Genomic DNA, 68,274 nt, shown 5'->3' with positions numbered 1-68,274 from the left:
CTCACGCCTGTAATCCCAGCACTTTGGGAGGCTGAGGCAAGAGGATCACTTGAAGCCAAGAGTTTGAGACCAGCCTGGGCAACATAGTGAGATCCCATCTCTAAAAAAAATAAGGAAAATTAGCCAGGTATGGCCTGTAGTCCTAGCTATTTGGGAGTCTGAGGTGGGAGGATCAATTGAGCCCAGGAGTTTGAGGTTGCAGTGAGCTATCATTGCACCATTGCAAACAAGCAAACAAACAAACAAACAAACAAAAACCAACAACCACAATGACAACAACAAAAAACTAAAACAAGTTTTGAATGTTTTACAAAAGAGGTTCACACATTTGATCATATTTGAGCTTCACGAGCACCCTGTGAGGGCAGCATGGTGTCAGGCCATTTTGCAGAAGAGAAAGCTGAGCCTCAAAGGAGTTGGAGCCAAATAAGGAGCAGAACAGGCCTAAATCCAGGTCTCCTATCGTGGTGTTGGCCAGTCCTAGGTTATTTCATAAAAGCCTCCCTCCCTTTAGTCCTTTCATCCCAGGTTTTTTTTTTATTTATAAAAAAAAATTGTGGCCGGGCGCGGTGGCTCACGCCTGTAATCCTAGCACTCTGGGAGGCCGAGGTGGGCGGATCGTTTGAGCTCAGGAGTTCGAGACCAGCCTGAGCAAGAGCGAGACCCCATCTCTACTAAAAATAGAAAGAAATTATATGGACAGCTAAAAATATATATAGAAAAAATTAGCCGGGCATGGTGGCGCATGCCTGTAGTCCCAGCTACTCAGGAGGCTGAGACAGGAGGATCGCTTGAGTTCAGGAGTTTGAGGTTGCTGTGAGCTAGGCTGACGCCACGGCACTCACTCTAGCCTGGGCAACAGAGTGAGACTCTGTCTAAAAAAAAAAAAAAAAAAAAAAAAATTGTGGTAAAACCTATATAACATAAAATTTGCCATCTTCACCATTTTCAAGTGTGCAGTGCAGTGGCATCAATTGCATTCAATTATATTCACAATGCCGTGCAATTATCATTATTCTTTTTAAAAATGTTTCATTAACAAATAAGATTGTATATATTCAATGTGTACAGTGTGATGATTCGACATACACATACTTTGTGTAATGATTAGCACAATTACATTAACGAGCTCACGCTGTACCTTAGAGCCCCAGAACTTGTTCGCCTTGTAACTGAAAGTTTGTAGCCTTTATTTCCACCACTATTTATTTCCAAAACTTTTCATCACCCCAAACAGAAAGTGTAGCCCATTGGACATTGGCCATGGTAAAAGTTGAGCTTCGCTGCTGGGCTGAGAACCAGAAGCAGCCCCTAAGGGAAGAGTACTGCACCAAAGGCTGTCGTGACCCAGGCGGACACTGAGCGCTGTGACCCAGGGTTTGAGGGCAGGGTGGGCCGAGGCAGCCTCTCTGGCAGCTCAGTCCATACAGCAGATGCTGGAGTGAGGGAGCAGATCTGGCCCTGGGACAGAGTGTCCTCTCTAAATAAAGCTCCCGGGGTCCCTCCAAGCACAAACAAACATCCAGCTCTGTTCTCAGATCACTGTCTTTGTCCAGCCAAGCCAAGCCGCAGCAGGGCTGGAAGAAAGCCTCCAACTGCATTCCCAGGAACAGGCTCGAGGTCCCCAGGGAATGGAGCACAGCCCCTTTGAAAATTAAATAATTATGTGTGTTAGCTTTAGAATTAAAGAAACAAAGCTGCAATCATTAATTATAGGAAATTTGGAAAATACAGTAAAGAAGGAAGAAAACATCACCCGCAATGATGGCCACCATTTATTCAGGGATTGCAGCGAGCCAGGCACCTTACGGGCGTTATGCCATTTAACCTTCACCACAACACTGAGATACAGACTATTTTTCTGTCCATTTTACAGAAAAGGCAACTGGCTGAGAGAGAGGTTGTATCCAGGGTTACACAACTGAGGTGATACAGACCGAATGATGCATACGAGAGCTGGGATTTGAGCCCCAGTTTGCCTGGGGCCCTTTTCACCAATCTATTAGGTTGAGCTGTATAAAATTGACTTACAAAAATGGCAATGTTGCTGGGGACGGTGGCTCATGCCTGTAATCCTAGCACTCTGGGAAGCTGAGGTAGGAGGATCATTTGACGTCAGGAGTTCAAGACCAGCCTCAGCAAGAGTGAGACCCTGTCTCTGCTAAAAAAATAAAAATTAACCAGACAACTAAAAATAGAAAAAATTAGCCAGGCATGGTGGCAAGTGCCTGTAGTCCCAGCTACTCGGAGGCTGAGGCAGAAGGATTGCTTGAGTCCAGGAGTTTCAGGTTGTAGTGAGCTATGATGATGCCACTGCACTCTACCCAGGGTGACAGAGCAAGACTCTGTCTAAAAACAAAAAAAAGAAGAAGAAGTTGCAGAAGCCCCAGGCACCAGGAAGATGAGATCTTCGACACAGAAAAAGAGAAATATTAACATGAGATTACAGAGCAGCACGTGGTTGATCAGAAAGCTGTGGACTGGCAAATTTTACCAAAAATCAAATTGATTCCTCAGCTCCAGGGCTACCTGCGATCTGTGTTTGCCCTGACAAAGGAAGTTTATCTTCACAAATTGGTGTTTTAAATTTCTTACAAAGAACCTAATTAAATAACTGATACATTTTTTTAGAAATGGCAGTATCATGCAGTTCAACCTAATACCATGCTTTTAATAATTCTGCCACCAACCATCAATAACGTTTTTGTGAATTTCCTCTGGCCTTTTATGCATATTTAAATATGACTGGGACAATATTTTTCATACAACTTTATAGTCCTTTTTTACTTTCTTTTCATAGTAAGCTTGTATCCATCTTATTATGGATATTTCATGGAATCATTTTAATGGCAATGTAATGGCGCATGGAAATGGTGTCTTTCCTTACTGTTGGACATAGATATTGTGACTGACTTTTTGCTGTTAATACATAATAGTGTAATGAGTATTTTTGTGCCCAAAGATTTTCTTATCTTTAAAACTGCATCTTCAAGCATCACATGTACTGCAACTGCTTGCTGTTTTACTGGTCTCCCTCACTGCTCGAAGCTTCACGAGGACAGGGGTTGGGTCAGTTTTGTTCTCCGTATCCCCAGCACCTGCCTGCCACATAGAAAGGATTCAATAAATATTTGCTAAATAAACAAAGAAATGAGTATTGGTAAAAAAAAAAAATAGTAATAATCATAATAAACAACGAAGTGAGAGGACTTGGGATCACAAAGTGTTGTCCTCTTTCTGAAGGAAAGAAATAACAGGGAGGCAAGTGAAACAGCTGACCAGCTGACCGTCAAGCAGAGGCTCTGATTGAGTTTCCCGTATATTTGCATGTTCAATGTCACGTTGTTTTCAACAACAGGAACCAGCTCAGATCCCAGAGGAACTCCCCGCTACAATACTGCCAAAGTGTTTGCTCATTCAGTCGTTAAATATTTAGGGGGCACCTACTATGTGCCAGGCACTGTTATGGGTTCTGGGATATAGCCATGTAGCTGGGGATAGAGCTGCCTTCATGGAGCTTACCTTCAAGTTGGGGAGATAGAATATGAACAGAGAAGCAAATATACATATTAATGTATATAATATGGGGCAAGAGTGATAAGTGCTATAAAGAAAAAACAACAGAGTAAGGGGATAGAGAGGGATAGAAGATGCTATTTTGATAAGGAGGTCAAGGGAGTCCTCTCTGAGGAGGTGACATTTAAGCAAAGATCTGAAGGAAGGGATCCAGCCAACCTGGCAGCTATCTGAGAGAAGCGTGTCCCAGGAGAAGGGAATGGCCAGTGCAAAGGCCCTGGGGTGGTAATGTGCTTGGTATGTGCTTTGTCCACCTCCTTGGAGCACAGAGCTGTCCAACTCCGTGCCCTTGTGCCTTGCTCATGCTGCTCCCTCTCCTACCCTGGCTCTCTCGTCCTTGACACCACCCTCCTGCCTGGCCCCATCTGTCAAGCAAACTCCTGCCTCCATGCCTCAACTCATCTTACTTCATACAGCTTGCCCTTATCATCTTCATCTATGTTCCCACAATATTCACATTTCTATTACAACAATCATTGCATTGTACTATGGTTGTTTTTTAACTCGTTTTGTTCCACTAAGCAGTGTTCTGGTTAAGAACAGATTGTCATGTTCATCTTTGTGCTCTTGGTGCTTAGCAAGGGCTGGGCCTGAAAAATGTTGGTTGATCCAGTTATATGAAATATCTGGAATAGGCAAATCCATAGAGACAGAAAGCAGATTAGTGGGTGCCAGGGGCTGGTGGGGGTGACTGCTTAATGGGTATGAGGATTCCTTTGGGGGTGTTGCAAATATTCTGGAACTAGACAATGGTGATGGTTACACAACACTGTGAATGTACTAAATGCCACTGAATCGTACAATAAAAAGGTTAAAATGGTGAATTTGATGTGACATGAACTTTGCCACAATTAAAAAAGATAGCTGAATTGAGTGGAGTTGACACACCCATTTAAGCAGGTGGTCCGGTTTATAGGAATTTGCATTGTGAATAAAACTCGATGACCCAACAGAGGTCCAGAAAGCTGAAACATCCGTTTGTGAAATCTGAAGTGCCAGAAAATAAATTCTGAATAGGGGCCGGGCGCGGTGGCTCACGCGTGTAATCCTAGCACTCTGGGAGGCCAAGGCGGGTGGATCGCTCGAGGTCAGGAGTTTGAGACCAGCCTGAGCAAGAGCGAGACCCTGTCTCTACTAAAAATAGAAAGAAATTATATGGACAACTAAAAATCTATATAGAAAAAATTAGCCGAGCATAGTGGCACATGCCTGTAGTCCCAGCTACTCGGGAGGCTGAGGCAGTAGGATCGCTTAAGCCGAGGAGTCTGAGGTTGCTGTGAGCTAGGCTGACGCCATGGCACTCACTCTAGCCTGGGCAACAAAGTGAGACTCTGTCTCAACAACAACAACAAAAAAATTCTGAATAGACACAGGATTGTCCGCATTTTATATTGTTACCTGGAACACTGAGTGAGAAGTTAGGCATAGAGCTTTAGTCACAATTATAACTGAAGGGATTAGAGTGACACCTGTTGGAAATTTGATTTGAACACTGGGATGCTCTTCTGTGGGACTAGTTTAAAACCGGGTTCAAAAGTCCAAAACAGGTCAGGCACAGTGGCTCATGCCTGTAATCCTAGCACTCTGGGAGGCCGAGGCGGGAGGATGGCTTGAGGTCAGGAGTTCAAGACCAGCCTGAGCAAGAGCGAGACCCCGTCTCTACTAAAAATTAGAAAGAAAGTATCTGGACAACTAAAAATATATAGAAAACATTAGCCGGGCATGGTGGCACATCCCTGTAGTCCCAGCTACTCCGGAGGCTGAGGCAGGAGGATTGCTTGGGCCCTGGAGTTTGAGGTTGCTGTGAGCTAGGCTGATGCCATGGCACTCTAGCCCGGACAACAGAGTGAGACTCTGTCTCAAAAAAAAAAAAAAAAAAAAAATACAAAACGTCTGTTTCCTTTAGTTATACCTAAATCAATCACCTAAGGGGTTGTCTTATCAACCATCTGGGTATTTTCTTCTTCAGGTAGTTTCTTAGACAATCACAGCCCATTTCAGTCTATTAATATATAATCAATTGTCCAATTAATAACATCTCTCATTGTATAACATTCTCTATTTTACCAATCATCTATATAATTTTATTTCAACAACAACCTTGTAAGAGTGGGGTTTTTATGTTTTTGTTTGTGATGCAGCCTCGCTTTGTTGCCCAGGCTAGAGTGCAGTGGTGTCATAATAGCCCATTGCAACCTCAAACTCCTGGGCTCAAGTGATCCTCCTGCCTCAGCCTCCCCAGTAGCTGGGACTACAGGCACATGCCAAGACATCCCGCTAATTTTTCTATTTTTCTAGTAGAGATGGGGTCTCACTCTTGCTCAGGCTGGTCTTGAACTCCTAAGTTTAAGCGATCTTCCCGCCTCAGCTTCCCAGAGTGCTAGGATTACAGGCGTGTAATCTGATTTTTTATCACCATAGATTAGTTTAGTTTGGTTTTGTACTTTATATATAACCGTGTGGCTTCTTTCACTAAACATTGCATTTGTGAGATTTATCCATGTTGTTGGGGGCAGTTGAAGTTTATTAATATATACACAATAATCTGACATTGAAATATTCCAGGTTTTGGCTAATACGAATAGTACTGCTAAGAACATTCTTGTAATTAGGTTTAACCATGTGAAAGTGCCATTTTTGTAAATCAACAACTGTCAAATATTGGCAATTTTATATGTATAATTCAATCTGTTACATGTCTTTTAGTGCATGTATGTTGGCATTCTGATAGATATACACCCAGGGGTCAGATTGCTGGGCCATCGGATATACACACCTTCAGCTTTAGTGGGTATTGCCAAACAGTTTTCCAAAGTGATTCTACCAACCCACCCTCCCACCAGCAAGTATAAGATTTCTAGTTATTACACATCCTTAACACTCTGATCTATTGATATATCAGTATTATATGTGTTTTCGTTTTAGCTATTCTCATGGGTGTGCGGTGGTATCACAATGTGGCTTTTTTTTTCTTTTTTAGAGACAGGGTCTTGCTCTGTGGCCTACGCTAGAGTACAGTGGCCTGATCAGAGCTCACTGTAGCCTCCAACTCCCCAGCTCAAGCGATCCTCCCACCTCAGCCTCCTGAATAGCTGGGACTCCAGGCGCACACCACCACACCCGGTTAATTTTTCTATTTTTTGTAGAGGCAGGATTTTGCTCTTGCCCAGGCTGGTCTGGAACTCCTGGCCTAAAGCGATCTTCCTGCCTCAGCCTCCCAAAGTGCTGGGATTACAGACATGAGCCACCACGTTCATGCCACAATGTTGTTTTAATTTGTATTTCCCTGATGACTAATAAAGCTGAACACTTTTCATGTTATTGGTTATTTGAGTGTCTTCTTTAGGTGAAGTACCTATTCAAGTATTTGCCTATTTTTCAATTGAGTTGCCTGCGTTTTTCTTATTGATTTGTAGAAATTTCAAAAATATTTTCTGGGTATAAGTTCTTTGTCAGTTAGTTATATGTATTGCAAATATCTTCCTTCACTTTGTAGCTTGCCTTTTCACTTTCTCAATGGTGTCTTTTAATGAACATTTTTAACTTCAATGAGGGCCAATTTTTCTATTTTTTTCTTTATGGTTAATGCTTTTTATGTCCTGTTTAAAAAATGTCTGCTACCTCAATGTCATGAAGTTATGGAACATTAATTTTTTTTTTTTTTTTTGAGACAGAGTCTCACTCTGTTGCCCAGGCTAGAGTGAGTGCCGTGGCGTCAGCCTAGCTCACAGCAACCTCAGACTCCTGAGCTCAAGCGATCCTACTGCCTCAGCCTCCCGAGTAGCTGGGACTACAGGCATGCACCACCATGCCCGGCTAATTTTTTCTATATATATATTTTTAGCTGTCCATATAATTTCTTTCTATTTTTAGTAGAGATGGGGTCTCACTCTTGCTCAGGCTGGTCTCGAACTCCTGAGCTCAAACGATCCGCCCACCTCGGCCTCCCAGAGTGCTAGGATTACAGGTGTGAGCCACCGCGCCCGGCCTGGAACATTAATTTTTAATGTTTTTCCCAAACAAAATTAACCTTTTGAATTTGTCATATATGTGATTTTCATTTATTTCTTCAACAAATGCTCAATGAATCTCTCAAAGTGCCAGGCAATGTGCTGGATATTGTAGGGGATATAATTACAGTCTGTATCCCTCTTCTGCTGGGGTGCTCACTTATAGAACCAGAGTTTTAAAATTAGGATCTGAAGATGCTCAGAGAGGTGACATTACTTGCCCCAGTTCACACTGTTGGCACAACAGGATTGGAACCCAGAGTTGGAAAACAGGAGTGACAGATTCCAGAGTTTTGAGTTTAGCCATTGAGCTCCTCTGTGTCCAGAGGGATGTTGAGGCATCAGAAATGGATTTTGACACATCCTGGTTGACAATTTCCAGATCACGCTGGGAATATGCATAGAGTCAAATAAGGGGGCAAAGACACGTAGTCAAAACACACACACACACAAAAACCAAAAACCCTACAGTTCAAGACAGTACATATTATGAAGGAGATATGGATCAAATCTTTGAGAGGAGAGAGCGAGGATACTTCTGGCTTGGGAGACAGGGAGGCAAGGGGCATCCCGGTTGGCCCTCAAAAGGTGAGCAGAATTTAGATTATTTCAGGGAAAGAGCATCCCAGGGAAAAGAACCGGCAGATGCAAAGGTGCAGAGGTGAGACTGCATGAAACGTGTGCGGGAACTTCAAGCCACCCAGTTTGGCTCCTGAGCGGGCGTATTAATCAGCAAGCTATCAACTCCAAATAACAGAACACTGAGCTAATGTGGCTTAAGCAATAAGGTTGGCCCAGCTTCTGAACAGTGTCATCAAGGCTCCGGCGCTATCCCTCTTTCTGCTCTTCATGCCCATGTCAGCACTGTCTGTTGACGGACAGACGGCCGCTCCTCTCAGCTCTTCCTCCCCCAAAGAGAGCCACAAGTAGAAAGGGGAGGTCGCTGGTTCTCTTTCCACATGTCTCTCCTACTCTTTATCAGGACATAAAACGTTTTCCTGATATGCCGCAAACAGAATCATATCCCCTCTTATCTTAATTGTTAGCACTGGGAAATGGGACTACCATAACTGGTCTACCTTCTCTGAGGACATGTCCACCTGCCCACAACCAGGGACCTATCGGGAAGGAGGAGAGGCGGCAGTGTAGGTGTTGAGTGCCACAGTGGGGTGCCCGGTGGTGAGCAGAGAAAGAGCTGGAAGGTTTAGGTGAGGCCCCACCATGGGGCAGGAGCTGGAGCACTGGGACTGACTGCTGGCCAGGACAGGCAGGGTGTGTGTGGAGGGGGTGAGGCTCATAGAAAGCTGGGAAATCAGGTGTGTGGGTGGGGGAGGGCAGGTACTACAGGAGCCCAGGTCTCTGATTAGGATGGCCATAGTGAGGGAGAAGTGAAAAAGACATTTGGCAGGTCAGGCTGATGGAATTTCGTGTATTTTAAACTGCAAGCGGCCACAAAGTAGTGAAATTAATATCAATTTCATGGCTCCAACTAACCCAGCTTTAAAAAAAAAAATTCCTTTCCTCCTCAAAATCCTTTATGTCCTTAGTCACTTTAACTTGACTTTATCTTGTTTCCTTTTACATCTCTCTGAAAATTGCTTCTCGATCTTTTAGGGAATCTGACCCCTCTACCCACTGTAATGCTGGTGCTCCCAAGGAGTTCCGTCCTTGCCTCTCTGTGCTTTTCTCACACGACCCTTCCCTGGCTCATCACATCCCCTCTCATGGGTAAAGTACCGTCTATCCATGCTGACGGCCTCCACACCTATGCCTCAGCTCGGCCCTCTCGCCTAGCTTCACACTTGCCTGTCTATCTACTGGATATCTCCACTCAATGTTCTGCCGGTTTAAAAACAGACCAGTTTTTTGGTTTTTTTTTTTTTTAAGAAGGAAATAGAAACTATCAGTGTGTATCACATGTAAAAACGGAGCATGTTTTGTTTTTTTTTTAATGAAGCTTTTGTTTCACACATGTATTTATGTGTCCTGAGTCACAGTCAAAAAAGTTTTATTTACTTTTTATTTTTTTGAGATAGAGTCTCGCTCTGTTGCCCAGACCAGAATGCAGTGGCATCATCATCGCTCACTGGAACCTCAAACTCTTGCGCTTAAGCGATCCTCCTGCCTCAGCCTCCAAAGTAGCCAGGACTACCGGTGTACTCCACCACTCCTAGCTAATTTTTTTTTTTTTTTTAGAGACAGGGTCTTGCTCTGTTGCCCAGGCTAGTCTCGAACTCCTGGCATCAAGCGATCCTTCCACCTCAGCCTCCCAAAGTGCTGGGATTACAGGTATGAGCCACCATACTCAGCCTAAAAACCTTTAAAAATGTGGAAATTAGATGACAGGCTAGATATAATGATGAAAGGAGTAGGAGGAGACAGGGACATCTGCATCTGGATGACAAAAACAGGGAAGCGAGAAGCTAGTTTCTGGAGGAAGATGAAGACTTTCATTTTGAATGCACTGATTCTGGTTTACAGTAAATCGTGCACAGTGGTTGTCTCTTTCCCTACCACTTTCAGCCTCTGGTCAAAGTATAATCCTGAATGAATGCTCTCAGGAATGAGGGGGTTTCCCCTACAGGTCATTAATTATTAGTTCTCAAGAAGAGGTGATTCTTTAACAGGGAAGCCAACATTTTTTTGAACTCTTATTTTGTGCTGGGTTCTCTGCATCCAGTTTCTTGTTAATCCTTCAAGCAGCCCTGTTAGGTGAGTACCATTATTTCTGTTTTACAAATGAGGAAGCTGAGGTTCAGAGAGGATGAGAAAACTGCCTATGGTCATGCAGTTAGTAAGCGATAAACTGTGTCTTGCCAGCAAATCACACCATCTCCGAGAGCATCACCAGGATGCCCTCTGGCCTCATGCATTAGTTTCCTGTGGCTGCTGTAACAAATTACTACAATCTAGGGGGCTTAAAACAGCAAAAAGTTACTCTCTCACAGTTCAGGAGGCTAGAAGTTCCAAATCAGGGTGTTGTCAGGGTTGGTTCCTTCAAAGGGCTTTGAGGGGAATCTGGTCTATGCCTCTCTCCTAGCTTCTGGTGACTGCTGGCAGCCCTTGGCCTTCCTTGCCTTGATTTATCACTCCAATCTCTGCCTCCATCTTTACACGGCATTCACATGCCTAGCTTCTCATGAGAACAACAGTCATAATGGATTAACTAACCCCTGCCCCAGCCCAGTGTCACTTCATTTTAACTCATTACACCTACAATGACCTCATTTCCAACTAACGTTACATCCTGAGGTACTGGGGGTTAGGACTTCAACATATCTTTTCTGAGGGACGCAACTCAATCATAACACCTCATTAAACTGAATAAGCCCTGGAGTTAGGAGGAACTTATTTCCTCCTGACTTGGAGGATTTTGCATAAAAAGTTGATCTTCATTTCTTGCTAGATTCCTAAATTCCCCAGATACTGCCAAAATTACTAGAACTCCTACGAGTAATTCTTCTTAATGATTTCCCACCTCTCTACTGCCTTCTAGACAACATCCACAAGAAAAATCACTCCACTGCCACTTCACGAGAAACATAAACCCGTCATCTTTCCCTCTTGAATTCCCTGTTTTCCACACAACTGGCTAACATCTCCCCCTCTTCCAGAAACAACCCTTTTCTTTCCACTCTCCTCACATCTCCCAGGTTCAGTTCCTTACCGTTGTCACTGTCATGGGAGGGTACACTACCTTCTCGACTCCTCTCCTTGCTTCCGGGCTCTTCACCTCCAATCCAGCCCGTATACAATATACGGCCAATTTTCCAGAAACACACCTCAAGGATGACCCCCAAAATCAAAACTCTCCGGGGCTTCGGGATACCTGGTGGAGTTATTCAACTGCTCCACTCCGCATTCAAGGACCAACCAAATTTGACGGCAGACTATCTCCCTCCATCCCTTCCCAGTGGAATACTGCCCCCGGTGCCAAAGCCATCTCCTCCTCCCTTGCCCTTCCCCGATCCCTTACCTGCCCTGTTTCCCTGCAGAACTCCTGAAACACCGCGGATCTCTCACGGCCATTCCCTTCTACCTGGTGATGTGGTTATTTATACCGTTCTAAGCTCTCCCGCCAGACACCGCTCCTCTGGCCCCAGGATGGGCCTGATAGGAGCTCCTCAATCTGTGTGTCTAGAATAAACCCAAGGCCGGGCGCGGTGGCTCACGCCTGTAGTCCTAGCACTCTGGGAGGCCGAGGCGGGAGGATTGCTTGAGCTCAGGAGTTCGAGACCAGCCTGAGCCAAGTGCGAGACCCCGTCTCTCAAATAACTAACTAAATAAATACATAATTAGAATAAACTCAAGGAGTCTCCCTGAAAGAGGGAGCTAACGAACTGGCCTAGGCGTTTCCTTCCCAGAGATTCGGCCAGGCCGCTATCAGAGTCCGCTCCGGGCGAGAACGTTTCCCTGGTACAGTGGATTGAGTCTCCGGGCCAGCCACGGGCTCGGGACCAGCACAAGGGATCCGCCGGCGCCCCCGCAAGCACGCAGTCAGGCCGCGACCAACCCACTGCTCAGTGGGACACACCTCGGGCCCGATCCCTGAACGCCGCTTGGACCGGAACCTTTTTACCGAGTCCAGGCCGGGCGCTTTTGGGCGAAGCACGCAGGAACCGGAAGTTAGTGGAGGAGGATGAGCCGTGGGAGCCTACTGGTTTAACTTGGAAGATGAGCGTCCGTGGTCTCCTTATGGCGGGAGGTAGGGTGCCTGGAATACTGGGTTAATTTCCCGTCTGTCATTAGCCCCTGATCCTGGAGTGTTTGCTTCTTCATGTCCCGTGTCCAAATACCCCTCTTGGAGCCTCCACTGCGCTGTCGGGCGGTTCTGGTCCCCGAGCCTCGGAACGTTTGTACTTCCCGGGCCTAGACATCTGGGGGCGGGTCCTCCCCGGACTGGGCGTCAGGCAGAGGATTCAGATTTTAAGAGCCGCTTGCCTACTTCTGGCTGCAGTATTTTCCTGTGGCTGCGATGTTAGAGTGACTTTCCGTTGGTTTTACGAAATTACGAAAATGGTATTTCTTCTGCTTGCAAAAACATAGTAATGATAGATATCTTGAAAAGTGCAGCCGGGTGCGGTGGCTCACGCCTGTAATCCTGGCACTCTGGGAAGCCGAGGTGGGAGCATCGCTTTAGATCAGGAATTCGAAACCAGCCTGAACAAGAGCAAGACCCCCGTCTCTACTAAAAATGGAAAAAGTAGCCAGGCGTGGTGGCGCGCAACTAGTCCAGCTACTCAAGAGGCTGGGGCTGGAGGATTGCTTGAGCCGAGGAGTTTGAGGTTGCTGTGAGCTATGATCACACCACTGCACTCCAGCCCGGGTGACAGAGCAATACCCTTTCTCAAAAACTAACTAAATAAATATATAAAATTTAAAAACATTTTTTAAAAGTGCACATAAAATAAAACCACCCTTAAATCCACCACTTAGCTAAAACATTTCTTATAAACGTATGAAATTTGATTTTATTTGGTTTCACCAGATGAAATACTAGTTACAAGAAGATCCCACTAAGGTTAAGAATATCAAAAACGTTAAGCAATTGAAATCATTATTTCAACTACATGCTTCTTGGTGAGTTTAACATATAATTTCCCAGGTAGTTAAACTGAGTACTCATTCATAAAGATCATGGGACATCTCTCGTGACTTAACAACAAAAGCCCTATTTTAAAAATACTATGTAGGCTGGGCACCTTGGCTCATGCCTGTAATCCTAGGACTCTGGGAGGCCCTGGCAGGTGGATCCTTCAGGCGAGGAGTTCGTGACCAGCCTGGGAAATCTCTATCATAACAAAACAAAACAAAAAACTGTAGATATGTACAACTGTGTATTTACAGTTATGTATATATTGTATATATAGTTATGGTCAAGCCTGCAACTACCACTAAAAGGAAGTAGGACATTCCAACTTACATTAAAAAAAAATTTTTTTTTTTTTTTTTAAGAGACAGTGTCTCTCTTTGTCACTTGGACGGAAGTGCTGCTGCGGGTTCATAGCTCACTGCAGCCCTTAACTCCTGTGGGCTCAAGCGATCCTCCTGCCTCAGCCTCCCCGGTAGCTGGGACTACAGGGGTGTACCACCACGCCTGGCTAATTTTTTTATTTTTTGTAGAGATGAGGTCTCACTCTGTCGCTCAGGCTGGAGTGCAGTGGTGTGATCATAGCTCACTGCAACCTCAAACTCCTGGGCTCAAGCAATCCTCCCACCTCAGTCTCCCTAAGTGCTGGGATTATAGGTATGCACCACTGTGCCTGGCTCAACTTACATTTTGCTAAATTTTCCTTTCAGGGAGGTGGAGATGCTTTCCAGTTCCTTTGGGGTCATTCCTGTTCCAGGTTCTACGTAGTTCCTGCTGTCGGAAAAAATCCACTGCACCTAAGAACATTATTCCCAATGTTGCTTTTTGTGATGAAAATGCAAAGAAGTCTCAAAATGCACTTGACAAGCTCTTTTCTTCAGAACAGCAGGCTTCCATCTTGCATGTGTTGAATACAGCATCAAATAAAGAACTTGAAGCTTTCAAATTGCTTCGTGGAAGAAGGTCCACCAATATTGTAGAGCACAGAGAAAAGTTTGGGCCATTTCAGAACTTAGAGAGTTTAATGAATGTGCCCTTGTTCCAGTATAAAACTACAGTTCAAGTTTGTAACTCCATACTTTGTCCAGAGACTGGAAGGAAAAAAAAGTTACAGGAAAACCGGCTCCTGGGAAAGCTCATCAAACCAGACGTAGGAAGAGAAAGACTTAAGGTATATTCTTTTTCTTAGTGTCTGTTATACTGTCTAAATTTGAGACCCTACTCTCTAAAGCACTCTTATGGGCACCGGGTTGGGAGTTAATGAGGTTCTTCAGGTTTAGCTGGTGGATCTAAATGTACATGTATAAATAGATAACCTATTATACGAATTATGTGATCACTACCAGATAATGAGATGTATAGTAAGTTGGTAGTTGAGAGGAGAAAAAACGGTGGGCTATGATTGTTGGGGAAGGTTACTGGAAAAACTTAATTTGGATCTTAAAGGAGAGCGAGAATGAAGCTGGCTGGAAGAGGAGGGCATTCTAGGTAGAAAGTTGATGTTGAGAAATAGATCTGTGCAAGGTTTATTTAAGAGGAATCTTGCAGAGATACCCAGCTGTGTCTAAGGATTATGTTGGCAGTAATGGGAAATTAAGGTGCAAAGATGGGTTATGGCCAAAGAATGACTTTGAATATTATACCAGTCTTTTTTTTTTTTTTTTTTTTTTTTTTTTAGACAGAGTTTCACTCTGTTGCCCGGGCTAGAGTGCCATGGCATCAGCCTAGCTCACAGCAACCTCAAACTTCCGGGCTCAAGCAATCCTTCTGCCTCAGCCTCCTGAGTAGCTGGGACTACAGGCATGCGCCACCATGCCCGGTTAATTTTTTCTATATATATTTTTAGTTGTCCAGCTAATTTTTTCTATTTTTAGTAGAGAGGGGGTCTCGCTCTTGCTCAGGCTGGTCTCAAACTCCTGAGCTCGAGCGATCCTCCCGCCTCAGCCTCCCAGAGTGCTAGGATTACAGGCGTGAGCCACCCCATTATACCAGTCTTAACAGTAGGATTTAAAATTATTTTCTGTTCTCTCTTCTACTTTAAAAAATCATTCTAAAAGCAATTCTTTTTCAGTGTTATCTTAAAAAATAAATATTACAATTAGTTGACACATCAGTCAAACATTAAACTCTGGAGGAATTTACGTCCCGTGTAACATTGCTTGATAAAAGTCTCTTATCCCATAACAATAATAAGCATCATTTTTTTCATGGGCCAGTGGTTCCATTTTGGGGGGAATACGGATACTTTTAACACATTGACTGCCACACTAGAAAAAAATAATTTTCCCTTGGAGCCACAGTGTTTTATTATGAAAACAGAATAAAAAACTTCAAAACCAAAATGATCCTTTCTAATTTAATGAAAAATTTGTTATTTTTTATCATTTCTTTTGCGTGAGTTATATGCAACTTGGAAAATAGTTCTCATGGCTCCCAAGGTGAAGACACATGTAAGTTACCTATGCTTTATGAGGCCCAGGGCCCAAAACGAGCCAGAGGAGTTAAATACAATTCACATGGCAGTTAAGATGTTAAAAACCTGATGAAGACTATGGACCCTCTTCCCAGGAAAAAAATGTAGCACGTATGCACAGAGTACTACATATACTTCCAGAGGACTGGCATATCCCAGTAAGTCCATCCATGGACTCTAGATGGAACTGCTGTGGTGGTTGATTTGGAACATATTTCAACCAAATTTTTCAAGGAGGCTTTCATCCAAATTCATGGCTAAAACTGTTTATACTCAGATTATAGTGGAGTTGCAACTTATTTACGGGACTAGATTCTGAAGCCAGTTTGCATAGAGAAAGTCATGCAGTAAAATCCTTTGAAAAAACATTTATTGCCCAGGAAATAGTGTGTACAGCCTGGTTCAGTGATGCTTATACACACTAAAGCTTGACAGTCATTGAGCCAAAGAAAAGAGCTAAAAAGAGGTCTGTATTTTGTAGATGTCTGGGCATACCAACTTTTCTGCCTTTAAGATACTTATCCACGCTGGGGCACAGTGGCTCACGCCTATAATCCTAGCACTCTGGGAGGCCGAGGCGGGGGGATCGTTTGAGCTCAGGAGTTTGAGACCAGCCTGAGCAAGGGCAAGACTCCGTCTCTACTAAAAAAAATAGAAAGAAATTAGCTGGACAACTAAAAATATATAGAAAAAAAAAAAATTAGCCAGGCATGGTGGTGCATACCTGTAATCCCAACTACTTTTGGAGGCTGAGGCAGAAGGATCGCTTGAGCCCAGGAGTTTGAGGTTGCTGTGAGCTAGGCTGACGTCACAGCACTCTAGCCTGGGCAACAGAGTGAGACTCTATCTCAAAAAAAAAAAAAAAAAAAAGAAAGAAAGAAAAAGATATTTATCCAGTTCTTAGCAGTGAAAGGGAGATGGGTATGGAATTATAAATTGTTCCTGCTTATCTGCCTCTGTATCTATAGGACATATTAGTAGTTTATTTATCAATATAACTAAATGAACCATGGGGGAGTGAGGTAACAGCATTGCACTGTATCCCCAGCCCGGACTTGGCCTAGAGCTAAGTCCTTATATCCAGTCATGCGTTATACATTTCCCTTTAGAAGTCCTATAGGCAACCCAAACGTAATAACATTTAAAAAACAACTCATCCCCCCCACCTTCCTGAGTTGATGTGCCTCCTATCTCCATCTAGAATGATGCCACTTAAGTTACTGGAGTACTGGAGTAAAGCTGGAGTTTATCCTATGCTCCTCCTTCAACCTATATATCACTTCAACTGCCACTATCTCTAATCTCTCTTTTCCTTCTCGCTGTCATTGTCTTTGATTCTTAATACTTTGTCATGTTATGTAATAGGTACCCAACACAAATCCCTACCTTTAGTCTAGTCCCCTTCAGTCCATCTTCTACACAGCTGTGATTTTTCTGAAATATAAATCTTATGCTGTTCCTTAAAATTTTGTGCCTTGGTGGCTCCTGTAGCTCTCCGGATAAAACAAGTTAATTAACTTTACAGAAATCTGTCTGCCCTTCTGCCCTTTTCCCACTTAGTCTTTATTCCACCGGCAGAGTGTGAGATGTCAAACAGCCTATCTTTGCAGACAACCGGGCGAAATAACTTCCTGTTTACCATCCTACTCATTCTCCTAGTCCTCCAGTAAGCCTTCCCTGACTGCATCTTCTCTCTACGGTAACTGTTTTATGGTGGCATTTCTTATAATGCAGTTATGTTCCTTGTTTCCCGGTATCTAGCATAGGCCGTGGCTACACTGGAATATTTACTTTAGGCTAGGTGCTGAAAATAAGTTAAAGGTTCTTTGTCTATAACCTTGACCACTGCTGGTTACCTTTTAATAATAATTACTCTTTCATTTTTTAACAATTTTTGGGTCATAAACTAAATAAATTTGTATTCCATAAGCAAGCTAGGCATTACGAGTTTGGAGATTAGGTTTTCTATCTGTTAAAATGTTTACACCTGGCTGGGCACAGTGGCTCACACCTGTAATCCCAACACTTTGGCAGGCTGAGGTGGGAGAATTGCTTGAGGCCAGGAGTTTTAGACCAGCCTGAGCAACATATCGAGACCTCCACCTCTACAAAGAATAAAAACATTTAGCCGGATGTGGTGGTGCATGTCTATATGGTCCCCAGCTACTTGGGAGGCTGAGGCAGGAGGTACATTTGAACCCAGGAGTTTGAGGTTGCAGTGAGCTAGGATGATGCCACTGCACTCTAGTCCGGTGACAGAGTAAGACCCTGTTGCCCCCCCAAAAATTGTGTTTATACTTGTAATTAAACTAGCCTTTTCTTTTAGGCAGTTAATAGTATCGTATCTATTGTTTTTGGTACTCGAAGAATTGCCTGGGCTCACCTTGATCGTAAATTGGCAGTGTTGGACTGGCAGCAAAATGACCGTTGGATATTAATGGACAGAACATACTCATCATCTGTCTATTTAGAAGCGGTAAGGCAGTTACACCTCCAAATTCCTACCTGCTAGAGCTCCCGGTATACTTTAATTTTCTAGTCCCAAAAGAAATGTAATAGAATAGTAAGAATGGATTTTCTTATTGGTGAGTACTTACTACTCACCCATTCCTATTGTTTTCCATCACCTTTGATTTTTAAAAATTGAATCTTTCTTCAGTGAGTTCAAGAAATGCCTTATGTATCAAAGGCAGATACTGACAAAATCAATGGTAAAGTATATCATTCTAAATGTTATAGAATATCTCTGTCTTGTATTTATAAAGCTTATTTTTCAAAATGTTCTCACATTGTCTCATTTCAGCCTTCAAAACCTTGTGAAATGGGCAGGAATTATTATCTTGATTATATATATGAAAACTGTTCTTCAGTCAAGCATCTGATGTTTAGTCAGTTGCAGAGGTGATTGATTCTTGGCTAGTTATTCTAACCCTATGCTCTACCGTAGAAATTGTTTAAAGGTTAATAAAATAGTTTTACCTTGTCTAATCTTAAAGGTAATGTAGACTTTAGAAATTATGAAGCCTATTTTTCAGATGAAGAAACTGGTACGTAGGGAGAGTAAACAGCTTAGCTTAGCTTAGTTTGTTCCTGATAGAACTAAGACCAGAACTTGGCTGCCCATAAAATGCTTCTTAAATTATTTCAAAATTGTCAATAGCAATATAAGTTACCTAAAGTAGAAGAGGAACAGAGAGGGGACCCAAACACAAAAATTAATGAATTATTTCTGCTCACTTATTTTGTCTTTTTTTTTTAAGATTTCATCCATCATTTCAAAGATGCCTAAAGCAGATTTCTATGTTCTGGAAAAAACAGTACTTCCCATTCAGAACTCATCTCTGTTTCCTATATTGTTACATTTTCATATCATGGAAGCCATGCTGTATGCCTTATTAAATAAAACTTTTGCTCAAGATGGGCAGCATCAGGTGCTGAGCATGAATCGAAATGCAGTGGGGAAGCACTTTGAACTGATGATCGGTGACTCCCGGACTAGTGGAAAAGAACTAGTGAAGCGGTTCCTCTCTGAGTCTGTACTGAAGGCAGATCCTCGGGTGGTCTTCCCAACAGATAAAGTAGTCCACTACAGACACATGTTTTCATCTACTGAATCACAAAGAGTAGAAGAGTTGTATGATTCATTATTACAAGCTATTGCCTTCTATGAATTAGCAGTTTTTGATGCTAAGCCTTAGAATTCTGAGGTTAATGTACCTGCCCTAATGTTATATTAACTTATTTTTATTAGCTCCAAAGTTGTAAAACCAATATTTTGAACATCCGTGTTAATGAAAAAGAAAACATATTTTGAGTGTATTTTTCATATTAAACTCAAAGATGTTTAAAAGTCTGACTTTCAGCTGTTGAATGGTTAACACAGTAAGGATCCAATTCTATTTTTGTTTGTTTTTTTTTTTTTGAAATGTTTCAAGGATCCAATTCTAAATCAATAAATATAGTATTTTGAGATTCTGTGCGTTTCAGGTTTAAGTGTTAAACAATAAGATGCCCCCCAAACAGCCAAAACAAGAAACTACGTTGTCTCTCCTTAAAAACAAATACCATCTATCCTAAGGATTTGCATTATTATCATGTTGTTAAAATAAGGAATAATGATTTTTCTGTGTGGTACTCATGAGAATAAAGCTAAAGACAAGTGATAGCACAACTTGTAGAATCCTCTTCTCTTATTCTCTAGGTGGAACGTGGTTTGCTACACTGCCTCAAAAGGGCAATTTTCATCAGCTCCAATCTATTAACCCCAGAACAAACAAGATTTGTCTAGTAGGCTCATTTTTTTTTAATTGAAATATTTTACTTGACAGACCATCATTTGATAAAAGTAGCACTTAATTTTTTCCCCATACTGCTCCATTTTTTCATTATGTCTGCCTTAGTTCAGTCCCTTACCCAAGTCTCTTTGATGTGAAAGTATTAAGTCTTTTCTGTACTCCAGAATTAAAATATGCTTATTGGAAAAAAACTCAAATAATCAGAAGTATATAAAGGAAGAAGTGGAAGTCCTTCCTTCACTGGCATCTCCAACTCCCTAGAGTTGGTATACACTCTAGACTTGCTGCCATGCACATCCAAGTCTCTACATTTAAACACACGATTGGATACCTAAACATCTCTACCTTGGAAATGTCGACAATATCAAACTATCCATGCCTAAAAAGGAAATCATTCTCTTTCCCTCCAAACCACCTCCATTGGCACTGTTTTCTACTTTGGTAAACGGCTTCCTCAGCCACCCAGTTGTTCATACCAGAAACATGGCATTCTGCCTCCCACATATTTCTGGAAATAGCTGTAAGTGAAAATGTGTCACTTTTAGACATTTATAGGATAAAATGGAAAGTCATCAAAATTTGGTTACTTTTATCACAAAAGTAAATTTGAATCTTATAGGAATTTATCATTTTTTAAGAATGATAAAGATTTTTCCCTCAAATTATACTAAATCTAAAAAAAAAAGATATATGTCCCTATTAGGGAGGAAAATACTCCCATTATTTCTTAATTTTTGATGACTTGAATATAATTGTATGGAGTTATTTTACTTTGGTTCATCAACTGTTGAGAATTACCAGAATTTTCTAATAATAAAACACCACATTAACAGGTAAGTGATCTACAGGAGGAACTCTGTAGAAAAAAAAAGAGATCAGCATACTTTAAAAATTCTATAAGATATAGCCTATATCCAAACCTGCACAGTATACATATTTACCAAGATGATTACATCTGAACCCTTATTTAAATACTACAAAGCCTTTAGCTTTAACCTTTAATTAGATCAACATACTAATCAACACAAGAAAAGGTAAGTTGAACAAATAAGAGGTAAAAACATATATTTTATACACATTTGTAAACAGGTATGCATCTGTACTTTTCAAAACTGTACAATATTAGGATCCTTTTGAGTTAAAAATAATTCACCATATAATGTATGAATATTAAACCAACATAAAATACAAACACTGGAAATAGGGAGCTACTTTAAAACACACCTGATTATCTGATTGCAAAATGATTTTAAGTGAAATGTGACATTTTGAAATCTTGTTATTAAAAATACTTTTTTCCAAAAACATAATCTTAAGTGGAAATGGCTATTATGTAGAAATCCTACAGCAGAATCCTCTTTTGTTAGTTTTAATGAATAGCAGTTTGTCCAAAATAGACATTAATGTTATTAACATCTTTATGAAGTAAAACATCAGTGATACAAAAATATAAGAAACACATACAAGGTAAATGATTTGAGTTGGCAAAATATAAAAGATACCACATGGGTGCTAAAAAAGGTTTATGAAAAGTATAATTTATAATCTTGATTTTACTTTGTCAACATTCAATGATTCAATGGTAAAATATCCTGTTGGAGTATACTAGGAATAAATTTATCAGGAAGATCTTACTTTTTGAAAAATGAAGCATAATTTTCTTCCTAGGAAGTTTTCTTACGTATTACTTATGTATTTTATATTTTGTATTATGTAAACTTTTTTTTAAAAGATTACCATTAGGTGATTCATACTTGATGGGTGGTTTAAGGGTAACGTGAACAGGAAAAATTATAGATTAATTTAGCATTGAAACATCTTTAGAAATATCTTAGTGAGCTCTTCCTTCCAGAAACAGCTCACTCACATACAAAAATTCTAAGAAAGCTAAGTTGGATAATAAACAAAAAATTCAGAAAAAAAAATACTACCACAATCATATATACAATTTGTAACTCGAAATTTTTTGTCTTAAATATGTGCACACCAATAAAAAATATACAAATTGTCTGTTTTAAATGTACATTAAGAGAAATAAACTTTTCCATGAAAATCAACATAATATAAAAATGCATCTTAAGGACAATAATCTGTACAAGGCATCGTTGCAGAATATTAAGGGAAGTCAGCTGCCAAAGTATTCACAGTCTCTTTCGGGATGTCAAGATGAATTCCTTCAAAATAGTGCAGGAACCTGTCAAAATTACAAAGAAAAATATAACTTAATATATCCATCTGATGAAAATATTTATTAATCTTAAAATAGCCATCTAAAATGTTATTTTTATAGAGACTTTACCTTCTTTTACTTTTTCCTTGTTCTTTTAGTTTCTCAGATCTACAAATGTTTCGAAGAGTTGGCAAGTATTCAATAATACTAGCTTGTCTATTACCCAGGTTCAGAAGAGATCGACTACAAAATACACTTTTAATTACTGCTATCCTCTTCCAAGCATTACTGTAAATTAAAATTAATACATTACTTTTTATTTTTAACGCCCAATAAAAATGCAAAAAATCTCAAATACAACGAATTTCCTTGCCTCTGGTCTAGACTATGTGACACTTCCAGATTAATTTCCTGTGAACACATCAATTACTCCCATACTAAAAAATCTTAATGGCTATCTGCTATCTGTCACACAAGTCCAAATCTCTTTCCCTGTCATTCAAGAGTTTCCCAAATCTAACCCATCCTAATCTCTCATTATCTCTTCCCAGCAAGCTGGTTTCCTTAAATGTCTGATTAGAAGCTACATTATTAAGGGCTTACTATGATCCCAACATTTTAAAATTTCTAAGACAAAACTCTAAGGATTTCCCGTTTATCATTTTTACTGAAAAAGAAAAAGTAAGTAAGACTTACTCTAAATTAGCTGCTGTCTGATTAAAGTACACATTATTGTGCTTTTGTGAAACATAAAAAGTAAGATCTTTGGTCGGATCTCTTCCTAATTTCTGGCAAGAACTCAAGGTTTCCAATGCTTTTGAAATGGTGGAAGAACATTTAGTAAAGCTGAGAGCTTCTGCAGCTGCCTTTAATTCTCCAGAGCTTTGAGAAGTCCATCCATCATTACTCTCAAGACTAAACTCATCACAAAGTCCACTTTTAACCTTTCCATTTGTCCAACTAAAGTCATTTTTACCAAATTCCTTTTGTCCCTTTACACCAGTTAAAAGAGCATCTAAGAAGGACATATTATCCATGAACTCAGTGAGAGAATTTAAACAATGAGCAACAAGGGCAGAACGTTTTCTTTCTGCTGGTGTTTTAGGAGGATGAGAAATAGATTCAATGTTAGACTCTAAACATTTGTTTAGTTTCTTTGTCTCTGGATTGCGTTCTTTGTCTCTGGCTTTGCTTTCTTCTGAATTTGAGGAAGAAGACACAGGGGATAGGCCAACAAATTCATCAGGAAAGCCCAATTCAGTGTCAAATAAGTCACTATCATCTAATATGACCATCTTTTTCTTTTTTTTCTTCTTTTTTGACTTTTTCAATGGCTGCTCTCCAGAATGTTTCCTAGCAAGACATTTCATACTTTTTGTTGCTGCACTGGCATCCACAGTTGCTGATGAGCCACAAAGGTTTTTTGTTTCTGGAATAGTATCAACTGGTAATGGTAGAATGAGCTCAAGATTACTATATAAAAAATCTACATTCCGCATTTGGAATTCTGTAAGAAGCTGGATGAGTTTATGCCATTCTTCCTTTGTTGTGATTTTGTGCTGAAAAACAATTTTGAGTAAATGTTACAACAGTACATAGTTGGAACATTTTTCTATCCATATGAATATAGTGATTTTCCTATTCTGTCTTTAAATACTGAGTCACTACCCCCAATGTTATTAACCTACACTTAATACATCAAAACAGTACTATGAGTCTAAAAATCACATTTGGACTGTGAATTTGGAGAATGAAACTCTCTAATATTTAGTATATACTACAATTATAAGTAGAAGCTAATTTATTTAAAAACTTCTCTGAAATTGTCTATCTGAAAAATTTTCGAAACTCTATTTTAAATCCTATAATATACATTTACAGCAATGCCTATGCACCATTTGTCAAAGTGATAGTATGTGTTAAATTCAGAGATCTAAAGTCTATTAAAGCTATAGGCAAATGTAAGTTAAATTTAAGATTCAAAAGACAGGAGTTAGTATTGGCAAGATGAAAATGAATATAAATTCAATATTCCAAAATAGACATTGAAAATACCTTTAAAAATGAAAATAAGTCTTCAGAAGGGGAAAAAATGTTCTTAAGGCCAAACAAGGTCTCAACACAGCCAGTGTCACATTTGGGAACATCTGCATGATTCCTTTTAGTATTTTTAGGGTTATTTTTGAAATCAGGGCCATCTTCAGAGGAAACTAGTTGTACATTTCTGCTATTTCCTCCTACAAAATTAATAATAGAAAATTTTAGCTATATTATATTTTAAATAAATTGTATCAAACAATTATTTAAAGTCTGAGATCCTGTGACATCTTTTGGACCTATACCCCCATTTTGTTCTCCACATATGTGTCCAATTTATCAAGAGTACAATATAAAGCATTATTTCTAACAACACATAAACTAAGTGAGCTGATGGTGGGGGTCTTTTGAAACAATCCAAAAGAAAAAGTGCAAGGACTGTGAATAAGCAAATCACAGACGAAAGAGAAATATCCAATAAATTCAAAGATCTAATAAAAAGATGTGCAATTTCACCTGTGAGCATAGAAATGCAAATTTAAATACATACTGTACTTGTTTCATTTCTTAAACTGGCAAAGTTAAAACACTGATAATCTAGTTCTGTCAGCAGTACACATAAAAAGCCATCACATACTATTCATGGGAGCATAAATTGGTAAAATTATCTTCAGAGAGCAACTTGACAATACCTATCAAAATGTAAAGTGTAGGCCGGGCGCGGTGGCTCAGGCCTGTAATCCTAGCACTCTGGGAGGCCGAGGCAGGTGGATCGCTTGAGGTCAGGAGTTCAAGACCAGCCTGAGCAAGAGCGAGACCCCATCTCTACTAAAAATAGAAAGAAATTATCTGGCCAACTAAAAATATATATAGAAAAGATTAGCTGGGTGTGGTGGCACATGCCTGTAATCCTAGCACTCTGGGGAGGCCGAGGTGGGAGGACCACTTCATGTCAGGATTTCGAGACCACCCTCAGCAAGAGCAAGACCCTGTCTCTACTAACAAATAGAAAGAAATTAGCCAGGCAACTAAAAATAGAAAAAATTAGCTGCGCATGGTGGGTGCACGCCTATAGTCCCAGCTACTCGGGAGGCTAAGGCAGGAGGATCGCTTGAGCCCAGGAATTTGAGGTTGCTGTGAGCTAGACTGATGCCACAGCATTCTAGCCTGGGCAACACAGCAAGACTCTGAATGAATGAATGAATAAGTAACTGTGTATTTACCAGAGGAGAATCTGTAACTATAGAACTGTGACTATGGAGATGGAAACCACAAACTAAGAACTTCCTCAGGGAAGGAACTATGTCTCATGTATGTAAACACAGGACTTGACATGGAGAAAGTACTCAAAAAATATCTGTGACTTGAATTAAGTAACGATGATCGAAGAATACTAAAAATTAAAAGCATTTCTGAAATAATAAAGTTCTTAGAAAAGACAGAATTAAAGACGATTGAAGCTAAAAGGGATTTTACATTACAGTCATATAAAAATAATATATATCTGTATATAATTGTAGAAGAATCAATGTTTTTAATAAGTGAAAAAGTTGCTAAATAATTATAGTTCCATTTGTTGTATAAGAAACCATATGTTTATAAATGTATAAGTAACAGTTTGAAAACTAATTTTAGCTACTCAGGAGGCTGAAACAGGAGGATCACTGAAGCCTGGGAGTTCTGGGCTATGTTGAAGCCTGTGAATAGCCACTGCACTCTAGCCTGGGCAACATAGCAAGACCCTCCTTCTTAAAAAAAAAAAAGAAGAATGAAAAACCTTTTGGGAGGAAAGGGAATAGTAGGCAGGTTTTTTTTTTTAGGCTAGTCAAGTGAAGCAGTGAGAGTGGAGAAGGAACAAAGGAATCTCTAACTGGTTGTGATCAATTAGTTGTAAACACCACTGCACTCGGACCAGCCTACTTTTATAATCTTAAAAGAACAACCACAAAATGAAAAGATTATTTAGTTCCAACCTCTCACTTTTGAAGGTAAAGAAACAGGATCAAAGAGGTAAACTGAATTTTGGAGGTTAAAAAAGTAGCATAGCGAGGAGAAGAATCCATGTTTCCAGGTCCAGTTTAATTCTATTTACCCCACATTTAATGTTTACAAAACTTTTCATGAACAAAGTTGACATTTGTATATTTATTCTGAAAAAATTAACATGATAACTGGATGCTCAAAATTTTTATAATCTTTCCAACATTTTAGTATAGCATAGATTTTAAAACAGGGCCCCATAGTAGAAATCTTTTAAAACAGATCAACTTACGACAAAGGGTTAATGGCCTTTCTTCTAAAAATCCACCTCCACTTGTAATCCAGAATTGTAAGTAAAGAATACTTTTTCTGATATCACAAGTATTTGCAGTTACCAAGGTTACAAAGTCTTTCACATCAGTTCTAAAATTCTCAGTTAAGCAGATCATTTGTAGGTAGCTGGCAACATTTAGCTTAGAAACACACAGAGAGAAACGTGGTTAGCTGCAGAGTTAACACACATACAGCAATAATACATATGAACAACATTTAAAAGTGAGACAAATTTTGCTAAAATTCTTCAATATTTTAAAGCTCTTCTTGAGAGTCAAGCTGCTCTAAAAAATATAAGGGAATATACCACTCAATTTAAAACATTTATATATACTTCTTTTATCAATTGTATATAGTCTAAGACAGCTAGAGATTCTCCAATCTGAACACCAGATGCAGTTTTATAAACCCTAACAAAAGCCCTTAGGATTAAGGAATAGTATAGCTTGATAGAACATTTTACAGCCATCAAAATTATAAATATGGGCCGGGCGCGGTGGCTCACGCCTGTAATCCTAGCACTCTGGGAGGCTGAGGCGGGTGGATCGCTCGAGGTCAGGAGTTCGAGACCAGCCTGAGCAAGAGTGAGACCCCGTCTCTACTAAAAATAGAAAGAAATTATATGGACAACTAAAATATATATATACAAAAAATTAGCCGGGCATGGTGGCGCATGCCTGTAGTCCCAGCTACTCGGGAGGCTGAGGCAGTAGGATCGCTTAAGCCCAGGAGTTTGAGGTTGCTGTGAGCTAGACTGACGCCACGGCACTCACTCTAGCCCGGGCAACAGAGTGAGACTCTGTCTCAAAAAAAAAAAAAAAAAAAAAAAAAAAAAATTATAAATATGAATACTAGAACACTGAAAAATACTTACATAATTTTTAAAAACCAGAAAATTAGGCCGGGCGCGGTGGCTCACGCCTGTAATCCTAGCACTCTGGGAGGCCGAGGCGGGTGGATTGCTCAAGGTCAGGAGTTCAAGACCAGCCTGAGCGAGACCCCGTCTCTACTAAAAATAGAAAGACATTATATGGACACCTAAAAATCTATATAGAAAAAATTAGCCGGGCATAGTGGCGCATGCCTGTAGTCCCAGCTACTCGGGAGGCTGAGGCAGTAGGATCGCTTGAGCCCAGGAGTTTGAGGTTGCTGTGAGCTAAGCTGACGCCACGGCACTCACTCTAGCCTGGGCAACAAAGTGAGACTCTGTCTCAACAAAAAAAAAAGAAAGAAAAAAAAAAAAAAAAAAAAACCCAGAAAATTAGAAAATTGTATCAATGAGTGCATAAAAGCATATATGTATGTAAATAAGAAATAGAAAGGAAAATTTTAAAAATATTTGATTTGTTGGGAGTAAATGGACAGTGAATTTTCTCATTTTATTTATTGTTCCAGTAATATTGCTATTATTTTTTATAACACTAAAACATGTACAATTCTCTTCCCATTGTTGTTTATAAAAAGCGTTGTACCTTGGAAGGCTAGAATAAAATTATATTTACATTTTACAGATTTTATATAAGATTATTAGCATTTTCACTATACTAAACAAGGCAATTAAAAAAAAAACTTTTTTCCCTATGAAATGTCTGGCTTTATTCTATAGACATACATTACTCCTGCATACTTCTGGGACTTCTTCCCATAAACTGGGAATTCTGCTTTCAATAATGAAAGAGTAGCTGCTATCAAATAAATCCTGCCATCGGGAATAACTATAAACTTTATAATTAATTATAAATAAATCAACTACCTGAAATCACAACAAAGTGAACAAAAGCAGATGAAAACTGTAGGGGAAATCAACACAAGGGCAAAGCAAATGGCCCTCGGAGATTCCCAGCCGTTTGCCTCCCACTTTTAAATTGATTTTTGAGAGCATGCTGCAGCAGGAGTGATAAAACTCAGACAGACATTCAATTATTAATATTTGTTTAAAGAACCAAAGGATAGAGTTTGGGATAATTACAGTATCTGGAAAGCGAGAAGGGAGGTTCCAGAAAGGAAAAAAAAAAAAATTCTAGCTAAAAGGACTCAAATCACTGGCTGATGCTGGAACTTCACACATATGAGGTCTTCTCAAAGCAGCCCAGCTGAAACTAAAATAACTGAAGAGAATTTTTTTTTTTTTTGAGGCAGGGTCTCAGCTCTGTTGCCCAGGCTGGAGTGCAGTGGTGTCATCATAGCTCACTGTAGCATCAAACTCATGGGCTCATGCGAGCTTTAATTTTGTAATCTTCAACTTTGCTGCTGAATTCATTTATTAGCTCTAACAGTTTTTGTGTGGACTCCTTAGGGTTTTCTACATATAAGATCATGGCCTCTGCAAAGAGAGAGAAATTTACTCTTTTCTTTCTTATATGGATGCCTTTTATTTCTTATTGCCTAATAGATCTGTCTACGACTTTCAATGCCACGTTGAAGAGAAGTGTCGAGAGTTGGCATCCTTGTCTTCTTACTTATCTTAGAGGAAGAGCTTTTAGCTTTCACCATTAAGTATGATGTTAGCTGTGGGCTTTTCATGTTGAGGTAAACTCCTTCTTTACCTAGTTTGTTGAGGGTGTTTATCATATAAGGGTGTTGAATTTTGTCAAATGCTTTTTCCGCATCTATTCAGATGATTGTGTGATTTTTATTCTTTGTTCTATGAATGTGGTAGATCACATTAATTGATTTTTGTGTGGTGAACCATCCTTGTATCCAGGAATAAATCCCACTTGGTCATTGTGTATGATCCTTTTAATGTGCTGTTCAATTTGGTTGGCTAGTATTTTGTTGAGGATTTTTGCATTTATGTCCACCAGGGATATAAGCCTTTAGTTTTCCTTTCTTGTAGTGTCTTTTTATGGCTTTGGTATCATAGTAATACTGAATTCATAAAATGAGTTTGGAAATGTTCCATCCTCTTCAATTTCTGGGAAGAGTTTGAGAAGGATTGGTGTGAATTCTTCCTTAAATGTTTGGTAGAATTCATCAGTGAAGCCACGTGAACCAGGGCTTTTCTGTGTTGGAAGGTTTTTGATTATTGGTTCAGTCTCCTCATTTGTTAATGGTCTGTTCAGATTTTCTGTTTCTTCATGATTCAGTCTTGGTAGGTTTCTAAGAATTTATCCATTTCTTCTAGCCTACCCAATCTGTTGGCAAGTAATTATTCATAGTAGTCTCTTGTAATCCTTTTGAAATCTGTAGCATCAGTTTTAATGCCTCCTTTTTTATTTCTGATTTTATTTGAGTCTTCTCTTTTTTTTAGTCTAGCCAAAGGTTGGTAATTTTGTTTGATGGCTACTATCAAAAAAACCCCAAAAGATAACAAGTGTTGGCAAGGATACAGAGAAATTTGAACCCTTATACAAATTTGGTGTTGGTGGGAATGTAAAATGGTGAAGCAAGTATGGAGGATCCTCAAAAAATTACAAATAGAACTACTATATGATCCAGCAATGCCACTTCTGGGTATATATCCAAAAGAATTGAAATCAGGACCTTGAAGACATACTTGCACTCTCATGTTCATTCAGGATTATTTATAATAGCTAAAATATGGAAACAACCTAAATATCCATCAGCAGATAAATGGATAAAGAAAATGTGCTAGACATATACAAAGGTATACTGATCAGTCTTAAAAAAGAAGGAAATTCTGCCGTATGTCAGAACATGGATGAATTCTGAGACCATTATGCTAAGTGAAATAAGCCAGTCACAGAACGACGAATACTGGATGAGTCCACACATATGAGGTATCTAAAATGGTCAAACTCATTGAAACAGAAGGTAGAATGGTGGTTGCTAGAGGCTGAGGGGAGGAAGAAATGGGGAGTTGCCGTTCAATGGGCAAAACATTTTAGTTATTTATGCAAGATAAGTTCTAGAGAACTGCTGTACAGTGTTGTGCCTACTGTTAACAATACTGTATTGTGTACTTATAAATTTGTCAAAGGGTAGATTTCATGTTATATGTTCTTACCACAACAAAAATAAATAAACATGATTGATATATTACCCCCACCCCCAGAAGAAAAGAAAATCTGTAAGGATATAAAAGATTTTACAAGCAACTTTTCTAATTGATATTTATAGAACACTCTACCTAACAACAGCAAAATACACATTGGAAAGAAAAAAATAAGTGTTTTTAATCGACATGACAATCAGTGTAAAAAATCCTAAGGAATCTACTATTAGAACTAATAAATTAATTTGACAAGGTCATAACATACAAAATCAGTACACAAAAATCAACTGTATTTCTATATACCAGCAAGAAATAATTGGAAATTAAAATTTTAAGGCCGGGCACAGTGGCTCACGCCTGTAATCCTAGCACTCTGGGAGGCCGAGGCAGGAGGATTGTTTGAGCTCAGGAGCTCGAGACCAGCCTGAGCAAGAGCGAGACCCTGTCTCTACTAAAAATAGAAAGAAATTAGCTGGACAACTAAAAATACGTAGAAAAAATTAGCCGGGCATGGTGGCGCATGCCTGTAGTCCCAGCTACTCGGGAGGCTGAGGCAGAAGGATTGCTTAAGCCCAGGAGTTTGAGGTTGCTGTGAGCTTGCCTCACACCACGGCACTATAGCCCAGGCAACAGAGTAAGACTCTTGTCTCAAAAAAATAAAAGGAAATTAAAATTTTTAAATACCATTTACAATACCATAAAAAAACATTAAATACTTAGGACTAAATTTAACAAAATATGTGCAAAGTCTGTACAATGAAAACTATAAAACATTTATGAAAGAAGTTAACCCTTCCAAAAAAGTAAATTATTTTCATGAATCAGAACCCTCAACATTGTTAAATATCAGTTTTCCCAAAATTGATCTATAAATTCAATGCAATTCCAACAAAATACCAGAATAAACTACAAAAACTGACAAGATATTTCTAAAATTAATAGAGAAATGAATAATACCAATAGCCAAAAAAATTTTGCAAAACAAAGTTGGATGATTTACACTTGATTTCAAGACTTGCTATAGGGTATTGTGATCAAGATAGTGTCATATTTTCACAAAAATAAATAAAACAAGACTCACATATAGTCTTAATTTTTGACACAACTGCAAAGTAATTCAATAGAAAAAAGTCTTTTCAACAAATACTGTAGTCCTTGAACAACTGAGTATCTATAAGGAAAACAAATGAATATATCTTAACTCATTGCATTCAAAACTTAACTCCAAACAGACTACAGACCTAAATTTAAGAATTAAAAGTACAAAACTTCTAAGACAAACTCTTTGTAAGCTTGAGTTTGGTAAAGATTTCTTAAATTGGATCAAAAACCATAAAAGAAAAACTTGGTAAAGTGAACTTCATTAAAATAAAAAATTTTACTCTTCAGAATTTAAAGAAAATGAAAAGGAAGCCACAAATTGGCAGAAATCATTTATAAAACACTTATCTAATACAAACTTGTATCCAGATTATATTAAAAAACTGCCACAACTCAATAAGACAACAACTAATTTAATAAATGGGCAAAAAACACACACCAAACACAAAAACGGGCAAAAGATTTGAAAAGACACTTCACTACAGAAGAGATATGGATGATAAATAGACATTTGAAAAGAGGCTCAACATTCTAAGTCATTAAGGAAATAAAAATTAAAACCACAGTGAGATACCAATACATAATTAGTAAGATGGACAAAATTTTTTTTAATAGACATCTCCAAGTATGTGAAACAACTGGACTCTTATACATTGCTGGTAGGAATGCAAAACACTGGAAAACTTTAGATAAGTTTGCCAGGCTTTTATAATGTTAAATGGGCCAACAATTCCACTTTTACGTATTTCAGTAAGAGAAACAGAAACATATGTCCAAACAAAGAGTTTTAATATGAACATTCACGGCAGCTTTATTTACAGTAGCTGGGAATAACCCAAATATCTATCAATAGGTAAATGAATAAACATATTGAGATATATCTATACAATGGAATATAGCTCAAAAGAACTAACACATATAACATGAATGAATCTAAAAAGGCTTCTTGATGAGTAAACATAAAATACTACATATTATAACATTCCATTTACATTAAATTCCACAACGAGCAACATTATAATGATAGAAAACTGACTGGTAGTTGCCAGGGGTTAAGTTTTATGGGAAGGGACTAAACACAATGGGGCAAGAGAGAACTTTCTGAGGTAATAAAAATGTTCTATATCTTGATAGACATGTTTTATCTACATTTGTCAAAATTGATTGACCCATATACTTCAAGTGAGTGAACTTTACTATATGTAAATTATATTTCAATAAAGCTAACTAACAGAAAAAAAACACACATGCACACAGATGAATACCACTACCGTGGCTAAAGTTAAAAGGACTGGCCAGGTGCAGTGGCTCACGCCTGTAATCCTGGCACTCTGGGAGGCCAAGGTGGGAGGATTGCTTGAGGTCAGGAGTTCGAGACAAGACTCAGCAAGAGCAAGACCCTGTCTCTACTACAGATAGAAATTAGCTGGACAACTAAAAATAGAAAAAATTAGCTGGGTGTGGTGGTACACATCTGTAGTCCTAGCTACTCAGGAGGCTGAGGCAGGAGGATTGCTTAAGCCCAGGAGTTTGAGGTTGCTGTGAGCTAGGCTAACACCATGGTACTCTATCCCGGGCAACAGAGTAAGACTCACAAAAAAACCCCAAAAAACCAACAAAACAAAACAAAAAACCACTGGAGTCTAATAAAAATTTACATATTTCAAAAAAATCCCTTTTAAAGTAAAAGAAGCAATAACAAGTTTCCTAAAACTTAAATATTTGAACATATCTTTAGCAACCACATTTTAAAATCATAATTAAATTTAATAATAAATCTCACAACCAGTTACAGATTCAAAAAAAAAAGAAAAAATAATAAACCACCTTTTAAAAAATTGTTATATGTAATTTATGATAATCAAAATTCAAAACTTACCACGGAAGGAGTACTGAAATTGATTTCTTCAAAGCAACCATCAAATGTTAAACTAAATGTTGGATCTGTACACACAAGAAAACATTTTTTAAACTTTAAGACCACTAAATAAACTTTTCCAGTTATACTTTTCCATGAAAATAGCAGTTCATCGGTAATAAAAAATATAATACTTTGCAAATTATAAATCTTCAAGGAACTAATTTTCTATCTTGACCGAAAGTAACTGTGATCCTTTGATTAAACTACCACTTAACTTGTGATTAATAAGATTTTTATCAAAATTTGTAGATTATAATCACTATCAAATGGACCATTACTTTGTAAGTGTAGTGTAACATAAACACATTTTCCTATATAAATCCATAGCAGAGCTAGCCTCATCAATATTTATAATGAAAAATATCAACATATATTACAATATAAATACCTATAATTTTTAAAAAAAGAAATTGAGTTTTTAAAATTAAACATTCAATGCTTTTTTTTTTTTTTGAGACAGAGTCTCACTCTGTTGCCTGGGCTAGAGTGCCATGGCATCAGCCTAGCTCACAGCAACCTCAAACACCTGGGCTCAAGCAATCTTCCTGCCTCAGCCTCCCGAGTAGCTGGGACTACAGGCATGTGCCACCATGCCTGGCTAATTTTTTCTATATATTTTTAGTTGTCCAGCTAATTTCTTTCTATTTTTAGTAGAGACAGGGTCTCACTATTGCTCAGGCTGGTCTCGCACTCCTGGCCTCAAGCAATCTTATCTTCTCGCTTCAGCCTCCCAGAATGCTAGGACTATAGGCATGAGCCACCGCGCCAGGCCCAATGCTAATTCTTGAGAAGGTAGATTGATTCTGTTAGGCTGATGATTGTTTACTTTGGCTAAAATATGCAATTAATCTATATGAGAGTGTTATCAGGGAGTAAGGAATGGTTAAACTCAGTATTAAGGAACTGCTGAAAAGGTTGGGTTCCATAAAAAATCTTGACCACTCTGTGAGGTTTGGTGCTCTAATTACAAGTATGATAAAGAGGCAAGGAGAAGAACCTGACATTTTCCCCCCCAAAAAAATACCTTTACTAGCTAGTCCATAAGTCTTTCTATCTGCATTCTAGGTTGTTCTCAGCTTCCTAAATATCTAATACCCAACATATAGACCCAAGGTAGTATCTATTTTTAAAAAGTCATTGCTATTTGTGAGGTAATATATTAATTTTATAATAACTCAAGGCTGCAAATCAATTGCAAATTTGACTGTTTTAAAAATATCTAGGCACTTCCTCATTTTAGGAAAAAAGACTTAAATGGCTGACTTTTAAAGGAACATTTCTAACTAAAATTAGAAGCTTTTATCAAATATTTTTAACCAAAAGTAATTAACTGTATTAAAATCATTGTTACTTACCACTTGTCGTAAGGATTATAGGTCGTTTAGTTGTTGCCATGAATGTTTTGACTGCATTCAAAAACCCAGCATCTTCATCAAAAATTACATCAACCTACAAACCGTTTATTAGAATATTAACATAACGAGTAACGACACATTGGATATCAGTTATGTATACACAGTAGATATACTATGTCTGCTAGAGACAAAATTTGTGAATTTATGAATAGTGTGAATTCAGTCCATGCTAAAAGCTTACAATGTCTTACACTGTAAATGAATTTTAAAATAATCAAATATCAAACATTAAAAATGAATATATGCAGCCACCTGTAACTGGGGATGTATGAATCAGAATAACTTCTATAATCATTGAATAATTAGTAACCATGAATTGCATTCATCATCTTCCTCAAAAATTCTAGAGTTGATGGCTTTATTTGCTTTAATTTCAAATAGATGCAAGTATTACTGACTTTCTTAGCTATTTTGCGCCTCTTTATAAGAAAACATACAGTAATCTTTTAAAAGTTTTTATCATGAAATATCATGAATGTGTACTTCTGTGACCCTACCTCCTCAAAAAGAATAAGAGATGTTGCATTTTTCTTGCTGGGTTCCTCAGATCCAAATTCTTTGACATTTAAATTAGTTGCACTTGTAGATTTAGTCTCAGTAATTTGTTTCTGTTCAAAAAAATTTTTGACTCCTGCATAAATAAAATATTAATATTTTAGGTAAAATCAACTTTTAATAAGGCCCTGGATATTTCCACAGTATAAGCTCAAATTAAAATCCATTATCAAAACTAAAAGAAAATATTAAAACTTCCATATGTAGACCTTCAGTGTAGCTGAGGTTTAACAAATAGCAATAGGAACTCATAAAATATGTTCATATTTTTTATGTGTCAGGGTCATTGATATTTAAATATGTAAAATTTATTTTGTCAACTTAATGTCTTACCTTTATTATTTTCTAAAAGTGCTTCTATTTCTCCATTATTTTTTGGTTTGGAAGATACTTTAAAATAATTTGCCAGCGTTTTAGGGGGAAGTACACGCTTTGGTCCACTACTTTTTGGTGATGGTGGAGGTTTTCTTGGTGATGTAATAAATTTCTTAGGGGAGCTTAATTTTTCTGCCAAAAACAAATTGCGTTTAAAAATAAATATTCTAAGAATTATACAGGTGGCAAGATAGAGTTATCCACACTCTGTATGTCTACTCTTACCAGTTAAAGATCAAAGACACAGATATTTTCTTTCATTCTTTCATTTAAATACTCTGTACATTCAAGTATTATTGTGTTGTATTTATTCTATCAGCACAGAAAGTTAAATCAGTCATTTGGAAAAGACACTCTTTTCCAAAGAAATACACATTCTTATAGCAAGCAATGTTCACACTCTCGCCACTGACTCTTTCTACACCTGCTTAGTCAGAAGAAGCAGGACGAAAAATGGTAAAACAGTATACACTGAGGACATAACAGAATTTTGCTATCCAACTTCAACTTAGCCCTATAGTAAATTTTTGTTCCTTTCTTTTTTTTTTTTACCTAAATTGATATTGCAAGCAAATAATATTTATTTCTAGAGATGCTTTGGAGAATGGACATAAAATTCAAAAATAAATAATTGATCTCTACTCTCCAGATGCCCCAGGGCATTTTTCTAGAGCGTATTTCCTTTTTCCCCCTCTAAGTACCATGATTAGTCCTTACATGTCCTAATTATTGTATAGTTTCAGAGCAGGATCTTCCTCCCATACCATCTTACATTCACAGTTCCATAACTGTGTCCTATTCTTTTTCTGTACCCTCTGTCTCCACAGATCTTATCATGTCCTTTCATATTATTAGCAGTGTTCAATAAACTTACTGAAGTTTTTGAGTTTGAAAAAGTTATCATAGACATCACCATCATTTCATTAATATAGGACATTTCAACACCATGGGTAAGAGAGGCAAAATCTTAAAATACAAAAAGATTTCTTTATATTGAATGATTTCGATTTATAAAAAAACACTATTTTGTCCTCATTTTTCTTATTTTGACATTGACCAAATACTGCTTGATCAGGGACTGGTATCAGTTCAACGACTGGTTTTAAAAAATACATGCTCAGCCTGGGCAACATAGCAAGACCTCCACCTCTACAAAAAATTTTAAATATTAGGCAGGCATAGTGGTCCATGCCTATAGTAACAGCTACTTGGGAGGCTGAGGCAGGAGGATCACTTGAGTCCAGGAGTTCAAGGCAGCAGTGAGCTGTGATCGCACCACCATATCTCGGCCTAGGCAATAGATCAAGACTGTGTCTCTAAGGAAAAATAAAATTGAGTACTCATCACTGAAGGATCAGAGGAAACAATCTCTGAGGCTCACAGAAAGCTGGGAATAATTCCTCTTTCCACCAGACAGCAGATGGTCAAACAACATAATTAATGGGGTACTGGGATAGAGTACTCAGAAATGTTTTGCTTAAGTAGTGAGGCAAAATTAGCCCTAGACTAAATGCTGCCACTGTCTTGCTTAATACGGCTTAAAAGACCTGAAAAGAATAAACTGTTTCCAGGTAACTTAACTGCATCCTGGAAAAAAAGTTGAAGAATAGAGATGAAAAAGAAAAAAGTTGTTAAAAATTCTCAACACAGTATCCCTGGCAAAAAGAAAAGAAAAAAATAGTTACAGGAATACAGAAATACGCAGCACCCAACAAGGCAAACTGTACAAAGTCTGACGTGCAATCAAAATTATCAGATATCCAAAGAAGCAGAAAAATTCAAACTGTATGAGGGGGGAAACATCAATCAATTGAAACTCCAACTTAACAAATGACACAGATGATAGAATCAGTAGACAAAAGCATTAAAATAGTTTTTTGGGGTTTTTTCTTTTGTTTTAGAGACAGGATCTTGGTTTATTACCCAGGCTGGAGTGCAGTGGTGTCAACATAGCTCACTGTAACCTCCAACTACAGGGGGCCCAAGTAATCCTCCTGCCTCAGCCTCCTGAGTAACTAGGACCACTGGCACGTACCACCACACCCAGCTAAATTTGTTTTTTTATTTTTAGAAACGGGTTCTCACTATGTTGCCCAGGCTGTTCTCGAACTCCTAACCTCAGTTGATCCTCCAAACTCCTAAAGTGCTGGGATTAGAGGTGTGAGCCACCACGCCTAGCCAAAATAGTTACTATAAATGTATTCCATATATAAAACCTAGAGGAAAGACTGGGCATATGGTAAGTAGAAAAACAAAAAATATAAAAAAGACTCAAATCAAACTTCTAGAAATGAAAACTACATTGGATGGCATTGACAGCATACTAGATATTGCAAAAGATATGTGAACTTGAATAAACAGTAATAATATCTATCTCAAACTGAAATGCACAGAGCAAAAAGACAGAAAAAGTGAACAAAGCATCAGTGAGCTGTGAGACAGCTTCAAGTAGTATAAACACCTATAACTGGAGTTGACCACAGAGGTGATTAGAACAGAAAAAATAAAACAAGAAATAATGGTTGAAATTTTCCCAAAGTTGATGAAAACTATAAACCCATATATCCAAGAAGCTTAACAAACCCCAAGCACAAAAAACATGATGAAAACTACACCAAGGCACATCATAATCAAATTTCATAAAACCAGTAATAAAGAGAAAATCTTAAAATCAGCAAAGAATAATGGACACAAAGGATTAAAACATATTAAACATATACAAATCCATGAGTTCATAATAATACTAAAAAAAATAAAACCACAAAAACTCATTGGTCAACTTTCAAGGTGGCTAGGACAGCATTACTCTAAGAATTAATAAATAAAAGAATGAAGCATTTCTTGTGCCTACAGTTTATATTACAAAGTATCCAAATGGCTGATGAGGCACAGTGCTTCTTAGAATTCTAATAAATGCAAAAAGGCTTAAAGAATTAGAAAATCATCATTTTTTAATCCATAATGAAAAATGAGTCTGCTAGACCCAGATCACTAATAGTTGCTAATTACCATTAAATAAGAGAGTGGTGGCGGAACTTTATAATGGATAAGTCAGAATGAAAATACTTGAACTCATCAACAAACCGTAGTATCACTAAAAGTGGGCTGTGTTTCCTGCTATGATGTCATAGAAAGTACATAGCCTGGCTGAGACCAGCCTGGGCAATATAGCGAGACTCCATCTCTACAAAATATTTAAAAAATTAGCTCAGTGTGGTGGTACACACCGGTAGGCCCACATACTTGGGAGGCTGAGGCAGGAGAATCATTTGAGCCCAGCAGTTCAAGGTTGCAGTGAGCTATGATGATGCCACGGCACTCTAGCCTGGGAGACAGAGTGAGACTCTGTCTCAAAAAAAAAAAAAAAGACTTGGAAAAGTACACAGCCTGCCTATGCATGCATGCTAGCCCCAAAACAGAACCTGAATCTAATGAAGCCCATGCTCTACCAGTTTACAAGAAATATAGGGAAGAAGAATCTGTTAACTGATACATGAGGATATAATTATCAGCCAAATCCAGAATGTGAGAAATTCTATAACAAATGACTCCAGTTCTTCAACAAATGACACAAAAAGAAAGGTGAGGGAATTGTTAGAAAGATTAAAAGAAATTTAAGAGACATTAATCAAATGTAAAATACGGACTTTGTTTGGATCCTGATTTGAACAAACCATTTGAAACAACAGAAAACTGACAGTAGACTGTATTAGATGATATTAAGGAACACAGTTAATTTTGTTAGGTCTGATTATGATATTGTACTTATGCTTTTTAAAAAGCCTTATCACATAGAGACTTATGAAAGTATATATGCGTGAAATGATATTATGGTCATCAGATTTGTTTTAAAAATAGTCTGGGGGGAAAGCATGTGTATTTATAGAAGATAAAAAGTGAATGACAGAATGCTGATAATTAAAATTATTTTCTTAGATTTTATTTTTTTCAAAAGGTTATGGCTTAGGGAAAATAATTTACTTACTTGGTGACTTGCCTATGTTGTAGCTATTAAAAAAACAAGGTTTTTGTGAGTTTACACCTTGCTTGTCTACTTGATGGGACTGAGTAGCTTCCTTCAGTTGAGACAGAATTTGTCTACCACTGCGCTGGGAAGAGGCATTCACTTCAAATATCTAAAAGAAGAACATAAGAAAAAAAGGCAGAATGGTTTATGTTTTCTTTTAATTCAAGAGTAATTATGTTAACATTCATTCTTCCATTGTAGCTATTACTAACCTTAAATCCAAGCTCCTGAGCACAAGCATACACTGCAGCAGTTTTTCCCACTCCTGTTGGCCCTGTTATAAGAACAGTATTGCAAAGGCGACTCTCTTCTTCATCATCTGAACTGCCTTTAAAGTCTATGCTAGCCGACAAATCTGAAAAATTATTCAAATGCATATAAAATGCATAATTGTTTAGGCAGAAATGCTACCTCATGAAACCCAATGATTAAATATCACAAATTCTTGCCAATAAATGGTGAAAAATAAATTTATAAAACGTAGAAAATCAATTATAACATGGCCAGTTAAGAAATTTTTTATTTTTTTATGTACTTTTTTTTTTTTTGAGACAGAGTCATGCTCTGTTGCCCGGGCTAGAGTGCTGTGGCGTCAGCCTAGCTCACAGTAACCTCAAACTCCTGGGCTCAAGCAATTCTCCTGCCTCAGCCTCCCGAGTAGCTGGGACTACAGGCATGAGCCACCATGCCCAGCTAATTTTTTTCTCTATATATTTTTAGCTGTCCAGATCATTTCTTTCTATTTTTAGTAGAGACGGGGTCTCACTCTTGCTCAGGTTGGTCTTGAACTCCTGACCTCGAGCGATCCTCCCACCTCGGCCTCCGAGAGTGCTAGGATTACAGGCGTGAGCCACCACACCTGGCTTTTCTTTATTTTTTTAGAGATGAAGTTTCACTCTGTTGCCCAGGCTGGAGTACAGTGGCACAATCATAGTTCACTGCAGCCTCGAACTCCTGGGCTCAAGTGATTGTCCTACGTCAGCCTCTGGAGAAGCTGGGACTACAGGAGCATGCCACCATACCCAGCTGACTTTATACATTTTTTTTAGAGATAGGATCCTGCTATGTTGCCCAGGCTGGTCTTGAACTCCTGACCTCAAGTGATCTTCCTGCCTCAGCCTTGAGCATAGCTGGGATTACGGGCTGCTGGGCCTGGTCCAATTAAGAAATTTTATAAAAATTTTTAGCTAATCTAACTCTGAAAATGTTCAGTGAAAGGGGAAAAAAATGACTCAAAATACCTTCCTGTTTCTCATCTCTTATTCCCTTCAAATTTTGTCTTTCTTCCAATTCAGCTCTTCTTTTCCAGTCTTTCAACCAGCTGCCATAAGAAAATGTATGTTAATAAAAATAATTCGTAGAATACCAGTATCTCCTTAGACTTTATGTTAAAATGGTTGTTGAGGGAAGTTATGGCATACTGATAGTTTTTAAGCACTCCATAGTGAATCATCTAAATAGTAAAATATTTTGACATCGGCATGAATATTTTAAAATGAAGTAATTTTGCCTGAATATACAAGACTATACGTGCAAGAACATTCATTGCAGCATTATTGATATTAGCCTCTGAAAAGAAAACCTGAAAGTATACCAGTAGGGGAAAAGATACATTATGGTATACTCACATAGAAACCAGAATGCAGGAATTAAAAAGGCCTGAGGTAGACTGTACCATGACACGAAAAGTATCCAATATAAAATGCTAAGTAAAAGTAGAAAGATTAAGTTCTAGTCTGGAGCTAGACTGCCTGAATTTAAATCCCACTTCTACCACTTTCTAGCTCTGTGACCTTGGACAAGTATCTCAGCCTCTCTAGGCCTGTTTCTTCATCTATGAGATAACAGTATTTACCCTTATGGGTATTGTTATAAGGATTAAATGAACTAAGAACAATGCAAGTACTCAGAATAGTACCAAGTTCACAGTATTATTATGGGTCCACAGTTCCTTATATGAAACCCTTTGGGCCAGGTAGTTTTAGAATCTGGAATTTTTCAGATATTAGAAAGGTAATTTGGTACATATACCACATATTAAATAATACCTCTAATGTGGCCTGAGGCAGTACATTCATAATCATTTAATATTTCTATTAAAAAAAAGTATGAATTTCTACTAAGTGTAAAGACATAATAAACTTTGTATAATAAAGTTAATAATCTTTATGTTTTCAGAACTTTTCGGATGTGGGAATTACAGACAAAGGACTGTGGAACTGAACTAGTAGTAATATGATCACATTTGTTAGAAAGGAACTAACATAAAGTTTTTTCTAGAAGGTTTATAAAAATTTTCAACAGTGGTTACATGTGGGAATGTGAGAAAAGATAAATACTTTTTACTTTAAATCCTTCTTTTTTAAAAAAGATTTTACCATGTAATATATTACTTTATAATTATGATTTCTAAATTTTATTATAAACAAAATAATAAAACTAAATTCATAAACTATTTCTCAGTTCCTTTATAAATTTTACCAACCTATGTAACTTTTTTATAGCTAACTCATTGCCTATGAGTTCACTGGCAGTCTGAGGTTGATACTTGTCTGTCCAGAGCATGTCTTCAGTCCCAGAATCTAAAGCGAAAGAAAATATTAAGGTATTTGTTCCTTGACATAAGCATATCTGTATTTATAGACATTTATTCTTACAATGTAATAAGCATTTTTAAAAATACTTATATTTACAAAATACCAAAAAGGTAACTTTAAAACTTAAAATTACATTTAAAATTCTTCACACCAAACTCTTCTTCCTTAAAAAACTAACCACCATAATGTTATCAAGGTATAAAAGTGTACATTTAAATTTTTAATAACCACTCAAGAAATGAACTATGAAAAATAATTTGTAGCATAAAAACCAGTAATGTATAGAACAAAGGCAGCATTATCTTAATAGAGCCTCTTCTGACACTGAAAAGAAACATTAAAACATCCTATAAAATCAACCTGAGTAAACAGAGAGAGATGCTACACTCTTAATTGAGAAGACTAAATATTGTAAAGACGTACTTTTTTATAGCTAATTCATTGCCTATGAGTTCATTGGCAGTTTGAGGTTGATACTTTTCTCTCCAAATGAATTTATAAATTAATGCAAAATCAAAATTTCAATGGGATTTATGGATATAAGGTAACCTATAGTTCACTTAGTGAAGTAAATGCATAAAAATTCTTTGAGAAATGACAGGATACTTGCCATAACAAATACTAAAACATACTACATCCCTTATCGAAAATGCCTGGGACCAGAAGTATTTTGGATTTCAGATTTTTTTTGGATTTTGGAGTATTTGCACGTACATAATGAGATATCTTGGGGATGGGACCCAAGTCTAAACATGAAATTCATTTGCAGTTCATATACACCTTATACACATAGCTGTAAGTAATTTTATACAATATTTTTAACAATTCTGTGCATGAAACAAAGTTTTGGCTGTAGTTTGCAACCTGTCACATGAGGTCAGGTGTGGAATTTTCCACTTGTGGCATCATTTCAGTGCTCAAAAAGTTTTGCATTTTGGAGCATTTCAGATTTCAGATTTTTGGATTAGGGATGCTTAACCTATATAAAGCTATATAAATGGGTGAATTAAATCCATTCATTGGAATACTCTGGAAAGGTTATATAAACTAGATGGGTACATGTCAATGACATGTGAAATACACTGTAAAATAGTATGTATAGTATGATCCCAGATTTTTAAAAAAGCGTATTTACAGAAGCACAGAAAAATCAAAGACTATTAATATGGTTATTTGTAAGCCTCTAATCAGCGAGGCTTCCACTTATCTTATACACATTACGTTTTCTGAAAGTTGTGATAAGGATATATTAAAAGAGAGCGGAAAACAATGAGAGGTTAAAAAACAAGAGAGTTTTAGAACCAGAGGGAGAAAATCTAATTTGCCAGGAAAAGAAGATAATTCTCATGTAGACTCTTTGTCATTATCTGTTATCAGAACAGCAAAATCTTCTGCTTCTGTTTCCACTTCACGTGGACTCAAAGCAGTTTGTTTCTTCGGGATCTTTTAGAAAATATACCTTTGGAAGAATCTATCTTGATACTAGAAGACTTGTTTCTTTTGTCAATTTCTTCTGGCTTCCCATTTATCTTTTCTGGACTTCCTGAATTTTCATTTGGTTTCTTTCTTTTTGACTTATGATTTCCTGTTTCCACTCGTTTCCTTTTAGTTTCTTTTTGATTGACATCAGGCTCTTGCTGTGGACTTTCTATTATGGGAATTAAAGAAATGCTTACTAATCAACAAAAAACAATTTTTAATACTTAATAATCTTTTGTCACCTTCAAATATCCAATTTTTTTTACTTTAAGAGATAAGGTCTCACTCTGTTGCCCAGGCTGCAATGTAGTGGTGTGATCATAGCTCACTACAACCTCCAACTCCTGGGCTCAAGCAATCCTCCTGCTTCAGCCTCCCAAGTAGCTGGGATTACAGGTGAGAGTCACAAGGCCCAGCCCAACAGCCTTATGATTTTAAAATGAAAAGGCAAGAATCAAACATGACATACTGAAAACAAGCTAGAGATCTTAATATTTAGACTGCCTTTGTTCCAGCTATATAAGTTCACATTATCTGATCTAAGGCTTTCCTTAAATGCATGATTAGTATTTCAACACAATTAAAGTTGTCTTTGAATGGGCATCTTTGGAAGCTGGCAGGGACTAACATTGCACTGTACAAGATGCTTTTACTTCAGTTGAGCAATTCTCCCTGCCAACTGTAAGCAATGTTTTGTCTGTAGTGACCACTTCCAAGAGTCAATGGCTAAGTCTTAGTGTTTTCAAATCCGACATATTAACACAGATAATAATTATCACTAACCTTGTTTACCATGGCACTCAGAAAGTACCTGGTGCTCAATTCGTTTTTTTAGAAGCAAGGGAAAATATTTTTTCAAAGAAAATTCAAGATTTGACAACCTAATTTCCTCCAGCAAAAGATTTCTTACTTCTTCAGTAAAATCTTTCCGTGTCCTCATAAACTGCAATAAAGAATAAAATGCTCCTTGGGTCTACAGAGGAGTGAAAAAAGACAAAGGAAAAGAAAAAGAATAAAATGCACAATAGCAGACCCACATCATCTACTCATGTTAATCACAATATTATCAACCACTTGTCCATAAGTCAGTATCAACGTAGGATTACCTCTACTCACTGAACCCAAAGCTGCATTTGCATAGCTTTTGAAGGATTTAGTTCATATTTTTATTTCTCTCCCTTTCAACTAATTATAATTTATACACTTAATAGATTATAATATTGATTTATAATGTATCTAAATGTGCTACATAATCTAATATTCTTTCAAAACTGCCTTTCATTAATTCGTTTTTTGTTTTAATTCCTGCTGTGTGGTCGATATCTGAAAATTCATTACTTCTTAAAATGTTTTTAAAGCTCTATGAGTATTTAAAAGAAAAATGTGCTACAATTAGGATTTATTTTTTAACATTAGACTCTAGGAAAAAAGCAACTCTAGGCTACAACAGTAGATTTTCAAAAAAATTTTTTTTCTCTGAAAGATGTAGGAGAAATGTCCTTCAATGAATGAGCTCTCTAATACTTACCACAACTGCAGAATTATTGCTTTTTGAATTTGAACTCAATGTTGAAAATTCACCAAGAGCAATAACACATTTCGAAAGATCTATTACTTTAGTACTGAGTTCTTTAAATGTAGTTAAGAGAGGACAAGAAGGTGGTTTCAAATGCCACAAATGGCACCCTAAAGAAAGAAAAACAGAAAAGTTATCTTAATTAACTTTATTTATATATTATTTATTTATTAAATGTAAACATGAAAAGATTTGACAACTACACAGTTAACACAAAAGTACCAAAAACCCTAATGAGTATGTAAACTCCTCATCTCCAACAAATACAATAAATAAAAAATACCTAGTCTTCCCTCCCAATTGTTAACAAGTAAATATTAGCAAGCTTTCATTTTTTTCTTTTCATTTTTTTTTTGAGACAGAGTCTTGCTCTGTTGCCCAGGCTAGAGTGTAGTGGTGTCAGCCTAGCTCACAGTAACCTCCAACTCCTGGGCTCAAGGGATCCTCCTGCCTCAGCCTCCTAAGGAGGCTGGGACTACAGGTGAGGGCCACCACGTCCAGCTAATTTTTTCTATTTTTAGTAGAGACGGGGTCTTGTTTTTGCTCAGGCTGGTCTCCAATTCCTGACCTCAAGCAATCCTACTGCCTCGGCCTCCCAGAGTGCTAGCATTACAGGAGTGAGCCACCATGCCCAGTCTCTTTTTTCTTTTCTTTTCTTTTCTTTTTTTTTTTTTAAGAGTTGAGGTCTCCCTCTGTCACCCAGGCTAGAGGGCAATGGCACAATCCTACTGCACTGCAGCCTCAAACTCCTGGCCTCCTGGATTCAAGTGATCCTCTTGCCTTGGCCTCCCAAGTAGCTGAGATTATAGGCACAAGCCACCATACCCAGCTGAATTTTCATTTCTTTTTCAATCAAACTTGATACACAGATTAAAAATTTTAGGGGCAGTTAGTATCCTCTTTTAAAGTCTAAACTTTTATTTATTTTTATTTTTTATTTTTTTCAGACAGAGTCTTGTTCTGTTGCCCAGGCTAGACTGCCATGGCATCAGCCTAGCTCACAGCAACCTCAAACTTCTGGGCTCAGGCGATCCTCCTGCCTCGGTCTCCTGGGTAACTGGCACTACAGGCAAGTGCCACCACACCTGGCTAATTTTTTCTATTTTTAGTAGAGATAGGGTCTTGCTCTTGCTCAGGCTGGTCTTGAACTCCTGAGCTCAAGTGATCCTCCTGCCTCAGCCTCCCAGAGTGCTAGGATTACAGGCATGAGCCACCATACCCAACCTAAAGTCTAAACTTTTAAGTCAGACCTGGATTCCAACCCAGACTCTGCCACTTACTAGACTTGTGAGCGTGGGCAAGAAAGCAGTGGCAATAATTATAATACTCAACCTCCAAGAGTTATTATGGGGATTGCACTAGACATGTATATGACTTGCTCGACAGAATTTTAGACAATTATAATAAGTGTTCAATAAGTCTTAAGATTGTAAGATAGAGAGGCTCCCTCTGTACTTGCCTTTGCTCATCTATAAACAGGTAAAAGTTTTATACCACCACTCCTATGAAAATGGGTTTATGAAATTCGGGAAAGAAAAGCATAACTAATTTCTATAATTGAATGTACTATTAGAAAATGCTATTAAAAACTCTCTTAGTGAAAATAAGAAGAAAACCATCAACTGAATGGCCAGTGCCAGAGATGGGAAATAAGGAAAAGCAGAAAAAATTACTAGGAAGACTAGCTGGCAAATTCCCCACAAAAAAGAGAGGTTGAACAAAACTCACAAAGTATCAATGTCAGAAACTCAAAAGGCAAAGAAAGAAGAACAGAGCACAATGCACCTTCATGGGCAGAGTGAGTGCACTAAACCAAACCACAAATCCGGCAGAGAACTTAACAGTTTTTGTGCTTAAAAATAACACACAAAAGAAAAAACAACCCATAAAAAACTCGAGGTAGGAATGAGGACAAAGTTATAAGACTTCACATATTATCAGTAATTAAAAACTGTAAGTAAAGTAAGATTGTGCTTGCTACATCATTTGATTCCAAATAGATTATGATCATGCTAATATCACCATACAAAGGGCCTGTGCAAATAGCTCATTTGCTACTTGTTATCTGCATATCCGGAAGATACTTATATACTAAGCTTTTGCTGCTTAGTATATAAGCAGCAAACACACTTCCTTTCAGAACTCAACAGTAGATAGGACAAGGGCAAGGCTGCAACTCCTCTGAGAAATTCTTGAAGATGATCTGATCACACACAGCCTATGATTTCAGAAGGAAACTGCCTTCCTTTTAAAACATAGTGCCTTGTGGCCAGGCGAGGTGGCTCACTCCTGTAATCGTAGCACCCTGGGAGGCCAAGGCAGGAGGATCGCTTGAGCTCAGGAGATGGAGATTAGCCTGAGCAAGAGCGAGACCCCATCTCTACTAAAAATAGAAAAATTAGCTGGCCGTGGTGGCGTGTGCCTGTAATTTCAGCTACTCAGGAGGCTGAGGCAAGACAATCTCTTGAACTCAGGACTTTGAGGTTGCTATGAGCTAGGCTGACGCCACAGCATTCTAGCCCAGGAGACAGAGGGAGATTCTGTCTGTATATAAATAAATAATAAAAAATAAAACACAGTGTCTCTCAAGAGAACATTAACTCAAGGTCTCTCACATTTGCCTGCTCTCTCCTGGCACAAGGGGTTAAGGACTAAGGATATATGTGGCTTCCATGCTCCACATCCCCATCCTCAGTAAACTGAGTCCAAGGCTGAGGAAGAGAAAATGATACACATACAGTCAGCCCTCTCTATCTGTGGGTCCCATATCCATGGATTCAATCAACTGTGGATCAAAAAATCAGGAAAAAAAAAAATGGATGGTTGTGTCTGTATTGAACATGTATAGACTTTTTTTTCTTGTCCTTATTCCCTAAACAGTACAGTATAACAATTACTTACATAGCATTTACATTATATTAGATATAATCTAGAGGTGATTTAAAGTATACCAGAGGATGTGCACAGTTTATATGCAAATACTATGCCATTTTATATAAGGGATTTGAGCATCCATAGATTTTGGTACCCAAAAGGGTCCTGGAACCAATCCCCCATGGGTAGTGAGGAAAAACTAAAAATTCCCATTGAAATCATCAGAAGAATGACACTTCGACCTTAGCGCATCTTTAACCAACTGACATAGTGTAATATTACTTCTAACTGCAGAAGAATAAATATTCAATAATAATAAACAAACTTACCATCATCTTTTTGTTGTACATGAACAACTCTCTGGAAACTGGCACTCACTGCACTATATATATCCAATGCAGCAGCTTTTTTTGCAATTTGTCGTTTCAACAAATCTGGTAAACCACTCATTAGGAAGTCACGTTTTGCTTTAAATTGTATGTCGCAATCCTGAGATTTTTCAGATGTATCTTGACTTTTAAGAAAACAATTGGAAAAAGATAAAGCTAAGGTTACAAACACTTAAAAAATAAACCATCTAGAAAATAAAACCTTTTAACTTAATTTAAAAAACTGGCTGGGCACAGTGGCTCACGCCTATAGTCCTAGCACTTTGAGAGGCCAAGGTGGGAGGATTGGTTGAACCCAGGAGTTCAAGACAAGCCTGAGCAAGACCTAGACCTCCATCTCTACAAAAAATAAAAAAATTATTGGGGCATGGTGGTACATGCCTATAATCCCACCTACTCAGGAGGCTCAGACAGGAGGATCACTTGAGCCCAGGAATCTGAGGCTACAGTGCGCTATGAGGATGCCACTGCACTCCAGCCCAGGAAACAGCTACCTAAGATGTTAGCTGGTGAAATTCCTTTTTGCTTATCACAAAAACGAAAATCTAGTTATGTTAAGAAGTTAAATAAAATAAATTTTTAAAACGCCTGGAAGGACATCCACCAAAATGATAACTGGGACTAGCTGTGGGTGGTAGGTGAGTTTTCCCCTCTTGCGTTTTGTTTTCTTCTTAAACATGCACTTGTATTATAATCAGAAAACAAAATAAGTGCCATATTTCAGAAAGTTAATATTAAGAACTTCTAATGTTATATTGTTTCCAATATAATATCAGGGAAATTAGGGCACTTATTGATGTCTCGGTTTAACTTGGCTTATCTTCAGATTACAAATCATAAAAATGTTGACTACAGTGCACGAGGTAGGAAGTAGGCGAGAGGGTGGAGAGAATGGGAGGCTAGAGTGGTGGCAGGGGAAGGAGTGTGGTGGTATGTCACAGCTTATATGCCCTTCCTAGCCAGCCGTATACAGAGTAAGAATTGCAGTATTCTCTGCAAATAGAAATTTGGGTTGGTAATTAAGAAGAGGCTACAAAACCTTTTACTGTACTTCTGTTTTCCTTTACTGTTTGAGTGAAATGAAAACGAGCTCTGAAGCCAGATTAATTAATCGCAGAAAAGAGGAGGTGCATTTTTTTCTATAGTTACTAGGAGAGAAAGAGGAAAAGATGGGTAAAGTTGTGGTTAAATTAGTATGTACCTATAGCAGAAGGTAAACTTAAAGGAGAAGAGTATAAGGTACTAATATAAAATATACATATATTCTATATATAAGTATTATATGTTACACATATATTATACACACAGAAATATAATAGTTTTGGATATGTATGTATGTGTATGCATATACATACATATATATCCCAGCTTTATCTGTTGAAAAAGCCTAGAAACATTGACACCTCCAGGAGCAATGAGCACAGTGAACACCTAGATCTTGGTTTCTAAATACCATCCTCCACTAGAAGGAACCAGGGATCTTTGCAGAAATAGCTGATTACAGGCTGAGGCAGGGCAAGTAAAAGATGAGCCTGGAACATGTACTTGTTCCAGAAAGTAAGAAATGCTCAATAAATTATAAGGACATGTCAAAGAGATATATTTACCAAGCTGAAGGGTTCACACTGGCCAAATTAAAAACAATTTGAGTGTCACGATAAATAATATTAATGGATTACAAGCTGCTGAATAAAATAGGAATGAGGAAGTAAATGAATAAATAGATAAATGTGAGGAGACACAAAAGCTCTTCCCTAAAAAGCAGCCAACTAACAAATAAAAAAGCAATGACTGCAATGGAGAATCACCATTTGGCAACCATCCTAATGTGACTAATTTAGGTAGAAGTCATCAATGTTAAGGCCAGTAATTCTGTAGGTTTGATGAGGAACAAGATGTTGGCATTATTTTAGAATACCTTCCAACAAAATATTAATTTCAAAGGGAAAAAGATGAATTTAAGATCAAGAAATCTGGCAGATACCAACACATCCAGCTGATCAAGGTTAATGTCACCAGGAGTGGGATGGGTTAATGTCACATGCCTGCCTCCTTATGTGATACACTGAGAAGAGCAAAGCACTGTTTCCATGGTAATCCTGACAAACAAGAGTGTACAAGCTGAGTCTGGTCATGAGGAAATCAGAGAGACCCAGGTTGAGGGTCATCCTATAGCACATAAGGTCTGCACTCCTTAATAAACGCAGTCAAGGACATGGAAATCTTGGTGAAAAGGATATGGAAGTCTTTGTAGTTTTCTGGAAACTTTTCTTAAGTTTAAAGTTATTTTAGGGCCAGGTGCAGTGGCTCATGCCTGTAATTCTGAACTTTGGGAGGCTGGAGGCAGGAGGATCATTTGAGGCTAGGAGTTTGAGACCAGCCTGGGCAACAGTAAGATGCAGTCTCTAAAAAAAATAAAAAAAATTAGCTGGGTGTGGCAGCACACGCCTGTAGCCTCAGCTACTTGAGAGGCTGAGGCAGGAGGATCACTTGAGCCCAGGAGTTTGAGGTTGCTGTGAGCTATGATGACATCACTCCACTCTACCCAGGGTGATAGAGTGATTGATGTGATATACTTCTCAAAACTGTATGTTTCAGATTTGTGCACTTAAAAATATGTACTTATGCCTCAATAAATTTGAAACAGAGGCTAGGTTGCAGTGGCTTATGCCTGTAATCCTAGCACTCTGGAAGGCTGAGGCGGAGAATCCCTTGAGCTCGGGAGTTCAAGACCAACCTGAGCAACAGCAAGACCCTGTCTCTACTAAAAATAGAAAAATTAGCCAGGCGCAGTGGCACATGCCTGTCGTCCCAGCTACTGGCGAGGCTGAGGCAGAAGGATCGCTTGAGCCCATGAGTTGGAGTGAGACAATAAAATTGCAACAGAAAAAAAATAATAACCTAAACCCATAATGTCTTTAGACCTGATCTTTTTCCATCATGCCATCCAAGTGCATAAACCAGAACTTAAATGTCATCCTTACACCCTCCTATCCCCCATCTCCATCCCCCAAATCTAATTAAGAATCACGAGTTTTTATTTAAATGTATCTCCTAAAATCTTTTTATACGTCATCTCCAACACCCTAGACCTCACCTCCATCATCTCACATCTGTACTCCTAGATCCCCTCTAACCCTTCTCCCATTCCATTCTTTATGCAATAGCTAGATTCGTCCAGCACACAGATTAAACTTTCAAAATACAAATATGTTTATATTCATACTCTTGTTTCAAACCGTTTGGCTACTTCTTATCGCTCTTAGCATAATAACAAATTTTTTAACATGGACTTCGAGGGCCTAAATTGGCTGGCACCCACCTCTCTAGCTTAATCTCACATTCCTGCCCCTTCCCTCCCTCCAGGCTTCTTCCCTCACACTTCTTGCCCTCCCCTGTCCCTTAAAAAGAATCTCACATTCCTCTCACCCCTGCCCTCTGTACTCAAGTCACAATAGCATTCTGTCAGTCTTTGGTATTTACTGTGCTCCTTCCAGCTATAGGGACTTTGCACAGACTGTTCCCTCTGGCTGAACACTCTTCTTCCCCCTGATGAACTCCTGCTCGTCCTTGAGATTTCAGTTCAGGTGTCATTTCTTCAGTGAAGCCTTCCATACCAGACCAAATCTCCTCAATATAAACACTAATAGAATTTTTTGCCTCTCCTTAGCACAACTACAATTTTTCATTTCTTGGCCGAATTAATGTTTAATCTTAGATCGTCTTCCCTATAAGCCTTAGGAGAACAGGGATTGTATCTTGTCTTGTTTCCGTAATATCCATAATACCAAATGTACCTGGTACATAGTAGTAGATATTTAAATATTTATTGAATAAAGTCCATAATCAGCTTTCTGTATTTTTTGTTTGCTTATTGATTATTCTCTTTTGTCCAGAGATGGCCATAAAACATGCGCAAAAACCAAGATCTTTACCAACTGTAGCACTGTCAATATTGTCATCTTTTAAAATGGACTTATAAAAGCTTCAAATGATAGTTTACATGCTTTCTCATCAAAGTAAAGGAATAAATACAAAATGTATTCCATAAAACATTTTGGCATTTTAAAATTTGTATTGGACTGACCTTCTTTCATCAAAACCAAGAATAGGATCGACTGGTTTTTGTGGCTTTCTGGGAAGAAATAAAGGAGCAACTTTCATGTTTCCTTAGGAAAAAAAATATTTAGGTTAGTATCAATGTTTATAATCTCCATTTACCTTCAGATAACTTCAAAGTATCTTTTCAAATTTTTAAAAATTTAACTTTTTAATTTAATTAGAAAATTTTATATTGCGATGGCTCACACCTATAATCCCAGCAACTTGGGAGGCTAAGGCAGGAGGATCACTTGAGCCCAGAAATTCAAGCCTACAGGGAGCTATGATCAAGCCACTGCCCTCTGGACTGGGCAACAGATGGAAACCCCATCTCTTAAAGAAAAAAAAAATTTTAAAGAATTTTTTAATATAATGATCTGTTGCCTCAACCTGGTAGTATCAGACTCTCCTAAAGAACTTTTTTTTAAAGTACAGAATCCCATAACCCACTTTGGAAGATTTTTATTCAATATGTCTAGGAAAGAACCTAAAGATGTTTTAAATGATTTTTATGATCAGCTTTAGGGACCACCAACTTAACTAACACTAAAAAGATACACAGAAATGCAATAAATTAAAATATGCTCTATTTCCCTTTGAAAAACTCTTCACTACATCATAATCTTATTTATCAAAATAGAAATAATATGAAATAATTAAAATTTTACATTTTATAAGAGATTAGATTTGCATCATGAGCACATTCAGAACAATCCCCCAAAACATTCTACTATTCATCATAAATGTCAATAAATCTGATCACCTGGTACATTTTTAGTAGACTTGCTAAGTTTTTTTCCAAGCACATCATTCAAACACTGAAGTTTCTTCTGATTTTTCTCTGGCTGCTTTGAAGAAGGAGGACTTGAATCTATTATTATTACAGAGTCCTATGACAAAATAAGAAAAAAAAATTTAAATATATCATATAATTACTGTCATTAAAATTTCAAAAGAACTACAGTGATAGCAACCATGGACAAGGATAGGCACAGTGGCTCACACGAGGCAGGGGCATCACTTGAGCCCAGGAATTTGAGACCAGCCTGGGCAACATAGCAAGACCCCATCTCTACAAAAAAATTTTAAAAAATCAGCCAGGCATGGTGGAACACCTCTTTAGTTCTAGCTAATCGGGAGGCTGAGGCAGGAGATCACTTGAGCCTAGGAGTACAGTAAGGTTACAGTAAGCTATGACTGCACCACTACACTCTAGCCTAGGTGACAGATCAAGACCCCCTCCCCCCCCGCCAAAAAAGTCAAAATAATTAAATTAGTGGCTCCATAATGCCCCGCCGGACATTATCTGATTGAAACAGAAAACACATGATAGAATGGTAGGACTCTATGCTTACATCACACAAGTTTACATGGTATCAGAGTGGGTTTATTACAACCAAGAGCTTTCTTTTTTAAAAAAGCAACTAATAGACTATATTCCAAATAAAAGAATCAATATGACCAAGCTATTAACATTCTAGTTAGACCCCTTTTAAAACTATACATCCTAGAAATGTATTAGAATGAAGTCTGATATTTTCCTGTGGTCAGCTTACATTTATTAAGCACCTACCATGTGTGAAGCAATATAGAAGGAATTGGGAATACACAGGCAAATAAAATTCAAGAATTGGCCTCCAATGTTACATTAGGGTTTACAGAACAGAGGAAGAACTAGTCCATGCATAGATGGCAATAATACAGTGGAGTGAGAGCAACATTGACTGAAGTTCCAAAAAACAAGAAAAATAAAGTACATAGAGGGAAGGAAACTATTTGTCTTGAAGGCATCAGCACAGCTTTCAGGAGGTGGTGGCGGAATGTTCATAAGATTAGTCAAAATAGCAAAAAAATGGAAACAACCCAAATGTCCACTAACTGATGAATGTGCAAATAAATGTAGTATAGGCATACAATGGGATATTATCTGGCAATAAAAAGAAATGAAATACTGAGGTTTACAACATAGATAATCTTAAAATTAAATCCTAAGTAAAAGAAGCCAGACACAAAGGACCACATGTTATATGATACCATTCACATGAAATGTCCATAACAGGCAAATCTATAGAGACAGAAAGCAGATTAGTAGTTGGCTAGGGAGGAGGGAATGAGGGATTGGGAAGTGACAGCTAAGGGAAATGGGGTTTCTTTTTGGGGTAATGAAAATGTTCTAAAATTGATTGTGGTGATGGACACGCAACTCTGTGAATATACTAAAAGCCACACTTTGAATGGTGAATTGTATAGTATGGGAGTTATATCTTGATAAAGCTATTTTTCAAAAAAGAAGAGGTAGTGGCATTTAGCAACATCTTAAAATTTGAGTAGGAATTCATCAGGTAGAAGAGAGTACTTGGAAGCTATATTTCAAACTGAGCCAATAAAATGAAAACAGTGAAAGCTGCACCATTTGGGGAGAAATGAATAGTGTTACTAGGGCAAAGAGTTGTTTTGAGGGGAGGGAAGAGCTAGTTCAGCCTATGAAGGATCTTGAGTTACTTGAGAAAAATTTGGACTGTATTCTGTAGACAAAAGCAGCCAAAGGCCTTTGAAGCAGAAATAAAAATGATATTCCTTCTACTACTTCAAAGCTATCACACAAAGCTACTTTGTAACTTTATAATGGTGTCCTTCTCCCACTCCAAACAACAAAATAGGACAGATTTTCTACCAATAGATATTTGTTAATACTTACTTCTATTTCTGACAATTTCTTCTTTTCAGGAAGTATCTGATGTCTAGAGGAACGCCTTAAGGGTACCGCTATTTCTTCAGTGGCCTTTGATCTACTGATGTGTAAAGCTTTTGCTTTTTCAATCAATTGTTTTGCTTTTGATATATTTTTTGAAGCATTGCTTGCCTAGATAAAAATTTGAAATATTAATTTAGATTGCTGATGAATATTTAATAGTAATATATAATAACAGAAAAAATACAATTGCAAATCACATTAAATAATCAACAAAGTTCTGGCAGTCTTACTGATCACAAATAAAAAAGAAGAATTAAAAATTAAAAAAAACCCCAAAGAAGTAGTTATTCAAATCTACCAAGAATTTTAAATTAAAATATGTCTGGTTATAATTAGTTTGCCTTTGTTTCTTACTTGAAATTGTCCAAATATATTTAAACATGTACAAAACACCCAGAAGGATATCTTTAGTATAGATTTGGCAATCTATTTTTTATGTTAGTCTTCAAATTCAAGCAAATAACTTTCCAAATATAAATAGTTACTCAGCCTACTAAATGCAAGGCTCTGGGTTGGATACTATAAAGGAAAAAATTTATAATACATGAACCTAGGCCTCAAGGTACTTACATAGGATAGAGGAGAAAGACCAAGAACAGACAGGTATAGTACAATTATATAGTATACATTATTATTGTGTGTACTAGTGTGTGTATATATACATCACACATACATACACATAGAGACAGAGACACAGAGAATGATATACACCAGGTACATAAAAAATATGTCATAACTTTAAGAGTTGAGAATACTTTATGATGAATCTTTCAGAGCAAAGCTAAAAGTGTATTATGGTATGGAAAAGAGCACTAGGTAAGAATAAAGTCTGGCCTTCAGGCCTAGCTCTGCCGTTGGTGCACAATGTGACCATGTGCGTTTAAATATTATCTTCTAGAATTCAGAGAATGTACTTTCCATATTCTGAGTTCTATAGGATTTTATGTTGGAATTAAAAACACACACAGCAAGATGTAAATCAGTTTACATTATATGATCCCTTTAAAAAAAGATAATATAGCTATTTAAGCACAGAAAAAAGTCTGGAAGGATAAACATGTAACTCATATAACTATTAAATTATTATTTGGAAGGATAAACACTAAACTGTTATGACCATGGGGCTCTTAGGAAAACCAGTTTACTCCTCATTCTCTAAAAACATGAAAAATCTCTCCCAGAAAATTACTAAGATTTTCTCCTAGATCTAGTACATAAGCCTGGATAAGGCTTCAGAGAACAAGGGCCCTGTGGTAAGAGGTTCACTGACAGACTATGAGATAAAATAACCGATTTAAGTAATTTCGAAAGGGACCCAATTTGGATACATTTAATTTTGACATTGGTCTTGCTGGAAAATTTATTACTGAATCCCAATTCTAAGCAGTACATGATGCAAACAAAGGCACAATATTTCTAAAATTAAAGTTGAAGTTATCCTCTAGAATTATTATCAGGCAGAACAAAATATATGGGATAAAGTTCACCTCAGAGACTTTTTAATCTTTAGCTATGGTACAGTCAGCTTTCCAATAGGCTAAGGACTATCTTTCTAACTACTCATAGTTGTATGACTCTAGGAAAGATTCTTCCCAGAGTCACACATAAAAACACATTTCCTCATCTCATGAACTAACTGCAAGTTTGTTCATCTATAAAACAGGGTTAAATGATATTTACTTTATGAGAATTTCCACTATTATATCCACTAAGAAAAAAATTTTTTAAATATTTACTTTATGACAATAATGATATGAGTACTAAGCACAGTGTCTAGAATGTGATAAGCAGTCAAAAGTATGACGCTGTTAAATAAAAAAAAGAGATACCAACTTTCTGTAGCAGTGGTTTTCACCCAAAGATTGTATCAGTGTCACCTTGACGGCTTTTTCAAAACACACATACCTATACCTACTCACCCTGGAGAGAATCCAATTCGCCCATGGTGGGGACAAGCAGCTTAGTTTGCAGAACCAACTAAACTATTCTTATATATCATACCTCTCCCTTTAGAGCTGTCATTTTTCAAGTAGGGGTGGTTTTTTCCCCTCCAGGGGATATTTAATGTCTGCAGACATTTTCTGTCACAACTATAGGAGATGAGGTGCTACTGGCATCTTATGGGTAGAGGCCAGGGTTGCTGCTAAATATCCTACAATGCACAGGACAGCCCTCCACAACAAAGAATTATCCACCCAAAACATCAACAATAGCAAGATTGAAGAACTTTACTTATGAGTCTCTAAGCTATAGAAATAAACCAAAAATTCAATCATGACCTATAGGCAGACTGAATGTGTCCCCCCAGAATTCATACGTTGAAATCCTAACCCCCAATGTGATGATATTAGGAGGTGGGGCCTTTAGGAAGTAATTATGTCATGAGGGTGGAGCCTTCACTCAGCCTGTTCTCCACCATGTGAGGTCATCTGCAAACCTTACCAGACACTGGATAGACTAGCCCTTTGATCTTGGACTTCCTAATCCCCAGAACTATGAGAAATAAATTTCTGCGGTTTAAGTCACCAGCCCATAATTTGTTATAGCAGCCCAAACTAAGACAGGCAGCCTTAGAGAAAATTATTGGAATGTAAACTAAGAAAGCTTTTTATAGGTAAATTATACTCTGCCCTTATCGATTGCATTCACCTCACAATAAGATATCTTAATAAAATATCTTAATAAACTAACTAGAGGAATGGAATAATAGTGAAAAATAATACAGGGTTATAGTTAACCAATTTGTGAAATATATGAATTTTCTTTTAGCTTATTACTTCCAATAGTAGTGTGAGTTTTTTGTTTTATTTTTAGGGAAACAGAATGCCACTTTTAGGACTCTCTACTATTTTAATTACCTTTCTAGTTGGAGAAGTAAAATCTCCATCAGTTGCTTCAGATTTCTCAGATCTTTTCTTAGATTTTTTCTTAGACTTTTTGGGAGTACTAATTCTGGTGAATTTCATTCTGAAAAAAAGATAAAGTATTCAGAAACATTTTCATGATTACAATGTATAAGAATCTCAATTAAATACGGATAAAAACCAACTAGTGCTCCAATTTCTAGACTGTTCTAAAACAGGAAGAAAAAAATGACTCCATCAGTTTCAAACCACTGATTCAAAAGGAAGCCAAATTTTATTATTTCCTTTAGAAATAATGAGCTTTATAGAAAATTAGGCTTTAGGATCATTCTTATATTAGCCAGAACCAGTATGTAAGCACAATATATACTTCATAGCGCATGGGTCAATTTACTCAAGAAATAACATTCTATGTTTTTTTTTTTTTTTAAAGATGGGGCTTCACTCTGTCACCCAGGCTGGATTGCAGTGGCTTGATCACAGTTCACTGTGGCCTCAAAGTCCTGGGCTCAAACGATCCTCAGATCGCTACTCCTGAGTAGCTAGGACTACAAGTATATGCCACCATGCCCAGCTAGTTTATTTTTTGTAGAGATGGTGTCTCACTATCTTGCCCAGGCTGGTCTCAAACTCCTGGCCTCAAGCAATCCTCCTCCCTCGGCCTCCCAAAGTGCTGAGATTACAGATTATTTTTAATCTCTTTTTATAATCTCAATGCACAGATTTCGTATTTCAAGGATATTTCTGTAGGAATTAGCAATTGTGATGAGTAAGAGTTTAGCTCATCTAAAATATATCTAGAACTCTTCTGGAATTAAGCCTGACTTTAAATTAAATGTGGAAAACAAGAAGCATTTTTCAAACTGTTCTTTTTCTAATAAATCAGATGTTTTCTAGAAAAAAATAATACCCTCCAATACTTCATGTATTTTCCTCCCCAGGTAATAATACATGCAGAATACTAGAACAAAACAAAACTTTACCTAATAGGGCTCTCTGAATCAGAGGGTACTGTTATTAATTCCGCTGTATATAAGCTATGCTTTTCTGATAAGCTGGCTGCTTTTGGAGTGGAAGCCTTTACTGGACTATTATCTCGTGCGTCTTCAGAATCAATATCTCTAATGGTTACTGGAGTAGGCATGCTTCTACTTCTTACAGACCTTCTGGCTGACTTGGGCGTGGAAACAATTACCAAGCTGTCTTCAGGTTCAGCTTTAGAACACATAACCTTATCATCTTTAACTGGTGTGCTGGTTTTTCTTGATGATTTATTGTTACACAAACGGGAAGTCTTTAAAGGGTCATCACTTGCTACACAAACAATACTTTCACTGTTAAATAAAGTGCTGCTTTTGAAAACTTCTGTTTTCTTTTGTCTTAAACTCATTCTTATCCTATTTTGATTTTGTTTATCTTTGAAGGAAAAGGTTGTTTCTTTCTTTTGAGTATTTCCCTCTAGGTTTTCACCTGGAATAGCCCCAGTATCTAATGTTTTCTTACCCTTTTTCTTTAGTTTTTTACTTTTTGCCTTAGGAAAACTTCCTTTATCAGTATGTGATTGTGAATTGTCATTATTTGAAACTATTTGAATACCAGGATTTTCCATGATTTTTTTAGAATTATTATCTCTTCCTTCCTCATTTAGAGATTTTTCATTAAGGTCTTTCTGCTTATCAGAAGACTTTTTAACTCCATTTTTAAGTGCATCTGATGCTGGCTGCCTAAATGCTTTCATAAATTGCTGTCTTTCTTCTAGAGTGCATTTTGGTTTCACCACTTCAGAATTTCCGGCTTCCAACACTGCCAATTCTAATTCTTCCTCCTGTATAACAACATTAGATTTTCTTTTCTGAATTGTCTGTTCATTCTCAGGATCAGATAGACTATTTTCCATTTCAAGTTGCTTTTGTTTCAAGAAAATTTGAGGTATTTTTCCCATCTTTTTGGGGGGAATAGGGTGAACTTGTGCAAGAACAGTAACTGTCTTAAAGTGTACCTGCTGGGAAATTTCACAGTTTTCTGTATCACCTATATAACCACCTTTGACTATTTCTTCAACAGTTTCAGAAGGTACACAAATTGACATTGTTGAGTCCGGTATCTGTTCCACTTTATTTTCCCTGTGACTTTTTAAAAATTCCTCATATGATACAGTTATTGTATTATCATTTAACTGGGCTACTTTAGTTACATTATCTCTAGAGTTTACATTATTTGTAGTAGTCTCAATTTCATCAGTCAGGAAAGGCATGATTTGTTTACTATCTTCACCATCTTTTTTAAGCAGATTTACTTCCTCTGCCAAGGGTAAACTTTCGGATAGATCTATCACATCTCTGCGCTTCCTTTTTCTCAACTTTTTGCAATCATTTTTCGTGGTCCCTTGTTGAGGATTTGTATTTTTAGAATTTTTCTTGGAGGTCATAGTACTTGAGTGATTTTTTATATCCTGGACGCTTTCTGCAAGTACCTCCACATGTTTCTTGTAGAGTGAAACAGAAGTACTACTTTCCACAAAACTGTTATTTAAACTAGAATCTTCTTTGCTATCATCACTATTAATTTCAATTGGAGATTCATTTTCAGTTTTAATATTATTTAGTTGATGAGATAAATTAACCTTCTTTCCTTTCTTCTTAAACTCTTTATTTGAGAACATTTCCAAAGGTGCCTTATAGTCTCTGCTACTGTCAATGGACAATGATGCAGATGACTTTATCTTGCACTCTCTCGTTGATTTTGTCTTCTCCTTTGTGGGTGAAGTCTTTCTAAAATAATCCAGAATATTACTGGGTTTCGGTGAAGCAAAAACTCTGTCTCCAGTCCTTCCTACTGGTGATAAATATTTTGTAATTGTTTTGCATGAAGATCTGTCACCATCTTTCCTTCGCTTTTTGCATGGCTAGCAATTTAAAAGAAAAAAAGGCATTTATTTCAAGCAAAATAATACAAAATATAAATTTTAAACATGATCTAATAATTTAAGTAATTGGATAAAAATAAAGGAAGGCTTCTTTAGGTGAAAAACGTGATCTATTCAAAAGAAAATGAGCTATGAACTTTAAAGTTAAATCTATATTCAAATCTCAATTTCATATCAAGCTGTACACTCACAGTTTGTGTACTTTACTGTATACAGATTATACTTCAAGAGAAGTTTATATTAAAACAAAACCAAGGACACTATACTTATAAGAAAATTTATTAATTTCTCTTGGCCTCTGTTTATAACCTTTGAAAAGCACTACCCGCCCCACAGAATCTATACTAAACACCCTACATAAAAATACATTAAGTCTGACACATGGTAGGAACCTTACAAATATTAATTCCATTCCCTTTTTACTTTTTTAGTTAAAAATACACACATTATTCTATTTCTAAGAAACAGACACTTAGTGAACAAGCCCAACATCCCAAAATATACCAACAAAGTAGAAATTATGGTGAAAGATCACAAGAACATCTACTACAAATTCAGTGGTTTTAGTTTGCTCCTAAAAGTTACAACCTCTCTCCTGCATTAGCTATTACTCTCACAGTATCAAGATGATTATAATGCTAAGCATAATTATATTTTTGTTGGTCATAAATTAGTAATCTACATTGACTTTAAATAAGGGGGAGTAAAAATAAACAAAGTAACTTACATAATAGAAAACAGTATCAACTTATTGGTTATAAAAAGTCACATCAAAAAATAAATAAATAAAATAAAAAATAAAAAAGTCCCATCAGTCTTTTCTTTAATTTTAACTTCTCTCAGTTCATTTGTTAGAATAAACTTGCCAGAATAACAAGGACATTTCTTCAAAGATAAGTAATGAATGGAGGATTTATATTTCCAGAAAATTAAAACATATTATAAAGCTATCATGATTAAAAGCATAGTATTGCAGGGGAGGGAGGAAAATAAAAATAAAAAAGAAAAGAAAAAAAGCATAGCACTGACACAGGAATAAGCAAGCAGCTCAATGGAATGAACTAGAAAACATAAAACAGGCCAAACACAGTGGCTCATGCCTGTAATCCTAGCACTTTGGAGGCCAAGGCTAGAGGATCACTTGAGGCCAGGAGTTCAAGACCAGCCTGAGCACCAAAGCAAGATCCCATCTCTATAAAAAGAAGTATAAAAATTAGCTGGCCTTGGTGGTATGCGCCTGTAGTCCCAGTTACTGGGGAGGCTGAGGTAGGAGGATCGCTTGGGCCCACGAGTTTGAGGTTGTAATGAGCTATGATGGACACCACAGCATTCTAGCCTGGGCAGCAGAGAGAAACCCTGTTTCAAATAATAAATAAATAAATAAAAATTTTTAAGATAGAAAACCAAAAACAGACATAAGTATATATTTAAAAACTTAGATATGGTAAAATAGTATTCAAGTTAGTGGGCAAAAAAGCAGTTAATAAATGCTACTGGGACAAATTTCTAACCATTTGGATAAATATGAGGCAAAATAAATTATAGACAGGTTAAAATTGTATATGTTAAAATGAAATCATAAATGTATTAGAAAAATGCTAATGAGTTATTATTTATAACTCTGAGATGGTATCACAGGCAGTATACAATAGGTTGGAGTCAGGCAGATCTAAGTTTACGTGCTAGCTCTGACATCTACTGGTGTGGAACCTTAAGCAAATTATTTTTAACTTTTTAAAAAAAAATTTTTCTTTTCTTTCTTTCTTTTTTTTTTTTTGAGACAGAATCTTGCTCTCTTGCCCTGGGTAGAGTGCGGTGGCGTCATCACAGGGGACTGCAACCTCAAACCTCTGGGCTCAAACGATCCTCCTGCTTCAGCCTCCTGAGTAGCTGAAACTACAGGCACGGGCCACCAAGCCTGGCTAATTTTTTGGTAGAGACTGGGGTCTTACTCTTGCTCAGGCTGGACTTGAACTCCTGACTCCAAGGAATCTTCCTGCCTTGGGCTCCCAGGGTGCTAGGATTCCAGGTGTGAGCCACCACACCTGGCCACTTTTTAAAAATTTTTAATTTAACTTTCTTTGAATTACTTTTTAATCTCCTTTCACCTGTACAACACAGATAATAATATCTCATCACAGTGTTGATACTAACCAAAATAATGTGTATAAGGCCCTTACCCTTACCATACTAAACAGCATCATTATGAAATAGGCTCTCCAAGCAGGGTACCAAAAGCAGAAACTGTCACCAAAAGACTGACCATACAAAAATCAAGAACTGTGTAAATCAAGTACCAGAGAAATTCTCCTTCACACCTGAGACAAGCTCAAACGCGTATCAACGTAACAACTACTATCAAGTAGACAAAAGTCACTCCATCGTAAAAAAACTAAGAGTCACAGTTAAATGAAGATACATCTTAGCTCAAGTCAAGGATGCCAAGATACACACTTCAGTTAGAAAGCTAGCCTGAGATGAAAAGGTGTAAACATATAGCAAGTCTATCTTAACATGCTAGCGCACTACTTCATGGTATTGGAATCTCATTATTACAATGATTGCTTAGTGCATTGCACTGAAACCTGATAAACACAGGAGAACATCTGCACACCACGCTGGGACTCCTAACCGCTGTATATTAAGCTCTGGAGCCATAAGAAACAGATTTCTGTACTAAGTAGCTTGTTTGATTCCTATAGTGACACTCTAAGTGGCATTGTTAGAACAGGTAAATGTATGAACTGGTTGAACTTAAAGATTTTGTTCAACGCTAAAGTTCTATGATTCCATATTATGAACCCAGAACTTGACTTCGTGACACGTCAAAAGTCCAAAACATCATGGTCCACCAACATATCGGGATCTGGGAACTGGCCATGGTAACTTAAATTCCGATTTATCTCACAATCCCAGGGCTTGTCAGGACTTATCACGACTCTAAGAAACGACACACTTTGGCAACTGTTTCACACAATGTCCCTCGTTTCCCCTCATAGAGGCAAAATCGGGAGCACCTTCCACACACTCCAGGCCCCCAACACACAGAGAAAAGAACTCGACAGATACTCGACCTCACCTCAATCTCGTAATCCTTCACGGGAGGGGGTGCAGCTGCAGCCGCCATGGCTAAGACCCCCACCATGCTCCCTGCTTCCCGGAATCCCGGCTCCTAGGACCTTACGCGGTCCGGGCCGGCCTTCTTGGAAGCCATGGAGGCGGCCCGCTCCGGTAGGAGCGACTTGCTGGGCTGCCGAGTCCGTCTCGGATTCCCCGCGCTCACCGGCACGGAGCCGGCGCAGAGGCTGGGCCCAGCTCAGCGAAGCCGAAGGCGGAAAGAGGCGGTGAGAAAGCGCGGGCAGCGAGGCGCCTGGGGCGCGGCCCCTGTGTGCAGGGTGCCGCCAAGGCGGGCACTCCAGGATGATAGCTGGAGACTGGGGCCCAGGTGGGGACAGCAAGCGGAAAGCAGATCGGACCGAAGGGCTTCGGAGGGAGTTCTTGTCAATTGGGTTTTCGCGCCGTCCAGAGCGCAGGGGGCGGAGTTTACGGCTGCTTCTGGAGGCTGAGCGGACGGTGAGCCGAGAGGGCCAAGACTCTTCCCTGGGCGAAAGTGTGGGAAGCGGTGGAATTTATCATAAAGGCAGCCGAGAAATTGGAGATTTGAACTTTTGTCCAGTTTCACCGTTGAGGATGCAATTTGACTAGGTCACCTGCTCAGTTGATAGCAGAGTTGCAACTTAGACTCTTGAAGACCTAGGCTAGCCCCTTTTTGAAAGTGGATATTTTAAAAATACAGAAAAGGAAATAATTGATCACATTGCTACCACCTAGAATAAGAGGTTAATGTTTTGGCGAGCGTCCTATTTTGAGATACTCCCTTCGGGGTCCGAAATTTCGACTTTGATATTCTTTCAACTGCACAGTGTCCAAGAGTCATGTTATGCAAACTGATTTTAAAGATTGACATAATTGTGCCCATCTTTATAGTATTTGTTATTGTCGTAACATAGGGAGTACAAATTTATCCAGTGAAATTAGTGGTAAATACTTTTCCTTTCAAACTTAATCCTGGATAAGGTTTTTCAGGAAGGGAAGAATGCACTGTTTTCAGTCTTATTCTAACTATATACTGTTTTGCTGTTTTGGTTTGGGTTTTTTTTATAACTCACATACCGTAAGAACGTTGTCCAAGGTGGGGGGGGGGGGGAAATGTGAGAAGGACGGAGATGAGAGATGGGAAAATTACAAGGAAAACTAAAAGTCTCCTTTGACTTCCAGCCCAAACTCGGCCTCTTCCTTTTCTTCCCAGCGGCAGCCACTATTATCTATTTGGTAGGTGGCATTGCAGCCTTTTAAAATACTTTTACATACACATATGTATCCATAGAAAAATCTTTACTTTTGTTTTTATTTACATAAATAGTAATACCATAAATATCACTCAGCAAAAAATTTTGCTTTTTTCACTCAACATTGTTTTCAAGACTCATCCATGATACATGTAGATTGCATTCATTCCCTTTCTTTCCTAAGCATTCTATGCAATAATGTATTACATTTTATCCATATATTTCCTTTTTGATGAACATTTAGGTTGTCTCCAATTTTCTGTTATTTGAACAATGAGTCAATGAACAGTCGTGTTCTTGTCTTCTTGGACACCTGTAATGTTTCCCTAGGGTACACATCTAGAAGTAGAATTGCTGGCTTATAGGGTACGTCTCCAGTGCTGTTTATTCTTCTGAATTACAAAGTATTTAGAGTACATTGATTTTTTTTAAGGATTTGCACTGAGTTTATTTTTAGATTTGTAGTTAGTATTTTATTGTCTCTTATTTAGGAGCTCTTGATATTTATCTCTTTTATTTTATTTTAAATTTTTTAAGAGACAGGGTCTCACTCTGTTGCCCAGACTGGTGTGCAGTGGCATGATCATAGCTCACTGCAGCCTCAAACTCCTGGGCTCAACCAGTCCTCCAACCTCAGCCTCCCAAGTAGCTGGGACTACAGGCACATGCCATCACGCCCAGCTAATTTTTCTATTTTTTGTAAAGACATGACCAAAGTATTCTGAACTAAATCCATGTTTTCCAAGTAACTCTATTTACAACTTGATTTTCCACCTGTTGTGATTTTTTTCAACAATTATATTTTTTTAATCTTTTTTTTGCTAATCTTCTCTGTATCGTTCCAATTTTAGTATATGTGCTGCCGAAGCAAGCACAACAATTATATTCTTTATTTATTTTTGAGACAAAGTCACACTCTGTCACCCAGGCTGGAAAGCAGTGACACTCACTGCAGCTTTGAACTCCTGGCTTCAAGTGATCCTCTTGCCTCAGTCTCCTGAGTAGCTAGGACTAACAGGCACCACCACACCTTGCTAATTTTTAAATTTTTTTGTAGAGATGGGGTTTCACTATGTTGCCCAGGCTTGTCTCAAACTTCTGGCCTCAAGCAATGTTCCAGCATCAGCCTCCCAAAGTGCTGGGATTATATAAGGGAGTCACTGCACCCAGGCGACAGTTATATTCTCACTGTAAATAAATAAATTGGCAAGTTGCTTTGTTTGTTTCTTGTGAGTTTTATTAGTGTCTCTGCAGCAATGTAATAACTTGAAATAAATAATAAATTAAAAAAGTTTAAAAGACAAAACAAATTTTAAGAAACTGACAAAAAAATAACAAAAAAAAAGAAAAGAAAAAAATAGTATCTCCATTGCTCAGAGGAGGAAACTGCGGGACAGAGTGAGGAAATCAACTGTTCGAAGCCACAGGATTTGAACCCAGATCTGACGTCAGAGCTCTGGCCCTTAAATCCATTGTGTTACCTCGCTCGTAAATGAGCCTCCCAGTGGCGGCAGACCTTTTAGAAGGCTCCAAAGACCCAAGTGCTCGTAGTCTAGCGAGGGGGCCAAAAGAGGGGGCCAAAAAATATACTCCTGAATCTGCTTATATCTGGGAACACTTGAAAAGTCAGTTCTAGACCGATGTGCTGCTGTGGAGATTATGACTCTGTAAAACCCTGCCTGATGGCCAGCTGGCATCTATCATTGCCACCTCCAGACCATCTTCCTCTCTACGATGGACAAGACAATTGACTCTTTAGCAACTTGTGCTCTAACGTTAAAACAATGCATCCAAAAATTTTAAGCCTGGGGGTGAGTAGTTTTACAAGATTTCCTTCAGTTTTCTTTGTTCTGTTTTTTCGTATAGTGTGGATATATTAGGTACACATTTCCTGCCTCCCATCAATTAGTAGACTAAGAAAAAATATAGTTGAATAAGGCTAACATTAGTGTGTTAGTTTTACGGACATTTCATTTTTTTTTTAAGGCCCCTTCCCTCCACATCCTGGGCAGACATGGGGAAAAGGCCCCTTTAATTTTTTTTTCCTTTTAATTTAATGTGGTAAAGCCCTCAGGGGTAAGGTCTGATGCTGTTCAATTAGCTTTAGTGAACACACAGAACATACTGTGTTCAAAAACATTTAATGAATCCTGTTTTTACTCATTCAGTCTGTGCCTAAGTGCTCTTAGTCCCTTGAACCATTAGACTTTCTTTGCCCCCCTTTGCCTGTCAAACCTGTTAAAGGCCACCAACCTAATTCAAACCTCTATCCTATTATACCTTGACTAATCCCATATGTTTTTTCCTTATTTACCCCACTGTCCATCTACTTAATGTATATTCAGTTCACTGAACAAATATTTATTGTGAATTTACTGTCGGCCAAACCATACCTCATCTTAAAACGGACCCAAGTCCCACCTAACATTTATCTTTCTAAAACACTGTTTTGCAAATGACACTGCACATGCAAAAGCCTTTAATGCATACTCATAAAAGTCAAAACTTCTTACACCTGAATTCTGTGGCTCCTACCTTTCTTTCAACTTCA

At 37.7% G+C, this 68,274-nt stretch overlaps 2 protein-coding genes and 1 pseudogene across 2 annotated transcripts; 1 reads left to right on the top strand and 2 right to left on the bottom strand.

Moving 5' to 3' along the window:
• The first annotated feature begins 12,239 nt into the window (after positions 1-12,239).
• Positions 12,240-19,536, top strand: TEFM (transcription elongation factor, mitochondrial). Its single transcript, XM_069481002.1, has 4 exons — positions 12,240-12,291; positions 13,887-14,347; positions 17,976-18,125; positions 18,910-19,536. The coding sequence occupies exons 1-4, from the start codon at positions 12,261-12,263 to the stop codon at positions 19,345-19,347; spliced, it is 1,080 nt and encodes a 359-aa protein (XP_069337103.1). The 5' UTR covers positions 12,240-12,260; the 3' UTR covers positions 19,348-19,536.
• A 2,523-nt stretch (positions 19,537-22,059) lies between these two features.
• On the bottom strand, positions 22,060-64,519 carry ATAD5 (ATPase family AAA domain containing 5). Its single transcript, XM_069482269.1, has 23 exons — positions 64,454-64,519; positions 59,432-61,353; positions 58,443-58,551; positions 55,528-55,692; positions 53,593-53,719; positions 52,816-52,897; positions 48,669-48,853; positions 45,418-45,575; positions 44,673-44,832; positions 43,870-44,058; positions 42,299-42,395; positions 41,055-41,134; positions 40,026-40,168; positions 39,772-39,922; positions 35,745-35,918; positions 35,354-35,487; positions 34,797-34,890; positions 33,400-33,464; positions 26,424-26,604; positions 24,170-24,351; positions 22,811-23,673; positions 22,244-22,402; positions 22,060-22,138 (listed from the first exon to the last, which is right to left on the bottom strand). The coding sequence occupies exons 1-23, from the start codon at positions 64,517-64,519 to the stop codon at positions 22,060-22,062; spliced, it is 5,565 nt and encodes a 1,854-aa protein (XP_069338370.1).
• Positions 64,520-66,542: 2,023 nt separating this feature from the next.
• On the bottom strand, positions 66,543-66,598 carry LOC138392737 (U6 spliceosomal RNA; annotated as a pseudogene).
• Positions 66,599-68,274: the final 1,676 nt, after the last annotated feature.

The sequence above is a fragment of the Eulemur rufifrons genome, chromosome 9, assembly GCF_041146395.1.
Source record: "Eulemur rufifrons isolate Redbay chromosome 9, OSU_ERuf_1, whole genome shotgun sequence".
Taxonomy (NCBI): Eukaryota; Metazoa; Chordata; class Mammalia; order Primates; family Lemuridae; genus Eulemur; species Eulemur rufifrons.
This window is presented reverse-complemented; position numbering and strand designations above follow the sequence as displayed.

Bases quoted from the DNA above. Each gene is read 5' to 3' on its own strand.
- TEFM (XM_069481002.1), top strand. From the start codon at position 12,261: ATGAGCGTCCGTGGTCTCCTTATGGCGGGAG. The intron at 12,292-13,886 runs GTAGGGTGCCTG...TTTTCCTTTCAG, and splicing joins TGGTCTCCTTATGGCGGGAG to GGAGGTGGAGATGCTTTCCA. The intron at 14,348-17,975 runs GTATATTCTTTT...CTTTTCTTTTAG, and splicing joins TAGGAAGAGAAAGACTTAAG to GCAGTTAATAGTATCGTATC.
- ATAD5 (XM_069482269.1), bottom strand. From the start codon at position 64,519: ATGGTGGGGGTCTTAGCCATGGCGGCTGCAGCTGCACCCCCTCCCGTG. The intron at 44,833-45,417 runs GTAAGTATTAGA...TCTTTATTGCAG, and splicing joins GCAATAATTCTGCAGTTGTG to TTTATGAGGACACGGAAAGA. The intron at 33,465-34,796 runs GTAAGTAACAAT...TTGTGTGTACAG, and splicing joins TATAATCCTTACGACAAGTG to ATCCAACATTTAGTTTAACA.